This window comes from Oryctolagus cuniculus, chromosome 7, assembly GCF_051225735.1.
Source record: "Oryctolagus cuniculus isolate XC-2025 breed Fujian yellow rabbit chromosome 7, ASM5122573v1, whole genome shotgun sequence".
Taxonomy (NCBI): Eukaryota; Metazoa; Chordata; class Mammalia; order Lagomorpha; family Leporidae; genus Oryctolagus; species Oryctolagus cuniculus.
The window spans coordinates 85,111,449-85,183,537 of record NC_142873.1 but is presented as its reverse complement, the minus strand read 5'-3'; the positions used below and the strand labels follow the sequence as shown (position 1 = coordinate 85,183,537).

The 72,089-nt window shown below is 39.4% G+C and overlaps 1 protein-coding gene and 1 long non-coding RNA gene across 2 annotated transcripts; one reads left to right on the top strand and one right to left on the bottom strand.

The window, feature by feature from the left end:
• Nucleotides 1–23,944: 23,944 nt before the first annotated feature.
• On the top strand, nucleotides 23,945–47,702 carry LOC100338755 (calcium-activated chloride channel regulator 4-like). Its single transcript, XM_070078129.2, is given in 15 exon segments — nucleotides 23,945–24,166; nucleotides 28,405–28,545; nucleotides 28,679–28,826; nucleotides 31,295–31,403; nucleotides 32,763–32,940; nucleotides 33,568–33,786; nucleotides 35,620–35,847; nucleotides 38,722–38,899; nucleotides 40,255–40,361; nucleotides 41,372–41,587; nucleotides 42,182–42,449; nucleotides 45,047–45,217; nucleotides 46,163–46,393; nucleotides 47,072–47,386; nucleotides 47,389–47,702. Coding segments are annotated over 15 exon segments (2,754 nt in total). The 5' UTR covers nucleotides 23,945–24,007; the 3' UTR covers nucleotides 47,475–47,702.
• Nucleotides 47,703–50,691: 2,989 nt separating this feature from the next.
• Nucleotides 50,692–53,950, bottom strand: LOC138850620 (uncharacterized). The gene is made up of 2 exons (XR_016237210.1): nucleotides 53,723–53,950; nucleotides 50,692–50,915 (listed from the first exon to the last, which is right to left on the bottom strand). It is a non-coding gene; the product is annotated as an uncharacterized LOC138850620 (long non-coding RNA).
• Nucleotides 53,951–72,089: the final 18,139 nt, after the last annotated feature.

Sequence of the window (72,089 nt, the reverse complement as noted above, 5' to 3'; positions counted from 1 at the left end):
AGGAGAGTGAAGAGACAACCGACAGAATGGGAAAAAATATTTGCAAACTATGCAACAGATAAAGGGTTAATAACCAGAATCTACAAAGAGATCAAGAAACTCCACAAAAACAAAACCAACAACCCACTTAAGAGATGGGCCAAGGACCTCAATAGACATTTTTCAAAAGAGGAAATCCAAATGGCCAACAGGCACATGAAAAAATGTTCAAGGTCATTAGCAATCAGGGAAATGCAAATCAAAAGCACAATGAGGTTTCACCTCACCCCGGTTAGAATGGCTCACATTCAGAAATCTACCAACAACAGATGCTGGCGAGGATGTGGGGAAAAAGGGACACTAACCCACTGTCGGTGGGAATGCAAATTGGTTAAGCCACTATGGAAGTCAGTCTGGAGATCCCTCAGAAACCTGAAGATAACCCTACCACTCCTTGGAATTTACCCAAAGTAAATGAAATTGACAAACAAAAAAGCTGTCTGCACATTAATGTTTATTGCAGCTCAATTCACAATAGCTAAGACCTGGAACCAACCCAAATGCCCATCAACAGTAGACTGGATAAAGAAATTATGGGACATGTACTCTATAGAAACTTGATGTGAATGGAAGGGGAGAGGGAGTGGGAAAGGGGAGGGTTGCGGGTGGGAGGGACGTAATGGGGGGGAAGCCATTGTAATCCATAAGCTGTACTTTGGAAATTTATATTCATTAAATAAAAGTTTGAAAGCAAAAAAAAAAAAGAAATTATGGGACATGTACTCTATAGAATACTATACAGCAGTCAAAAACAACGAAACCTGGTCATTTGCAACAAGATGGAGGAATTTGGAAAACATCATGCTGAGTGAATTTAGCCAATCCCAAACGGACAAATATCATATGTTCTCCCTGATTGGCAACAACTAACTGAGCACCAAAGGGGAAACTTGTTGAAGTGAAATGGACACTATGAGAAACAGTGACTTGATCAGCTCTTGTCCTGACTGTTGATGTACAATGTAATACTTTATCCATTTTAGTATTTTTTTTGTTCTAGTACCATTGGTTGAACTCTGTAATTAACACACAATTATTCTTAGGTATTTAAATTTTAACTGAAAAGTGATCCCTGTTAGGAATTTGGAAAACATTATGCTGAGTGAAATAAGCCAATCCCAAAGGGACAAATACCACATGTTCTCCCTGATAGGTGACAACTAACTGAGCACCAAAAAGGAAACCTGTTAAAGTGAAATGAACACTATGAGAAACGGTGACTTGATCAGCCCTCACCCTGACTATTGATGAACAACTTGATATGTTATCCCTCTTAGTATTTTTTGTTTGGTTTGTTCTACTTAATACTTTTGGTTGAATACTGTAATCAATACACAATTCTTCTTAAGTGATGAAACTTAACTGAAAAGTGATTGCTGTTAAATACAAGGGTGGATTAAGAGAGGGAGGAGATGTGCAATTTGGGACATGCTCAAGCTGACTTACCTCAAACGGTAGAGTTAGAAACATACCAGGGGATTCCAATTTAATCCCACCAAGGTGGCATGTACCAATGCCATCTCACTAGTCCCAGTGATCAATTTCTGTTCACAATTGATCATAATGATAGGACTAAGAACCAAAGGGATCACATAAACAAGACTAGTATCTGCAAATACTAGCTGATAGAATAAAAAAGGGAGAGAATGATCCAACATGGGAAGTGAGATACACAGCAGACCCACAGAATGGCAGATGTCCTAAATAGCACTCTGGCCTCATAATCAGCCCTTAAGGCATGCGAATACAGCAGAAAAGCCCATGAGAGTATTTCAGGCATGGAAAGCCAAGACACTCTGGGGGGAAAAAAAAACTAATTGAAAGATCTCCGTGAGTGAGATCCCAGTGGAAAGAATGGGTCATCAAAGAAGGAGGTACCTTTCTCTGAAGGGAGGAGAGAACTTCCACTTTGACCATGGCTTTGTCTAAAAATGATCAGAGTTGGTGAACTCAGGGGGCTTCCATAGCCTTGGCAGCTCATGACAAGAGCCGAGGGTGATTACTGATGTCATAAATAAGACTGTCAATTTGTTAAGTCAACAACAGGAGTCACTGTGCACTTACTCCTCATGTAGGATCTCTGTCCTTAGTGTGCTGTACATTGATATTTAATGCTATAACAAGTACTCAAACAGTATTTTTCACTTTATGTTTCTGTGTGGGAGCGAACTGTTGAAATCTTTACTTAATTCATGCTAAACTGATCTTCTGTATATAAAGAGAATCGAAAATGAATCTTGATGTGAATGGAAGGGGAGACGGAGTGGGAAAGGGGAGGTTTGCGGGTGGGAGGGACGGTATGGGGGGGAAGCCATTGTAATCCATATTCTGTACTTTGGAAATTTATATTCATTAAATAAAAGTTAAAAAAATATAAAAATAAAAATAAAACAGTCAATTGATGGGCTGGCGCTGTGGGTTAACGCCCTGGCCTAAAGCGCCGGCATCCCATATGGGTGCCGGTTCAAGCTCCACTTCCAATCCAGCTTCTGCTATGGCCTGGGAAGGCAGTGGAAGATGGCCCAAGTCCTTGGTCTCCTGTACCCACATGGGAAACCTAGAAGAAGCTCCTGGCTCCTGGCTTTTGGATCAGCGCAGCTCCAGCCAATTGGGGAGTGAACCAGTCGATGGAAGACCTTTCTCTCCCTCTCTCTCTCTCTCTCTCTGCCTCTCCTCTCTCTTGGTAACTCTGAGTGTCAAATAAAATAAATAAATCTTTAAAAAAACAGTCAATTGAGTTTAGAAGACACACAAATAAACATAATTTCAGCTGCTGTAATAACAGACATTTGTAAACACAGAGTAATATGGGAGCTCGTAGGCAGAATAAAAACCCCAAGTTGGAGGTTAAAAGCCTAGTTTATATCTTAAAAATCTTCCCAGAGGAGTCTATGCCTGACCTGAGTCTTGAAGAATCAAACTAGCTAGCTAGAGAAACCACTAGTTTGGAAAAATTTGGCCATGGAGTTTGAATAAAGTTCAAGGAAAAAATGTCTCATTTACACAGAGTCCCTAATAATAAATTTCCTTATTCCAGAAAATTTAAATCACTTCTATCTTTGCTTTAAATTTAACTGAATTTAATAAAAATGTATTGAATACCTAAAACATTTCAGTATTGTGTAGACTTTTTTTAAGTCATAATTATTTTTGAAGAGGTAGAGTTACAGAGAGGAGAAACAGAAAAATCTTCAATCCACTGATTCACTCACAAATGGCTGCAATGGCTAGAGCTGAGCCAATGCGAGGTCAGGAGCTTCTTCCAGGTCCCCTATGCAGATGCGGAGGCCAAAGCACTTGAGGCATCTTCTACTTCTTTCCCAGGCCATAAGCAGAGAGCTGGCTCGGAAGAGGAGTAACTTGCACACAAGCCAGCACCAATATTGGATGCAAGCGTCACAGGCAGGGACTTAGCCTACTGGGTCACAGGCCCCAGACTCATCTATTTTTATGGGATGATGCTAATCTTACTGTTTGCACTTTGAGATTGGAAATGCAGCAGTATGCAATAATGAGAAAGTTCATGTCACATCCCAGGGATGGTGCTGCTGAAACTGCACATGTTAAGTGATTTTCCTTTTGGGTTGCAATAAACTCCAGCTGTGCCCTCTGAAAAGGGAAGACATTTTTAATCTTTTACTCACTACATAGCACTTTAAAAGATGTATATTTTTAATTAATTTATTTATTTGAAAGGCGGAGTTACAGAGAGGCAGAGGCAGAGAGAGAGAGAAGTCTTGCATCCACTAGTTCAATCTCCAATTGGCCAATCTGAATCCAGGAGCCAGGAGCTTCTTCTGGGTCTCCCACATGGGTGCAGGGGCCCAAGGACTTGGGCTGTCCTCTACTGCTTTATCATGTAATAGCAGAGAGCTGGACCAGAAGTGGAGCATCTGGGACTTAAACCGGCACCCATATGGGATGCCAACACTGCAGGCAGAGGCTTTACCTGCTATGCCACAGAACTGGACCCGCTGTATATCTTTTTATTATTCTACAAAGAAAAATCATTGAAGTCACAGGAAACAGTATATACACAAAGATCTTTCTGTATGTTAATGTTGAAAACTCTTATTGTGACATTCTAAAAAAAAAAAACATCATTTTCTTATACTATGATCCTTAAACATGAAAAAATTTTAAATAAAAATACCAATAGTGTCCATGAAAAAGCCACAAATGAAATTACTTAACCAAATACTTAGTTCCAAATTCAGTTACGTAAAAAGCAAGAATTCAGTTCAGTACTGGGTTCATAAAAATGACTCACATGCTAATTACAGAAAGTAGAAGTAGGAGTAATGCAATACATATAAACATTTAGGGGAAAGATGTATCACCATGTATAGCCATAAATGCATAAAATGGGTGGGATCTAACCTTTCTCTTTCCTTGTGACAAACAGGAAATGGGAATAGTAGCTGTGGAATGCTTCCTTCTGGTATTCCAAATGTAAAGTAGTAGTAGCTTCTTAAAAAATAAATCAATATCTATAAAAGTTCAGATGAAATATTTAAAGTTTCTGGGACACAGTTCTACATCTATAAGTATGGAAAATTAGACTGTATGACCTAGAATTATTAAAATAAGGAGATATGATCCTAATACTTTATAATTCTCTAATTCTACCAATTTGGGTATCAATTTAACAACTGTATTCTGGACCCAACAAGTAATTAAGGAGATCAAATACATGCCCAAAACAGTACCAGGTACCCAACATGATATGAAAGGAATGCAAAACAGAGGCTATGCCCTCAAGAATAGCACAATCTGAAAGGAATGAAAAATTGTATCTCCCCAAAACATTCTGGAGAACTCCATTCCGGCATTAGGTGTTCATGGAAGACAGTTTTCAGGTGGATGAAATACGCGAACAAGACTTCATGAAGAAGTTAGTCCCTGGATGGACCTAGAAAAGTAAGAATTGTAGAGATAGGGAGAGGAAGGAAACAAATACCACAACCAAGGATAAGAAACAAAATGTTAGAATGAACTATTTCAGTTAAAATAAAAGATGTATGCATAGACAGATTTATGAGATGCTACGATGACTATGTGTATGCCACAGCCCCACACTGAGATACCATGATACTTCCTGGAAATCACCATGTGGGCTGAAGCTTCGCACAAACTCTGCTTTATTTGTATATTCAACGAGGGCAACATCCCCTACCATATAAAGGCATGACCCCAACTTCGTCTGAGGCAGCAGCTTTTCCTTCCTCATGGAGACAGGTTGCCTGAACTTACTTCTGAGCGTCTACTGTCCCATCAAATAAATCCTGCTCTCCTACACATTTATGTCTTCCCTTGAATTCTTTCATACACCAATGACAGAATCTGGAGTAAACCCCATCAGGGAACATGGTTCCCACAACAATATGATCTATCTGGGAAAGTCAAGAACAAAATCCTGAAACATTAGCAAACCAAACACAGAATATTTGAAAAACAGTAATATGTCATGCCCAAGTTGAATTTATCTTGGAATCCAAAGATGATTTAATAACAGAAAATCATTATATTCACCATATTGACAAATTTAAAAGAAAAATTATATAATCACCTCAGTATACATGGAAAAGTGAATTATAATTCAATCATCATACTTCATCCAAAACGAAACTTTGAACCAGTAGATGGGACATCTTTGTCTCTTTTTCTGTCTCTCTCCCTTTAAAATAAGAAATTAAAATAATAATTTTAAAGTATTTATTCTTAAAGATTTATTTATTTATTTATTTGAGAGGCAGGGATACAGAGAGAGAGAGAGACAGAGACAGAGAGAGAGTTCTTCCATCCACTGTTTCACTCCCTAAATGGCCACAATGGCTGGAGCTGGGCTGATCCAAAGCCAAAAGCCGTGAGCTGCTTCTAGGTCTCCCACAGGCATGCAGGGGCCTAAGCACTTGGACTCTCCTCCTCTGCTTTCCCAAGCCATTAAGAGAGCTAGATTGGAAGTGAAATTAACAGGGACATGAACCAACACTGATATGGGATGCTGGCACCGCAGGTGAAGCCTTAACCTATTACACCACAGTGCAGGCCCCAAAATAATAAATTTAAAAATTAAAAAAATATGCACACTGAGTGGGCATTGTGGTGCAGCAGGTTAAGCCACCATGCACCAACATCCCATCCCCAAATGTTCATCTGAGTCCTGGGTACTGTGCTTTTAATCCAGCTTCCTGCGAATGTGCCTGGAAAGCAGTGGAAAACGACTCAAGTGCTTGAGTTCCTGCCACAGTTTGAGAGATCCAAATGGAGAGTTCCTGACTCCTGGCTTCAGCCTGGCCCAGCCTTGTCTACTGTGGGTATTTGGGGAGTGAAAAGCAAATGGGAACTCTTTCTCTCTCTCGCTCTCTCTTTCTCTCTGATTCTGCCTTTCAAATACGTAAGTAAATCTTTAAAAATTATGCACACCAGGGCCAGCACTGTAGCATATGCACACCAGGGCCAGCACTGTAGCATAGCAGGCTAAGCCTCAACCTATGGTGCTGTTATTCCTATGTGTGTCCATTCTAGTCCTGGCTGCTCCACTTCTGATCTGTCTCACTGCTTGTTGCCTGGGAAAGCAGCAGAGGATGGCTCAAGTGCTTGCGGCCCTGAAACCACATAGGAGATCTAGAAGAAACTCCTGACTCCTGGCTTTGGATCAGCCCAGCTCTGGCTCTTGTGGCCATTTATGGAGTGAACCAGCAGATAAAAGACTTCGTTTTCTGTTTCTCCCACTGTATGTAACTCTGCCTCTCAAATAAATAAATAAATCTTCTAAAAAAGGCACATCAAGTAACATGTCTATCTAGATACATTTTTGCATTCCAGAATATAATTGAGAAAGGTCTTCATTATAGCATGGTTTTTAAAGGGTGAGACTGAAAAAGAAAATCTAAGCACTCAGTAGCGGGGGACTAGACAAATAAGATGTGGTGTATTTGTGTGATGGACTCACACAACAGCTAAAAGAAATAAATGACGTCTATCTCTAATCTGTATTAAACATATCTCAAATATAACAAACTCCCTGGAGATGCCAGAGCCATTGGTCCATAGACCACTATTTGAATAGCATGATGCTACACAGTCAGAAAATCTAGAGAATTACATGGTAATTACAATCTTCTGGGGCTTTTGATAAAACTTTTGCTTTTCTGATAAAAGACTGACATTGTTGGGGCCATCACATTCCTGTTTATAGCAGGATATGGGGCCTGGAGCTACAACAGGCACCATGAGTAAAAAGTCACCAGTAGAAGAACAAGAAAAAGAGCCTGTGTCCTTGACGCTGTCATTAAGCCGCTGCAACCCTAGACTGCCTTATAACAAAAATAAATCCATGGCCGGTGCCAGGGTTCACTAGGCTAATCCTCCACCTTGCAGCGCCGGCACTCCGGGTTCTAGTCCTGGTCGGGGCACCGGATTCTGTCCCAGTTGCCCCCCTTCCAGGCCAGCTCTCTGCTGTGGCCAGGGAGTGCAGTGGAGGATGGCCCAAGTGCTTGGGCCCTACACCCCATGAGAGACCAGGAGAAGCACCTGGCTCCTGCCATCAGATCAGCGCAGTGTGCTGGCTGCAGCACGCCGGCCGCGGCGGCCATTGGAGGGTGAACCAACGGCAAAAGGAAGACCTTTCTCTCTGTCTCTCTCTCACACTGCCCACTCTGCCTGTCAATAAATAAATAAATAAATAAATAAATAAATAAATAAATCCACATGAGGTCTAGCTATTATGAATCACATTTTATAACTGAAAGTATTCCTAGTGAATATGTGAGTGTAGATTGGTGTACTAATATATGCTAAATGGAAAAAAATGGCAAGATAAGGAGAGGGAAGAACAGCAAAGGATCTCATAATCCAAACTACGGTAAACTTCTTGAATAAGCAAAGATCTACTGTATACTAACGATCCTGAGCTTTCATTTTAGAAAGATTGTTCCAAAAGCAGTTTTAGGTTCACAGCAAAATTGGGACGACAATCAGGAGAGTTCCTGTATCTATCCTATTGTCTCCTGTGCAGAGGTGTCACCATTATCACCATCACCACCCAGGCAGTGCAGTGACCCTGCACTGATGTGTCACAGTTCACATTAGGGTTCACTCTCAGTGCTGTACATTTTAAAGGTTTGACACATGTATAATGGCATGCATCATCGAATATTTTCAGTGCCCTAAAAATCCTCGGTCCTCCGCCCATTCACCTCTTCCCAGATGCCCAGTTCCTGGCAACCACTGATCTTTTTCTACTTCCAGAGTTTTCCCATTTGCAGAATGCCAAATAGTTGGCATTAAGCAGTATGTAATTATATGCTATGTACACCTTAAAGTACTGCATGGGCAGCTTTTGTAACTGTCCTACAGTCTTGCATGTTCTCTTCTATTTTCTTCAGACCTCGTTCTCTTTGATTTTCACTTTGGAAAGCTTCTACTGACAAAGCCTCAAGCTCAGAGAGTCTTTCTTCAGCTGTAAGGAGTCTGCTACTAAGTCCACCAAAACTGTTTTTCATTTCTATGTCAATGTTTTGATCTCTAGAATTTCTTTCTGATTCTGAGCATTTCCATCTCTCTGCACACATGACCCTTCTGTTCTTACAAGTTGTCCCCTTTATCCATTATAGTCATTAGTATGATAATGACTCTTTTAAAAGATTTATTTATTGGGGCCAGTGCTGTGGCATAGAACGTAAGGCCATTGCCTGAAGTGCCGGCATTCCATATGGGTGCCAGTTCGAGTCCCGGCTGCTCCACTTACGATCCAGCTCTCTGCTATGGCCTGGGAAAGCAGTAGAAGATGGCCCAAGTCCTTGGGTCCCTGCACCCACGTTGGAGATGCAGAAGAAGCTCCTGGCTCCTGACTTCAGATCGGTGCAGCTCCAGCCCTTGCGGCCAATTGAGGAGTGGATGATCGAATAGAAGACCTCTCTCTTTCTCTCTCTCTCTCTCTGCCTCTCCTCTCTCTGTGTAACTCTGACTTTCAAGTAAATAATCTTTAAAAAAATCTTTTAAAAATATTTATTTATTTTAAAAGTCAGAGTTAGGCAGAGAAAGAGAGAGAGGTCTTCTATGCGCTGGTTCACTCCCAAGATGGCTGCAACAGCCAGAGCTGTACTTATCCGAAGCCAGGAGCCAAGAGTTTCTTCTGGGTCTACCATGCAGGTACAGGGGCCCAAGGACATGGGCCGTCTTGTACTGATTTCCCAGGCCATAGCAGAGAGTTGGATTGGAAGTGGAGCTGCTGGATCTCGAACTGGCACTTATATGGGATGCCAGCACTGCAGGTGTCAGCTTTACCTGCTAAACCACAGCACCAACACCATCAATGATTAGTTTATTTTTTTGTGTTCTTTATTAATATAAAGAGAAGAGACTTAATATATTTCATAAATAAAATGCTAAGAACATAACAGTATCTCCCCTCCCCTCCTCCTTCTTTCCTTTTTTCTTTAAATTTTTGCAATAACATATTTTCAAGTTACTTTATAATCAGATGCTTAATGTTCCACCAAATATGGAAAGATTACTGTTCTACAGGAATATAGACAAGGACTATAAGTAATAACCAACATAAGATGTCAATTTCACTCATATATTCAGAGTTTTTTTGCACACTCTGTATTAGCTACAACAAATCAGAGAAAACACAATATTTGTCATTTTGTGTCTGACTTATTTCACTAAGCATAATGGTCTCCAGTAGCATCCATTTTATTTCAAAAGATAATATTTCATTCCTTTTGATGGTTAAGTAGTATTTCTTCATGTAAGTGTACCAATTTTTTTAATTTTATTTAAGTTACACAAATTTCATGTATTTCATTACAGCTTTAGGAACATAGTAACACTTCCCACTCTACTCTTCCTCTTACCCATGTTCCATCCCTACCTCCTCCCCCTCCTATCTCCACTCTTAATTTTTACCAAAATCTACTTTCAGTTTACCTAATGATCTTAAAGTTAACCCTACACTAAGAAAAAGAGTCCAAAATAGTACAAAAAAAGAAAAAAACAAAACATTGCTCTTCAACAGAAGAGAAAAGGGCTATAAACAAAATCATCAAATCTCAAAATGTCCATTCAACTCCAATACATTACATTTTAGGTACTCTATAAGTTACCTTAGATCATGTAAACTATATGTATGGTATCTGTCTTTTTGAGACTGGCTCATTTCACTAAGTATAATAGTTTCCAATTACATCCACTTTATTGCAAAAGATGGGATTTCATTTTTTAACAGCTGAATAGTATTCTATAGTGTATAAATATATATATATATACCATAATTTCTTTATCCAGTCTACAGTTGATGGACATGTGGGTTGATTACATATCTTAGTTATTGTGATTATGCTCTAATGAACGTAGGTGTACAGATAACTTTCATATGCTGATTTCTTTTGGATTGGGTAAATTCCCAGGAGTGGGATGGCTGGATCATATGGTAGGTCTATATTCAGATTTTAGAGGTATCTCCATACTGTCTTCCACAGTGGCTGCACCAGTACACATTCCCACCAAGAGTGCACTAGGGTACATTTTTCCCCACATCCTTGCCAGAAGTTGTTCATTGATTTCTATATGAGTATTTCTACCTAGAGTGAGAAGAAACTTCATGGTCCTTTTGATTTGCATTTCCATGATGATAGTGATCCACAGCATTTTTTCATGTATCTGTTGGCCTTTTGAATTTCTTGTTTAGATAAAGGCCTGTTCAAGTCCTTCACCAATTTCTCAACTGGATTATTTGTTTTGTTGTTGTTGAATGTCTTGAGTTCTTTAGATTTTGGATGTTAACCCTTTATCAGTTACATAGTTTGAAAATATTTTCTCCCATACTATCAGTTGCCTCTTCACTTAGCTAAATGTTTCTTTTGCAGTGCAGAAGCTTCTAAGTTTGATGTAATCCCATTTGTCAAGTTTTGCCTTTGAGTGCCTGTGCTTTTGTGGTCTTCGCCTAAGCCAATGTCTAGCAGAGTTTCCCCAATGTTCTCTAGTAATTTGATAGTACTGGATCTTAGGTTTAGGTTTTAGATCCATTTTGAGTAGATATTTGTGGAAGGTGAAAAGTAAGGATCTTGCTTCATACCTCACATAGAGATCTAGTTTTCACAGCAGCATTTGTTGAAGATTGAAGACATTGTACATGCTCTAGAGATTTATTTTAGCTACTTTATCAAAGATAAGTAGGTTGTACATGCATGGATTGATTTCTGGAGTTTCTATTCTGTTCCATTGATCTACACGTCTGTTTTTGTGCCAGTACCAGGCTGTTTTGAATATAATTGCCCTGTAGTATGTCTTGAAATCTTGTAATGTGATACCTTCAGCTTTGTCTTTGTAGTGTAAGAGTTCTTTAGCTATTTGGGGTCTCCTATGTTTCCATATGAATTTTATAATCATTTTTTCTAGATCTGATAAGAATGTCATTATTTTAATTGGAATCACATTCAATCTATAAATTGCTTTTGGTAGTATGGACATTTTGATGGTCTTGATTCTTTCCAATCCATCAACATGGAAGATTTTTTACATTTTTTGTTGTCTTTTTCTATTTTTTTCTTAATGTTTTGTAATTTTCATCATAAATATCGTTGGTATCTTTGATTAAATTTATTCCAAGATATTTGATTCCTTTTGTAGCTATTGTGAATAGGATTAATCTTAAAAGTTCTTTCTCAGCAATGACATTGACTATGTATACAAAAGCTATTGATTCTTGATTTTTGTGTGTTAATTTTTGTATCCTGCCAACTACCAAACTCTTTTATGAGTTCTAGTAGTCTCTCAATGGAGTCTTTTGATCCTGTATATATAGAAAGAATCATGTCATGTGCAAATAGGGATAGTTTGACTTCCTCCATTACAACTTATATCCCTTTCATTTCTTTATCTTGTCTAATGGCTCAGGCTAAAACATCCAGGACTATATTAAAAAGCAATGGTGAGATTGGGCATTCTTGTCTGGTTCCAGAAAAGAATTGATACCTTTCTAATATTTTCTTCTTTTTTAATTTTTATTTAATGAATATAAATTTCCAAAGTACAGCTTACGGATTACAATGGCTTCCCCCAAAAACGTTCCTCCCACCCGCAAACCTCCCCTTTTCCACTCCCTCTCCAATTCCATTCACATCAAGATTCATTTTCAATTCTCTTTATATACAGAAGATCAGTTTAGCATGCATTAAGTAAAGATTTCAACAGTTTTCTCCCACAGAAACATAAAGTGAAAAATACTGTTTGATTACAGAGTTCTCTGTAATTAACACACAATTATTCTTAGGTGTTTAAATTGTAACTGAAAAGTGATCCCTGTTAGGAATTTGGAAAACATTATGCTGAGTGAAATAAGTCAATCCCAAAGGGACAAATACCACTTGTTCTCCTTGATTGGTGACAACTAACTGAGCACCAAAAAGGAAACCTGTTAAAGTGAAATGAACACTATGAGAAACGGTGACTTGATCAGCCCTCACCCTGACTGTTGATGAGCAACTTGATATGTTATCCCTCTTAGTATTTTTTGTTTGTTTGTTCTACTTAATACTTTTGGTTGAATACTGTAATCAATACACAATTCTTCTTAAGTGATGAAACTTAACTGAAAAGTGATTGCTGTTAAATATGAGAGTGGGAATAAGAGAGGGAAGAGATGTGCAATTCAGGCCATGCTCAAGCTGACTTACCTCAAACGGTAGAGTTAGAAACATACCAGGGGATTCCAATTCAATCCCATCAAGGTGGCATGTACCAATGCCATCTCACTAGTCCCAGTGATCAATTTCTGTTCACAATTGATCATAATTATAGGACTAAGAACCAAAGGGATCACATGAACAAGACTAGTGTCTGAAAATACTAGCTGATAGAATAAAAAAGGGAGAGAATGATCCAACATGGGAAGTAAGATACACAGCAGACCCACAGAATGGCAGATGTCCTAAACAGCACTCTGGCCTCAGCATCAGTCCTTAAGACATGCAGATCTGGCTGAAAAGCCCATGAGAGTATTTCAGGCATGGAAAGCCAAGACACTCTGGGGGAAAAAAAAAAGCCTAAATGAAAGATCTCCATGAGTGAGATCCCAGTGGAAAGAATGGGTCATCAAAGAAGGAGGTACCTTTCTCTGAAGGGAGGAGAGAACTTCCACTTTGACCATGGCCTTGTCTAAATATGATCAGAGTTGGTGAACTCAGGGGGCTTTCATAGCCTTGGCAGTTCATGACAAGAGCCAGGGGTGATTACTGATGCCATAAACAAGACTGTCAATTTGTTAAGTCAACAACAGGAGTCACTGTGCACTTACTCCTCATGTAGGATCTCTGTCCTTAGTGTGCTGTACATTGAGATTTTTTTTTTATCTTTTATTTAATGAATATAAATTTCCAAAGTACGACTCATGGGTTACAATGGCTTTCCCCCCCATACCGTCCCTCCCACCCACAACCCTCCCCTTTCCCACTCCCTCTCACCTTCCATTCACATCAAGATTCATTTTCGATTATCTTAATATACAGAAGATCAGCTTAGTATACCTTAAGTAAGGATTTCAACAGTTTGTTCCCACACAGAAACATAGTTTGAAAAATAATAGATGATTTTTTTTAAATGATGATGAAATCAGATCAGACCTATTGTCATGTTTAATCCCAGTGAGAGTCAAGTTGGGAATTGATAATTTCTTTTTTTTTTTTTTTACAGAAGATCAGTTTAGTGTACATTAAGTAAAGATTTCAATCGTTTGCACCCCCATAGAAACACAAAGTGAAATATACTGTTTGAGTACTCGTTATAGCATTAAATCTCAGTGCATAGCACATTAAGGACAGAGATCCTACATGAGGAGTAAGTGCACAGTGACTCCTGTTGTTGACTTTACAAATTGACACTCCTGTTTATGGCATCAATAATCTCCCTATGCACCAGTCATGAGTTTCCAAGGCTATGGAAGCCCCTTGAGTTCTCCGACTCTTATCTTGTTTAGACAAGGTCATAGTCAAAGTGGAGGTTCTCTCCTCCCTTCAGAGAAAGGCACCTCCCTCTTTGAAGACCTGTTCTTTCCACTGGGATCTCACTCACAGAGATCTTTTTGCCAGAGTGCCTTGGCTTTCCATGCCTGAAATACTCTCATGGGCTTTTCAGCCAGATCCGAGTGCCTTTAGGGCTGATTCTGAGGCCAGAGTGCTATTTAGGACATCCGCCATTCTATGAGTCTGCTGAGTATCTCACTTCCCATGTTGGATCACTCTCCCCTTTATTTATTCTATCGGTTAGTGTTAGCAGATACTAGACTTGTTTATGTGCTCCCTTTGACTCTTAGTCCTTTCATTATGATCAGTTGTGAACTGAAATTGATCACTTGGAATAGTGAGATGGCATTGGCACATGCCACCTTGATGGGATTGAATTGGAATCCCCTGGTATGTTTCCAACTCTACCAATTGGGGCAAGTCAGCCAGAACATGCCCCAAATTATACATCTCTTCCCTCTCTTATTCCCACTTTTATGTACATTGAGATTTAATGCTATAACTAGTACTCATTAAATCTCAATGTACAGCACACCAGTTATTTAAACTTCTCTTTCAACACTGTTTTTGCTGTATCCCAAAAATTTTGATATATTTTCATCTTCTTTCATTTACAGAAATATTTTTATTTCTTCTATGCCCCACCCTTCATTCAGAAGCATTTTGTTCAGTCTCCAAGTGTTTGCACATGACCTAGAGATCTTTGAGTTGTTTATTTCTGGCTTCATTCTATTGTACTCAGAGAAGATGTGTGGTATGACTTCAATTTTTTTGAGTTTGCTGAGACTTGCTTTGTGGCCTAGTGTATGGTCTACCTTATAGAAAGTTTCATATACTGGTGACAAGAATGTGCATCCTGCAACTATGGGGTGAAAAGTCCTGTAGATATCAGTTAGGTCCATTTGTTCATAATGTTGATTAGCTTTCTTATTTCTTTGTTGATTTTCTGCCACATTGATCTGTGTGTTGATGAAAGTGGGGTGTTGAAGTCCCCCATTACTATTGTATTGGAGTCTATGTCTCTCTTTAGATACATTAAAATTCTTTTAAATAGCCAAGTGCCCTGTGATTGGGTTCATATACATTTATTATAATCATACCTTCCTGTTGAATTTCTCCTTTAATCATCACATAGTGATCTTTTCGTCTCTTTTAACAATTTTTGTATTAGAGTCTACTTTGTCTGATTTTAGGATGGCTACACATGCTCTTTTTTGTTTTGCATTATCATGGAATATATCTTCTATCCTTTCACTTTTATCTGCATGTATCTTTGTTGGTGAAGTGTATTTCTTATAGGCAGAAAATAGATGTCTCTTGTTTTTCAGTCCTTTCACTCAGTCTGCATCTTTTAACTGAGAGTTGAGGTATCTACATTCAAAGTGACTATTGATAAGTAACAACTTGGCCTGGCCATTTTCCCATAAATATTCCTTTTGGTTACTCTGGATTTCTTTTGTACTTTTCCTGGGGGATTTTCTGCCTTCACATTCTTTTGTAATGATGGCTATCTTTCTGTGTTTCTGTGTGTAGCACACCCCTAAGCATCTTTTGCAAGGCAGGATTCATGATGAAAAATTCATTCAATTTCTGTTTGTTATGGTTTTCTTTATTTCACCTTCATTCATACATGAGAGCTTTGAAGGAAACAGTATTATTGGTTGACAGTTTTTTATTCTGAAGACTTGGAGTATGCTTTGCCATTCTCTCCTAGCCTGAAGGGTTTCTGATGAGAATTCAGCTGTGAGTCTACTTGGAGATCCTCTGAAATTAATCTGGTATTTCTCTTGTGCACATTTTAGAACTATTTTATGTTATGCTGTGAAAAGTTTGAGTACAATATGTCATGGTGAAGATCTTTTCTGGTTATGTTTTTAGTTCTATGTGCTTCCTATACTTGGATGTCCATTTCTTTCTCCAAATTGGTGATGTTTTCAGTAATTGTTTCACTAAATAGATCTTCTAGTCCATTTTCTCTTTCCACACCTTCAGGAACTCCTAAGGCCCGTATGTTGGGTTGTTTGACAATACCCCACTGTTTTCAAGCTTTCTAATTTGTTCTTGTTTTTATTGTTGTTGTTTTTCTGATTGAAATATTTCTAAAGATTTGTCTTCTAGTCCAGATATTCTTTCCTCTGCCTCACCAAGTTGTTGTTAAGGATTTCCACTGTATTTTTATTTGATGTATTGAATTTTTCATTTCTAATATTTCATTTTTATTGCTCTTTAAAAATCTCAATTTCATGGGGAAAATTTTTGTTCATGTCATTTATGGATTTCTTTAATTCATGGATTTGCTTCTGCTTGCTTTTAAGTAATCCTATGTTGTTGTTGTTGTTGTTGTTTTGACTGATAGAGTTAGACAGAGAGAGAGACAGAGAGAAAGGTCCTCCTTCCGTTGGTTCACTCCCCAATGGCTGCCACGGTTCGCGCTGCCCCGATCTGAAGCCAGGAGCCAGGTACCCCTTCCTGGTGTCCCACGCGGGTACAGAGGCCCAAGCACCTGAGCCATCCTCCACTGCCTACCCGGGCCACAGCAGAGAGCTGGACTGGAATAGGAGCAACCGGGCTAGAATCCAGCACTCATGTGGGATGCCAGCACTGCAGGTGGAGGATTAACCAAGTGAGCCACAGCGCCAGCCAAGTAATCCTATGTTTAATCTTCTGAATTCCATTTCTGGCATTTCATCAATCTCTTAATCTTCACATTCTAATATTGAAATGTTGTTGTGTTACCCTGTAGGTGTCATGGTGTCTTCTTTCTTTTTGTTTCTTGAATTTTTGCATTTTTAAGTGTTTGTAGAGTTACTTGCTGGGTTTTTCCTCTGATGCTTTTACCTTTGAGCTATGTCTCTATGGCTTAGTGGAATGTCTGTGCTTCCAGTGAATATTAGGTGGTGTGTGCTGGATTTGGCCTTAAAGCTTTGGTCAGTGCTCCAGGGTACGATAAATATCCAGGCTAACACCCAAGTTGAGCATAACCTCCTCTTGTTAACAGAGAAGTGGGATTGGTCACCTCTGTTGGTGTTATCATCTCCAAGCTGAATAATGCCCAGCAGTTAGCCCCCAGTGGGTAATACTCACCACACTCCAGTTGGACACAACTGCTGGTGCTGTGCTGATTTGAAGCCAGGAGCCAGGAGCTTATTCCAGGTCTCCCACATGAGTGCCAGGGCCCAAGGTTTTGGGCTATCTTCTACTGCTTTCCCAGGCCATAGCAAAGAGCTGGATCAGAAGTGGAGCAGCCAGGACTTTAACCGGCCACCATATGGGATGCCAGCACTGCAGACGACACCTTTACCTGCTACACCACAGCACCAGCCCCATACAATTTTTGATATACATGATGTACTGTGAAAAAGAAATTGCAGTAAATAGCCTGTAGTTTTATAGTGATGAGGTGGAGGGAGTGAGTTTTACCTCCAGAAACTTGACCAGATTCTCACAGTACATATCAGAAGAAAATGTGCATGCTTTCAGCAGGCGAAGAGAAGCAGAACCATGTTGAAATATATCACAGCACTTTGTTTTTATCAAGGCTCAGCCACAGGAGAAACTAGTCAACCAGAGTGGGGGTTATCAGCGCCAAACTGATGTGGGGGGAAGGAAAATCCCCAGCTCATCAACGGGAACCACCCTGTCCCATCTAAGAAGAGAGAGAAGCCTGAGGCACAGTTTTGAAGATCACAATCCAAAGGCATAGGATGATTAAAATATTGAGACCTGGTCATAAGGCCATAGACGATTCCCTTTCCCTCACCTCACCACTATAAAACTACAGGCTATTTACTGCAGTTTCTTTTTCACAGTACGTCATGTCTATCAAGAATTGTATGGGGCTGGTGCTGTGGTGTAGCAGGTAAAGGTGTCGTCTGCAGTGCTGGCATCCCATATGGCCGCTGGTTCAAGTCCTATGTACACATATACACATACACATATGTACACAGATATACGTACATATGCATTTCATATATACATCTATATACATCTATATTTCCCTTCAATTCGATAATTACTCTTTGAAGCAGGTTACCTTATTATCCCTATTCTACTGATGAAGTAATTGAAGCACAGGAAGATTAAGCAGCCTAACCAAGTTCACACACCTACTAAGTCATGAAAATGGGTTTTGAATTTAGGCAGTACATCTTCATACCCTTGTTCTTTCAGCTGCTTTGTCTTATAGCTGTCCTACAAGATGAGAGTTCTAATATCCATAGTTTGGAAAAGGAATGTACATATTGATTGGGAATGCATTTCAACAAACTTGAGTCTCTCCGAAGCCTGCATTCACAATTTTAAAATTACTCTCCTTTGTTCAACACTACCATTAATATCTTCAAGTTCTCATTTCCATATTAGGAGCATTTGAAATGCTGAAAACTCAATTTTGGATTCAAACGCTCAATGTAACTAGCAATAGCTATGAACACAAGCAATTACTGCTTGGAAGCAAACATTCTAATTATAAAATAGTTTTGGGTCACTGTAAATACAGTAGTGACTCAGCCTACTCTATCAATCAGTCAGAGAAAGAAGCCCTGATATTGTGTCCATTGGATCAAGTACATTGAGATCTAGGTCTTTCTGTAAGAGGTTTACTTAAAAGCAGAAATATAGGCTATTTTCTAACTCTGTGGTTTTGTTCCCTATTTCCAACCAATTCTGGTATGTACTCATTCTTTATAGAATACAGTGGGATTAAATTTTAAAATAAAATTAAAATAATACAGAGGCAGCCATTATGGTACACTAGGTAAAGCTGCTGCTTGGGACATCTGCATCTTGTATTAGAGTGCCTGGAGTAGTCTTCAGGCACTGTGTGCTTTCAATCCAGCTCCCTGCTAATGTACCTGGGGAGCAGCAGATGATGGTCAAAGTACTTGGGTCCTTGCCACCCATATGGGAGACCCAGATGGATGTTCCTAGCACCAAGCTTCAGCATGGCCCAGCCCAGCTGTTGAGGGTATTTCCAGAGTGAACCAACAATGGAAAATATCTCTCTCCTTTCCTCTCTTCCTCCCTCCACCATTCTTTCAATTAAATAGATAAATCTTTCTTAATAAAATAAAAATTAAAATCCTGGCCATTCTATAAGACACAAATTAAATGTCATCATCCCCCAGCTCTATTACTAGCCCTGATTCATCCAGGGAATCCGTAGGGCTGTGATTTCCTTGTTCCTTCATGCGTGCTGTCCTATACTTTTATTATAGCACTTATCAGATCATAACCATATAACCTTTACTGGTCAGCCTCCTTTACAGACTCCATAAGGGTGAGAACATTTTTTCTTCAGTGCTCATCACAAACCAAATAATCTATGAATATCCAAAGGATTTGTCTAAAGATTTAACCATCTGTTTTTTACAGATAAGATTTCAAATTTGCTCCAGTTACAAAAATCTAAATCTTCCATATTAGGAAAAGAAAATTTGGTTTTACACTGTAATCTTAATCATTTTATTAATATTCCTTCCACAGACCATGTGTTGTCCCCCCTTACCAGGGAAAATGATGTGTCGTGGAGGGATAGTGGCAGGAAGCCTACGCAGTTGATGTGGAGTCTGACTAAAATTTCAGTTTGGTCCGACACCTACTGGCTGTGTGACTGGGAGGAAGCTCTTAAGTCTCTGTTTTCTCATTTGTAAAGTGAGAAATGGCATCTACTTATGTGACAGTCATGAGGACTGAAGGAGTTAATACATTTAAACAACATCCCATAGTGCTTGGCATATATTAAGAGCTTCATAACTATTATTTGATTAGCAGTGGCTTAACTGCAATGACAAATGTCCTGCCCTTCATAATTGCAGTTTCCAGTGCTTCTCCTAAATCTAGAAGTCAGAAAGACACACCTTCTGTCACCCTAAAAATATTGTCTCCAAGGCAAAAGCTTTTCTGACTAGGTAAAAGAGAGTGGCAACTCCCATAAGTTGGACAGAGGTAACAGGGAAGGAGAGCCTGGTTTTCAAGGCTGTCTCTGCAAGTCCAGACAGGCCCACGACCCCTGTGTTCTCAGCACAAGGAATCCACGGCACAACACACCACAGTGGATAGGGAGGCCCAAATGAGGAGGAGGAAGAAACAAAGTCTCACAAGACAAAATCCTTCCCATTTATAACCCTGGTTCTGCGTTAATAGTGAGTAATTTGGGGCCTGTGCTGAGACATAGCAGGTTAAGCTAATGCCTGCATTGCCAGAATCCCATATGAGTGCCAGTTTGATCCCAGTTGCTCCACTTCCTATCCAGATCCCTATTAATGTGCCTGGGAAAGCAACAGCAGATGACCCAAGTCCTTGGGCCCCTGCACCAATGCGGGAGATTCCCAGAAGAAGCTCTTGGCTTCTGGAGTTCAGCCTAGTCCAGCTTCAGCCATCATGGCCATTTGGGGAGTGAAACCACTGATGGAATAGTTCTCTCTCTAGATATAGATATAGATATAGATATAGATATAGATATAGATATAGATATAGATATAAACTCTGCCTTAAAAAAAGAAAGAAGGAGAGAAGGAGAGAAGGAGAGAAAGAGAGAAAGAGGAAGAGAAAGAGAGAGAGAGAGAGAGAGAGAGAGAGAGAAAGAAAGAAAGAAAGAAAGAAAGAAAAGCAATGTCAATTGTGGGTGATCTTGTGCCTGGCTGGAAGATTGCCTGCCTAGCCTATGCAGGAAGTCAAGAGGACATGGCACACCATGCCCCACCCCACCCCCGCAAGGAAAATCCCTGGCTGAGGACTCAGCACACTGAGACCCACATATGACCTGACTGCTGGGAGGTGGCGGGGCCCCAGGCACATTTTCCCCATATCTGCTTCCTGTTGAGGGGCCTTGTAATTGTCAGCTAGATAAAGAGCTCTGGGATGTGGCCCAGACCCATAAGACCAACTGGAAGGCTACGTGCCATATGTAACCTTCAAGCTGCTTGGAGAAGCATAGCAGTGCCTATATCGGCTTTATCCTATAGAATTAGTGTTGCTACCCTGACCTAGCTACTCCCCTTTGCCTGCCCTATAAAAGCTTGTGCCTAACTGCTAATAAATGGACATGTTCACCAAAACTGTCTCCAGTGTTTCTTGTCAAAGAACACCATCATCCCACCATACCAACAGTGTGGGCCTCGCAGGACGAGCCCACAGTCAGTTACTCCCTTACTTTCTAAGCAGGTGACTCATCTATAATTTAAAATCCTGTGACAGAGACCTCTCTATTACCTTAATAATCAGTACTGAATCCCCAAGAGTTCAGCGTTGCTCCCCTAACGTCCCAGAGAAGATGAAAACCTGGATTGAGATGTTAAAGAGAAGAAAAAAGCATGAAACTAATGTCCCACTTCCTGCACTTGGCATATTCTCTCTCCTTATGAAGAATATAAGGGACTTTTCTGATTACTTTAACAAGGCGCAGGTCAAATGCATTTTTTTATGACTCTTGAGAAACAGTATTATTGTTTCAAATGTGAATCCACTTTGACTTATTACACCCAATAAAATGTATGTTTGAAATTTAAGAGATTAGAAGAGAGAATTATTAACACAACAAAGAAAGTTCTCCTAGGATTTTAAAGTCTCACCCAGAATATTGAAATGGTATCATCTGTTACTCACTGGAATCATCTATTAACCTGATAAACTATTTTATTTATTGGGTTATAACGAGAAAACTAAACTGGACAAAAACTATATTTTGAAGTCAAAAACATGTTTTATACATAGTAAATATCTAATAGAAATAATGCATATGAATTACATTTGCAAAATGAAATATTTACATTTTTTGTAGTATTGCAACTATCAGCAGATCTTACCTAAAAGTGAAAAAGAAGCAAGTGTCTGGCATGATGGTTAAGTCACCACTTAGGAGGGCCACATACCATTTCAAAGTGGTTGCCACAATACTTCACCCCTTCTGCTATTTCCCTACTATTTTTCTTTATTTTTTTCTGTTTCCAGACTTTTTGGTTTTTTTAATTTTTTTAATTTATTTTTTATTTAGTAAATATAGATTTCCAAAGTACAGTTAATGGATTACAATGGCTCCCCCCCCCATAATTTCCCTCCCACTCACACCCCTCCCATCTCCCACTCCCTCTCCCATTCCATTCACATCAAGATTCATTTTCAATTCTCTTTATATACAGAAGATCGATTTAGTATATATTAAGTAAAGATTTCATCAGTTTGCACCCACATAGAAACACAAAGTGAAAAATACTGTTTCAGTACTAGATATAGCATTACGTCACATTGGACAACACACTAAGGACAGATCCCACATGAGAAGTAAGTACACAGTGACTCCTGTTGTTGACTGAACAATTTGACACTCTTGTTTATGGCGTCAGTAATCTCCCTAGGCTCTAGTCATGAGTTGCCAAGGCTATGGAAGCCTTTGAGTTCGCTGACTTCGATCTTATTCAGACAGGGTCATAGTCAAAGTGGAAGTTCTCTCCTTCCTTCAGAGAAAGGTACCTCCTTCTTTGATAGCCCCGTTCTTTCCACTCGGATCTCACTTGCAGAGATCTTCCATTTAGGTCTTCTTTTTTTTTTTCCAGGGTGTCTTGGCTTTCCATGCCTAAAATACTCTCATGGGCTCTTCAGCCATATCCGAATGCCTGAAGGGCTGATTCTGAGGCCAGAGTGCTTTTTAGGACATCTGCCATTCTATGAGTCTGCTGTGTATCCTGCTTCCCATGATGGATTGTTCTCTCCCTTTTTGATTCTATCAGTTAGTATTAGCAGACACTAGTCTTGTTTGTGTGATCCCTCTGACTCTTAGACCTATCAGTGTGATCAATTGTGAGCTGAAATTGATCACTTGGGCTAGTGAGATGGCGTTGGTACATGCCACCTTGATGGGATTGTATTGGGATCCCCTGGCATGATTCTAACTCCACCATTTGGGGCAAGTCCGATTGAGCATGTCCCAAACTGTACATCTCCTCTCTCTCTTATTCCCACTCTTATATTTAACAGGGATCACTTTTCAGTTTAAGTTTAGACACCTAACAATAAAGACTTATTTATTTGAAGGACAAAGCAACAGACAGAGAGGGAGAGATAGATGATAGATGATAGAAGATAGATAGATAGACAGACCGACAGACCAACCTTCCATTTGCTATTCCAGGCTATAGCAGAGAGTTGGATTGGAAAAGGAGCATCTGGGACTAGAAGTGGCACCCATAGGGGATGACGGCACTATACAATGGGGCTTTAGCCAGGTGTGCCACAACACTTACCCTGAATAAATATTAACTATGAGTATTAATCACCCTGCATCACTGGTAGCCAAAAAATACCAGGTATTTTAGTGATGCTTGTAGCAAATTCTACTCACAATTTACTGGAAAGGATTCTTTTATTTTTAGTTTAATAAGTTGACTTTTTTCAAGTTTTCCTAGATTTATCAAAGTTTTTAAAAATCTTTCTGTTTCAAACCCAATCCACCTAATTTGGTACTGTTTGAATTTAATAATCATATACTAACTTCCATTATTTATAAATAATCTATAAAATAATTAAATTACTTTGCAAAACTGGAGAAGATTACATTACTATGTCTGTTAAGTTTATTATGAATTTTCATTAATTTTAACATTCCATTCTGGAGGAAATATAAAGTCTATGTCTTTAGGGACATAAATTAGCTAAAATCATAAATGATAGAAAGTATACACCAAGAGAAAAATGTAATGAATTTTATAGAAAGATTTGATTTCTTCTGTTTCTCAATCACTTTTACATTAATATACAATGAAATAACTGTTTAAACTGAAGTCAGATATTTTATTGGATGTGTAACATTGACCTTTGTACAGTTAACATACCATAATTAGCCAACACTGATCATTTTAGGAGTATATATATGGAGAGAGAAGGTAAAAGGCAAGGCTCGTGAACCAACCAGCACTGGGACAAGGAACAACTAATGCAGAACGATGGGGTTACTCAGAGGTTCTGTTTTCCTCTTTGTCTTATACCTGCTACACGAGTCAAATTCTTCCCTCATTAAGCTGAACAACAATGGCTACGAAGACGTTATTATTGCTATTGATCCTGGTGTGCCAGAAAATGAAACAATAATTGAAAAACTAAAGGTAAGGAAAAAATAAAATTTCTTCTGTTTGAATTATGGGGGGGAAATTAAATAGCTAATGGTGAATAATCATGAGAGAAATTTCTGAAAATGCTCCAGAATGCTAAAAAGCAGCACAGAGCCTAAATTCCTGTTTACAGGTCTTTATAAAATATAGAAGAGGCTGATGTAAATTATGCTCACGTCCTGTGCTGTAGAAGACTGGCATGAGGGTACGCCACCTATCTAACTGTGTCCTGGTGATCCGACCTCCCTCTGTTTCTCCTCCCCACAAATCACCGTGGACTCTAGGCATTGCTGTACTTCACTTCTGGGAGATCATTCTGTCTAGCTTGTACATATTAATGACAACAAGCAGTACTTGTCTTTCTGTACCTGGATATATTTCACTTAATATAATGTCCTCCAGTTACAACTGTTATGTGTTCACTAAATACATAAGCAGTATGCTGCAGTGAGGACAATGTGAGAACCGGCAGAGGGACCCAGAGGTTCCACCCTGTCTCACCAGAAGACTAAAGACAAGGCAAAGGGCCTCCCTTATCCTTGGTTTTCTCCATCTGTATATTAACAGTTGGTCTCATCGGTTCTTTAAGGAATTATTTATATAATGCCATGGTGTGCCTGGAGAAAGAGCAGTGAATTTAAAAAGTCTCTGGTCTGTGGAAAGTATATTCTCTTCAGAGAGAGTTAATAAATAATAAGTAAACAGTAGTCACATGATAGTAGGTGACTGCAGAGTAAAATACACCAGGAATAAGGGACACAGAATGTGCAGTGGGGATGGGGCAGGGGAGAGTGTGGGTTACCATGACACAGAAGGTGGTCTGAGAGGCCTCAGTGATGATACGATATCTGGGCTGAGACCAAGATGAGTGAGGGAAGAGCCCACTGAAAATCTGCAGGATGAGGGCAGCATGAAGGTGAGAGAAGGCTTGCTGTGAGCAAAGAAAGAACAGTAAGAGCAAGAGGAAAGGGGGTAAGAGATTGGAGAGGTAGCAGGGCCCAGACCATTGAAAAGACCTTGGCTTTCACACCGAGTGAGGTGAGAATCCGTGGAGGGAATCTGCACCAAGAAAGAGTGGGCTCTCATGCATGTTCTGGGCTCCAGCTCCATCTGACTGCAGTGTGCAGCAAACCTCAAAGGGGCTCCACTTGTCATTCATCTTATTTAAAGTGCGGCAGCACAACTGTGTAGGATTCCAACCATTAAACTGTCATAACTGAGCAGAGATGGTGACTGAGCTGAGCAGGGAGGTGTTGATAGAAATCATTAATGTGGTGTGATTCTGAACATGTTTTGAGAATATCCTGGATATCCTGATGGTTTAGATATGGAATGGGAGTTACAGAGAAATCCAGGAAAGTAGGACAGGAGTCACGGGAGACAGCAAGAGTTTTACCTGAACACTTGGGAGGATGGCATTATCACCATTTGAGAACTAGAAGGCAATAAGGGGTAAAATCTGGCAACTGAGAGATCAGAAGTAAGTTGGACATTTTGAATTCATTGTGCTCATGAAAACTCCAAGTAGATGAAGGTAGGGATTTGTATTCAGTGTGAAAATCTTCATTGAGATAAAAATCGAGGCTCTGTTGGTGTGTAGATGGTATTTGAAAACATTAGTTAACTAAATATGTGCAGATATGCATGGGAAAGAGTCTAGGACTGAACCAAGGACTCTGATTTCTTCTGACTATACTATTTCGTTAGTGTGGAGATTGGTGTTCCAGTCATGTGAATGGTTTCTCCTCTCGCTGACTTCATGTCCTCTGCAATTGCTGATGCTTACTGTTAAGGCTTTTGCATGGTGATACTACCAAATAAATCCAACGGGCATGGAGCATATTGTAATCAGGTGATTCTGTGGCTTCCACTGTCACTTGTTCTCTAAAAACTCTGTTGTAGCACAGTTTTGTTTGTTGGTATCCCTTGAATTCCAGAAGATGAAGATTTCTTTTATTAATATGTGTTTGGAGAGCACTTGTCATAGCAGGTTCTGAATGATATGACACTGTCCTAGGATGGATGATCAGTTTCAGACTTTTCTGAATCAGAAAGCAGTATTTGAAAGACCTATTTGTAAGAGCAAAACATTTGTTAGTATGTTCCTTTATTGTTAGTTACAAATAGAAGGCCAGTTGTTTATAGACACACCTCCAGTACACAATGTTTCCTGATATTCCCCTGCCTTTTACAAAGCCATTGCATTTGTATCATTAGGCAAGCAATCTTGTGAAATGCTGTCATCCACATTATGTAGTAGACATCGTCACATTAAACAAAAACTGGGGTTCAGAAAGGAAATGACTTTTCCAAGTTCCTATTTAGTAACAGAGTTTTATCACATGAGTTTTGAAGACTGATAGATATGGGTTTCAGTTATGGCTTGAATGAGATGACCAAAAAAATCATTCTTTAATGTAAAACCAATGAACTAATTTGTACTCTTAATCCTACTCATAGGGATACTACGTGGCCATAATAAATTTACATTAAATTGGATTGTAACTCATGACATGAGCTTTTCAATCTTTAGTTTACATTTTTTTTCTATGTATTCATGTTTCTTCTTGGTTTGAGAGTACTTCCTTTCGAAAATATTGATATCTGCATTTTCTTTGATCCAACTAGGATGTTATAGGACTTCTGAGAAGGAACTTAGAAGGAATGGTATAGGAATTCTGTTTGGAAAGTCTATGAAAACCATTATAAGCCTCCGTAAAATATCCAAGGAAATGGCCTAATAGGGGTCCCCTAAAAGGAGCATCTGAAGTCTCCCCACCACCTGAGAGCATAGCATCTAAGACAGCCACCTCTGCCATGGAGACTCCATAAGAAATGGGACCCTTTGGAGTCGTACAAGGCACAAAGGCACAACCAACACAACCACATACAGCAGCCCTACTTGTTCAATCTATGGATGCATTTCAATGACCACATACATTTTTGTCTCATATACATGGACAGCCTTAACTTCAAGCAGAAGGTGATATGTAAATATTGCTAAACAAAAACAAGAAAAGGCATCATTAGGGAGCAGATAGAGAATTCTTTCATCTGCCTTTGGTCTATGCTGAAGGAATCTCCAACCTGTCTTGAGAAGTGTCCAAAGCCCTTCTTTTCCCTCCCTACAAGACCTCTGGCTCCTCAGTCCACTGTTCTCCGCTCTTCTGACTAATGCCCTGGCTCTGGATCCAATTACTCTACGGACCTCATGCAGTGCATATCCGGAACACACTGGTCTTTATTAAAGAAAACCAAAAATGGATCCTGGTAATATCCTGAAGAACAGTTCTATTGTGGGCTTTTGTTAGACCAAGAAGTGTCATGGAGGAGCCTGCCTTGAAAACAGCACTGTAGACTGGGATGCTTCCAGGAAGATGAAGAGCTTGACATTATCATCCAGCATCCAGGATTCCTCAGTGGGTTTGATCATATAGAACAGATCACCGCAGTGCCTTTCTCCTCTCTATTCCCCCCACTAGATAGGAAGCCCTAGGGACGGACTGTTTCTCTTATTCATCATTGTATTTGGGGGATACTGAATATAAAGTGGTATTATGTTCAACTTGGTTTCCAAACAAGAGTTCTGTGAACAAAATCTTGCCTCTATGTAAATTTCTCTTGAATACTATCCTCCGGACTCCCAGCCAGGTCCCTCTCCTGGGGAATGAAATAAAGAGAAACCTCTCCTAGGACCCATGTCTGTACCCTGTCTTCCTAAGCATGCATCAGCCAACACTTTCTCCACTAACATTTCTTATCACCATAACAACATGAAATAGATTTAGAACTGCATAGGTGAGGAGTATTTTATAATTCATTCTGTCTTTTTACAAATCATAAAAATAGGTAGCAATGACCCACTCAAGAGAGGAAGAAACTGAGCTTTGCAGCACTATATGCATCTACCAGGATCAGTCACCTAGAAAGGGCTAACACAGGAACTGGAACCAATTAATGACTCCAAAGTATATGTATATGTTCTTATTAATCAAATTCTCTTAACACCAAGCATGAACATTTGCCTTTTGATAGAAGATACAGAAAGCCCAGAAGCCTCACAAAGTGCAGAATTAAACACTGTTCTGGACTGGTATGGATAGAGATGAAACGGCATAGACCCTGCTCCTCAATCAACTACTGTGTACTAACAATGAAAGATGGGCAACACCTGTGATGAATCCTGCTCATTTACTCCTATCTCACTTGGCTACTTTTTCCTTTACTTCTAGGACATGGTGACTACAGCTTCTACCTACCTGTTTGAGGCCACAAAAAGAAGATTTTTTTTCAAAAATGTATCTATATTAATTCCTGAGACTTGGAAGGAAAATTCTCAATACAAGAGACCAAAACATGAGAGTTACACACATGTAAGAGTCAAAATCTGCTCTTATAAATTATTTTCTGATGCTTCCCAGTTTTGCCACTAATTGTTTAAAGTCTTTCTAACTACATACTATCATACTTCTACTTTTATTAAACAATCTTTTTAAACATTCTCAGGCTGATGTTATAGTGGCCCCACCTATTGCCCCAGGCAGAGATGAACCATACACCAAGCAGTTCACGGAATGTGGAGAGAAGGCAGAATACATTCATTTTACTCCTGACTTTGTACTGGGAAACAAACAAAATGAATATGGACCAGCAGGTATGAATTTTGATTAAAACATATAATTTTGCAACAAGCACTTCTATATGCAGGTTAAGTATGCAAGTCTTGAGCCAGAGTTCCAGCATCAAATCCTGGCTGCCCTGCTTATTAGCTGTGTATCGTCTTCAGCAAGGGACCTGCTCTCCCTGTGCTTATTCTATGTCAAATGGTGAAAAGAGTTTATACCTTGTAGAATTTCTGTGAAAAGTAAATAACTAATGTGAATGGTTCAGTACAGTGTCTACAGGAATTTGAACATAAAGCAGCAATAATAAGTGTTTCTCTCAAGGTATACTTTGTAGGGTTGAATTTTCCATTGTTCACAGCTGGGTACTAAGCAATCACATGCTGTATCGACAGCAGGTTGATGGAAGGTGGAAGGGAAAGAACCCTGATGCCAGTCCCTGAATAAAAGAATATACTCAGAGTATTTTAGGTGCTGGCATTGCTATCCCATCTATTTGGTTGAACCAGATGAATCTATCATTGGTTATCTGGACCTGTAAAAATGGCAATTGCATTTAGTTCAACCTGTACATTAAGGTCATTTGTCTAAATTACACATTCTTACAAATAAAGTATAAACTGTACTTAAAGGAGGGCCCAATCCACATGTTGTTCAATGCAAATGTCCTGAATTCCCATATCGCAGAATCAGCTCTCTCTCTCTGTTGCCTACAAACTGAGCATTCAAGACTCTTGGCTCTGACAAGCACTCCACCAGCCATGGTCTTCATTTTTACCTGGACAAGTTTCCCAGTCCGATATTGAAATCTCCATCTTTCCCTTGCCTCCCACTCCCACCTTTCTCCCATTTGACCCTGATCATTCTCATTCTCTTTGCCACCTCTGATCCTTTGCTATACCCTTCTAGCTATATATTTTTTTGACTTTGCAATTCCAGCAGTTGCCATTTCAGCCACCAATATAAATAGCTCAATTCTTTCACTAGTCCTATCCTTAGTTTTCATCCAACTGCCTCAATCTCAGCACTGAATTATCCAGCCAGTTGGGACAGGGAGAGAGAGAGAGAATGGGAAATGAGACAAAGATGTAGTCAGAGGGGCTGCTTCTAAGGTAGGCGTGGGAGGCAAAGAAATCTGAAAATGAAGTTAAGCATGACTGGACCTCACCAAGAAAACAGCCACAGGTATAAGAATTTTAAATTTCCTTTAAATTCATCAAATTCATACTGAAGTAGCTGATACGAAGGCTTTTTCATTTCATACTGAAGGTATAATTCCACTCCCACTAATCTGGCTGTATTTTTCTGGGAAACCTTAAGCTATTGTTTTTCAAGTCTAAAGTGTACACGAGTAAGAGGAGTCTTGTTAATGCGCAGACTTTGATTCAGTAAATACAAGGTGGGCCAGAGATTCTACATTTCTCTTATGCACCCAAGTGGTGTTGATGCTGCTGGACCTTAGACCACATTTTGAGAAGCAAGAGCAACAGCAAGGAAAAGAAAAACTTACACAAATCATCCCAGGAAGATTAGAATGGGCATTCTCTGGGAAAGCCATACACCCCAGTGACATTCCCCAATCGGTGTCCTATACCTTAATTAATACAAATTCACACTCACACACACACACACACACACACACACAAACATACAGTGGGAGCAGAGACTTAAAGAAGAAGCATGTCTTCTTCCTAGCATGGACCTCTTTCTCCTGCCTTCAGATCTCAATGAACTACAGAAACATGCCTTGTAACAAAACAACTGTTATTTCCAATCCCTGCTTCTCCACTTCTGTTTCCTCTGAAGTTTTTCCCAATAATACTAAAACAAAATTTCCACTTATCTATCCTTTCTACATCTCAATATGTAGATTTATATTTATTTTTCCATTCATTTTGAGATTCTTATGGAAACAATTTTATTCTAATTCCCCCTCTCAAATGTTTAAAAGTCATGGAATATATCTCACACTTCTTAATATTTCTGAATACTTTTATTGCATTAAATATACATAATTAATAATAATTATAATTTATTTCATTAATGCTTAACAATATGTGCAAGTATTAGAAATAAATCACTTAATTTTGAAATAACCAAAATTATACATGAGAAACAGTGTTTCTTAATCTTTTTTTTATCTTCAACTTCCTAAGGAGCATTTTTATTCATGTTCTCTTAATTGCATCCCTCTTCAATCAGTATAACAGTACCTATGACTTTTTGTATCCCAAGACCCAAAACTCAAATCTCTATCTATGCTGCCAATTGCAGATACTCTATAGATGTCTTATTGAATTAATATATTGTGGAACAAAAATATAATACACTGTATAATGTAACATAATATAATGTAATGCATGCAAAGATATAAATGCTGGTTATATTGAGAACCTGAATTTTAAATATTGCAGTTGAAAGAATGAAACTCTTAAAAATATTTAAGATGCAAACTTTGTCACTTGAATTATGATTATTGACTTGAACCATTTATCCACAGGTAGAGCATTTGTCCATGAGTGGGCCCATCTCCGCTGGGGAGTGTTTGATGAGTACAATGAAGATCAGCCTTTCTACAGTGCTAGCTCAAATAAAATTGAAGCAACAAGGCATGGATATTTAAATTTTCTTAGATGACTTAAGTCTGTAAATTTTCTTATTTTCCTTACTTTGATGTCTTTCAAATAACAATCATTCATTCTTGTCCCAATGTAGATCATAGATACTATATCACAAAACAATGATTTTAAGAAAATGTATCTTAAAGTTGCAATTTGCCATATTTTACAACTTTCTACCACAGATGCCAGTCATTTACACTGCAGTTGTCGCTATGTGAATGGACTTACCATACGTTGAGAGAAGAGCAAAGTTGTTTCCATTATACTAGAACCAACAAAAATGGTTAAGTAGTGCCAAATATGGGCTGAGTAAGAAATCCAATGCCCTCAAGGAGCCAAGCAGGAACTTCTTAGAGATTTATGAAGGTCATTTGCAAATGGAAATGTAGCATCACAGTTACTCAATGGTGGGGAAAAGTCAGTTTAAAATTGGGTGTCAACAGTCTCAACATATGTCCTGCTGAGGCTGGAGACTTGTCATAAGTGTGCAAACTGAAAGACATGATTTCAAGCATGTATTTTAAAGACTATTATGGTTACTATGTTTCTTTATTTAGTATTTACTTGTCTAGTCTCTGTGACAGAATATTCACCATGACTGTTCATACGGATAGCTGTATTCTATTCACCAAGTATTGGGACAACAGAAGCATGAACCTATTTAGGAGATTCCCTAAATGACTGAAATCAGTCAGCACTTCCTGAGTTTGAACTGGAAGCACCTTGAAGAGATGGATTATATTCACATGCCAGTGTATTTGTTGAAGTCACTGCCCCCTTTGCTCAACTCCTTGCCATAAAAAGAAATGTCTAAAATGCCTCCATCATCCTTCATCCATCCTGCTTGATAACACTTCATTCTCTGCTTCCATTGAAATTTCCTTGTGGCCAAAAATGTCTCTTAAATTATCCCAGCACTTGTCGCTATTCACACCTCATTCTTTTGGGGAAATTTTCTTTTAAAAAAAGAAATCTACAAAGAGCTTCAAGCTAAAGAGGTGCTTACAGTGAATGGTTTGACAAGTTCCCTCATCTAGATACCTGTGGTGCATTCTCTACCACTGGGCCAGGTAAAGAGATAGCTGAGCAAGAGGCCAGCAGGTTTAACTCCAGCAGAGAACACAGCCATTGTATGTTATCTGGAGGTCCTATTTGAAATGTCCCATTATATTTTAAAAGAAGATAATTACTTTGATGAGAACTCTTAAGCTTTACTATCATAATAGGAAATGCATAGTACACATAGAAGGAATACTTTGATATAAAGAATATCATGAACTAAAATATTTTTTTAAAAAATTATTAATGATTCAATTGCCTCAAAGTCTAACTGCCACATATTTCCAGGTGTTCCGCAGGTATCACTGGTATAAACAAAGTTTATACATGTCGAGGAGAAAGCTGTCTAACAAGAAATTGCAGACTGAATGCTACAACAAAGCTATATGAAAAAGACTGTCAATTCTTTCCCGATAAAGTTCAGACAGAAAAGGCATCCATAATGTATATGCAAAGTATCGAGGCTGTAAGTATGCCAATCGTTGCACCAGATTTATAATCAAAGGACATACTATCATATTTTTTAAAAATCTGTGCAAGTAACCTGAGAATTAAATAAATAGTATAGAGTTTTATTTTAAAAGATTTATTGTATTTATTTGAAAGAGTTACAGAGAAAGGTAGAGACAAATAGAGTCTTTCATCTGCTGCTTCACTCCCCAGATGGCCACAACGGCTGGAACTGTGCTGATCCAAAGCCGGAAGCCAGGAGCTTCTTAAGGGTCTCCCAAGTGTGTGCAGGGGCCCAAGGACTTGGGCCATCTTGTACTGCTTTCCAAGTCATAGCAGAGAACTGGATCAAAAGAGGAGCAGCCAGGTCTAGAAGTGGTGCCCATATGGGATGCCGGTGCTTCAGGCCAGGGCGTTAACCCACCGTGCCACAGCGCCAGCCCCTAGTATAAAGTTTTTTAAACATGGCTGACACATAGTAATCTGCACTCAATTAGTGTTACCTAGTATCATTAATATTATTGAAGTATGTGCACCTTACTATAACGCTAATTCTCATTCATTCTATTTCATTCAATAAGCAATGTAATTGCACAACATATTTTAATTTCTTCATATTTTTCTATTTTATTCATTTTTTTAGACTGTTGAATTCTGTAACGAAGAAAACCACAACCGAGAAGCCCCAAACCTACAAAACACAAAGTGCAATTTCAGAAGTACATGGGAGGTGATCAGCATTTCTGAGGATTTTCAAAGCACCACGCCCATGGAGGGACCACCCCCTACACCAGCCTTCTCACTGCTGAGACCCAGTCAAAGAATTGTCTGCCTAGTTCTTGATAAATCGGCAAGCATGGCTGTAAGTTCATGAGCCCATTTCCTTCTGGACATGGGGACAGGAGAGTTACTGAATGCCTAAGACCACTCTGAACTCTATCTTGTACCTGGATTGTTCTAAACAGCATGGAGCTATAAAATACCATCACTTTCTATGATCATGACCAAAATGTATTGAACAAAATATTATAGTAAAAGAAAGATGCCAGTAGTATTACAAAGACCAAATTCAAGGATATTCAAGATAGCGGGAATGGTGGATGTTGAGTTCCATTTGAAGTCAAAGAAAAGAATCAGTCAGAATTCCTAACATGGTTTTATCTCATTTGTACCACTGTATAAATGGTCTGTTTATTATCAAAACACAACAGAAAGCTTCACCATATGGCATGTGAGCCAAATGGGAAAATTCATTCATTCTACTACTATTCAGCAAAAGGCAAGTATTGTGTTAGGCTTTGAGAACAGATATCCATGCCTTGAGAAGTTAATAGTGCAATAAAGTTTTTTCTCTCCCTTTCCCCCATTAATTGGTTAAGTCATGCTCAACCTGCAAAACTTGGGAGAGAATTCACTTCCTCCAGGATATGGAACTGGGCTAAAAGGCTGGACTAAGGCTTTCTTTTGGTTCTCAACCATGCCTCGTGCATTTCTATAGTATTCTATATTATATTGAAATTACACATGATTCTACAAACTAGATTGGGAGCACCTCTAAAATTTGGAGCCTAGTCTCATTTATCTTTGTATTCCCATTGCTTACAACAGAGTTCATCACAGAGGAATGATCAGTCAATAACTGTTGAAGTGAGGGGAATACAAACAATTAAATGCAATGCAATAAGGCACCCAGGAGGATTATACAGAACAGAGCATGCTGAAGACCAGGAATAAATGATTTAGCAAATAAGGGGGTGGCAATTGAAAAGGGCGGAGAATGATAGAAATGAAATGAGCCACAATAAACCAGGGCTCCTTAGCAAGAACTGCAAAATGCTAGACAAGCACACACAAGTAGTCCAGGAGTGGCACTGTGGAGAAAAGAGGCCCCTTAATGGGGAAAGATAGGCAGGCTTCACTAGTTAGGATACAGGTAGAACCAGATTTAAAAGTAAAGTAAAATGGTGGAGAGAACCCCAGATCATGGGGATACAGGGGTTTATTCAGGGAGATCAGAGGGAAATTTGGGTATGGGTTGGGGGAAGCACTATAGACCAATGTAGTGATGAGGTACTGAAGAAGACCTATGTGTGTAAGTGCTACAGAGCCTGGGCAATCACCTAGGAAAAAATGGATATAAGTGCCGGTGGGTGACCAAAGAACAAATTCCAGCTCCAACCCTCTGGTGAAGAAGTGGTTGGGAGAGGTTAGGAGTGAAAAAGAGAAAGTGAAGTAGAGACTGGGCCTCTCAGAATTTACCTGATGTTTGGGCACTTCTCATCTTTTGGGTAGTCTAGTCCCCAATTAATGTGCCCATTGCATTCTTTGGTTAGAATATGAGATAGTCTGGCTAGATTTGAAACTCTAGGCTAGGATTTCATCTTAGAAGAACAGGTACAGATCATATAAGATGTGAATCATGACCTACAATCCCAACTCAGTCTCCACCCTACCCCTGGAGCTCTAACTTGCGTGTTCAGCAGGCAATAATCAGTTCTGGTTAATGGTTTGTGTTCTTAAACTGTCTTATATGTGTCCCATAATACACATATTTATGTATTTAAATTTTGAAACAAAATGAATTATTTAGTAATACCAATTAATATTCAAAGAAAATCCTTACCAATAAATTTTATGCACTCACATTGTCCAGTTAAAAACCACTTGACCCTTTTCTTATCTTTTTTTCCATCAGAGTAGTGATCGCCTAAATCGAATGAATCAAGCAGCAAAATATTTCCTGCTGCAGATTGTGGAAAATGGATCCTGGGTGGGGATGGTCCACTTTGATAGTACTGCCACTGTTAAAAGTCAGCTAATCCAGATAAAAAGCAGCAGTGAAAGGAACCAGTTGTTGCAGAGCTTGCCTACAGTGGCTGGCGGAGGAACTCAGATCTGCCTGGGAATTAGAGCTGCATTTCAGGTAAAAGCCATGCTGCAGACAGACTGTGTCCTTTGTTTCCATAAGATTTTTTTGTGTTAAGTGCTGCTGAACACACCTGCTGCCTAATTTTAACATAATTATTCCCATGAAGTCCAGTATCATACACACAGAAAAAAATATCACTTGACCATTTTTAGTGAATCAATGAATGAACTGTGGGTCAATAAGTGAAAGAGCCACTAGACTGTAAGTCCATTGAGTTCTGGGACTTTGTTGTCTTGTTATGCTATAGCTGGTGCTAAATAAGTGTCAGTTAAAACAATAAACAAACATGGATGTAGAAGTCATTAACTTTGAGACAGCGAAGTGAGTTATATGGTATTACTTCATTTTGAACCAGTCCTCATTTTAATTTCTGTGACATTCAGTCAGTTGTCACTTATTAGCTTTGTGATCATAACCAAAATTCTTAACCTTCCTAGTCTTCAGTTACCTTATTGGTAAAACAGAATATTGAAAACTAGCACATGGGGTTGTTTATGTTCAAATTTACTCAGCATCTATTTATTGGCTGTCTGCTCTATGCCAGGAAATCTCCTCTGCTCTTCTGTGCTTGCTGTACCAGTGGGAAACAGATGACGCCTAGGTAACAGAAGCTGTTGTTGCAGGCAGTGGAGACAGTGCTGTGAAGGAACAAACAGCGAGATGTGATAAGGAGAAATGGGCATGGAGGGGAATTGCTTAAGATAGGGAAGCCCCTGAGGCCTGCTCTGAAGGGTGACATTCAAGCTGAGTTAGAGAATGAGAAAGAGCTCAGTGTTCAGGCAGAAAGGAAAAATATAATGTTCCTTATGAAGCGGGGGTGCGTGGGGACTGGATTGTTTTAACAAGTGGTAGAAGCTACTGGCATGAGGTTTGGTAAATGAGAAAGTAAGAAACACGGCTGGAGAGGTAGAAAAGATCTAAATCTTTCAAAGATTCAAAAAATGATAAGAGGACTGCATTTTAAACAACACAAAAAGCTATTAATAGGTGAAAAGCATGAGTGTGACAATCAATTTATGTTTCAGAAAGCTAACACTGGTTGTCCCCAGGAAATGAACTGTAGAGAGGTGAACAAGATGGCAGTAGGGAGGCTGAAAGCTTGAACTTGTATTAAGTTGTAAGTGTACAACATAGATAATATATCTCAGGTGTTCACTGAATGGAAACACTATATCATTCTGTTCTCTCAAACAACAGAATACTCTGCCATGCACTTTAATTGTGTGTTGCTCGTCTCTGTATCTATTCATCCCTGGTACAAAACTCAATAAATAGTAAATTGCTCTCAATTCTTTCCACAAAGGCAGGAACTGTGTCATTTATGATGAATCCTACTGCAATGACTGACACATTTCAAGTGCTCAGTGAATGAGCTGATCCAAGAAAGGGAGAGATTTAGGAGGGAGATCTCCCTTCATCTTTGGAACTTCATTTTACACTTAAATGCAATGGAGGAGTTGGGGAGTGTAATATAAAAGGCATAAACATATAAAAGTGTGCCCCTACTATTCAGTTTGATTCCAGTTCATGTCATAGCACATTTCCAATACATTAAAACATGTGTAATATTCACTCTTTGCCGCAAAACATACAATAATTGTATTGATGGTGGCCAATTTGTTCTCTGACACCAGTTTTATTAACGGGTTATATACGTCAAACCCTCTTGTGTAAATCATCAAACACCTCCACTCCGTGCCCATGAAAGTCACTGAGAATTCAGTATTTTTTCTTCTTGGCTTGAACTTAGTTTCTCATGGGTGCTCTAAGAAGTCTCTGCTTCAGAGGAGATGAAATATAATTGCTATTCTAAGCTAAGTGTTCTTTATCTTCTCGGAGAAATCTAGATGCAGAACTTACAGTGTTAAGTCTTCACAGGAAAAATATTCAAGCTACAAATAAAACTCAGTAACTATAATTCATGTATTCTTTGAGCACCACTAAACTGTTCAGTTCTATGCTAGGTTGCACTAGATGTAAAAGTTCTGTAACAAGAACTCTAAGCTCAGTATGCTTAGAGCTTTCCATAACTTTTGTTAATTGGCATACTAATGGTTTCTTAACTTGGAATCACTGGCTTTCATTTTTAATAATGACGTAGATTCTTGATGCATCCAGCTGTTTGTACAGTAGATTTCATACATGCAGATTTCTCAGAGGGAGTCCATTCAAAGAAGGCAGAAATATATTTAATTTCACATTCTGTAGTTACAATTTGGGTACCTGGTTGACTTCAATTTTCCAGGCTAAGATGTCAAGGTCTTTTAGTCTATGCAGGGTTTTCCACAGCCCTGCTCCAACCTAACTTCATTTAAGTAAATATTCCCTACAGCAGGGGGTGAAGAAAAAAATCATGTTTGAGATTTCCTGGGGGGGGGGGACTGTGGCACAGCAGATTAATGCCCTGGCCTGAGATGCCGGCATCCCATATTGGCACCAGTTTGAGTCCCAGCTGCTCCACTTATGATCCAGCTCTCTGCTGTGTCCTGGGATAGCAGAAGATGGCCCAGTCCTTGTGCCCCTGGATCCAGGTGGGAGACCCAGAAGAAGCTCCTGGCTCCTGGCATCAGATCGGCACAGCTGCCATCATTGCGACCAATTAGAGAGTGAACCATCGGATGGAAGACCTCTCTCTCTCTCTACCTCGCCTCTGTGTAACTCTGACTTGCAAATAAATAAATAAATATTTTAAAAAAATGATTACCTGGGGACTGCTGATTGCAATTTCCATGATTCTACAACAGGAGCTCTCTCTTCCTATCTGCACAGTTTGTTAATTTTCTCTGCAATTTAAAAAAAAAAAAAATCCTACCATTCTATTTGATCTGGAGCACCTGATGGTAACTCTGTTCTAAATTATGTTTACAGGTATTTAAACAACAAAACTCTGAAATAGATGGATCTGAAATAGTGCTGCTGACCGATGGGGAGGACTCAACTGCCAGCAGTTGTGTTAATGAAGTAATAGAAAATGGGACTATAATTCATTTTATTGCTTTGGGACCATCTGCTGATACATCTGTAATACAAATGAGCAATTTAACAGGTAAAACATGATCAATAGACTCCAAGCCTTCAATAGCAGTGTGTAAATAAACGTAGAGACTGACAATGAAATAACTGTTCTCAAACTCCCACTCAGCAGAGGTAGGGACCAAAGTCAAACCAGACCCATTCTCTGTTTGGTTTTCAGAGTCTGAATGGTTAGAGAGACAAATAAAACTAGAATCAATTCATGTAATCATATCACATTGCTTCATAGCAGAGGGAATATAGAAAAGTAAAGTTTTGTGTGAGCAGAGGAAGATATGAATGCTCCAAGAATTGTATGGAGTAAGGGAAAGAATGCATGAGAAACTAGGTGAATTCTAAGTTGGGTCTTGTTCAAGATATTGAATTTCTCTGGGAAGAAAAAAGGTGAAAATTAAAATTAAAAAAATTTTAAAGGGATGAGAAAAATGATCAAGTCATGAGCAAAACAAAACAAAATAAAACAAAAAAGGAGGAGGAGGATAAAAAAAAATGAAAGAAACCAATTATGTTATTATGACAATGCAAGGCACATGGAGAGAATGGTGACACACGATTCCAGAACATAGATTTTTCCATCCACAAGATCAAAGCAGGGGCTGTAGGGTGAGAGAATGTAACAGAAACTCAGGCTGAATAGAACTAAATTACAATAAAATTTCTAATTATAGCACCTGTTATTTTAGATACACAAAGTGATAAATACCAATTCTGTTTCCAAGGCCTTCTTAAACATAACAAAGAATACATAATTTATGAATGCCAGTTCTTATATTTATTGGTTTTAATGATGCCAAATAGAAACTTGCTTTTGAAGTCTTAGTTGTACAAGCTCCCATTGTTTCAAGGTGCATTCATGGCCTTTGTGAAATGTATTTCATTCCCAAATATTCCCCCTAAAATAGTACTTCTTTTGGACTTGTCTTCATTGCTTACAAGTTTTCCTATCTCCTCATTGCCAGGTATTGTCAGAATGCTTCAGTTGAGCAGGTTTTTAATCTTTCAGATTTTGTGCTTCTGGTCTACTCTGGCTGGAAATTGTAAAATCCAACTTTGTTCAAATGGTATCATAAACAAGTGTGAATAATTCCCCTAAAGAGCTGTGTAAAGACTGCAGGGTTAAATGCATGGAATTTTAACATATTCTTTTGTAATCTATGGTTTTCTGATATAATTCAGGTAGCTAAGATTCTGATACTGAGGTATTAAGGAGCCTTCTTAGTTACAACATTTTTATTAGACTTTGGTCTCTTTTAATAATACACACTGAAATGATGATTTTGCTTAAGCTGTTAACTCATTAATCACAAAAATGTGATAAGTACTTATTTTTTAGAAAGCAACCTAGTTGATGATGCATTTACCTTCTAGGAGGAAAACATTATTATGCTTCAGATATTGCCCAGAATAATGGCCTCATTGATGCTTTTGGTGCCCTTACATCAGAAAATGCTGATCTCTCCCAGAAGTCGCTCCAGGTCAGAATTCCCCTACTAAGTGATTTCAAGTTTGTGTCTACAATAGCTGAGGATGTGCTACCTTTAAGTTTTGGAATCTTTAGTTTTCTCAAAGTGAAATTCTAAATAAAATCAAAACTTCAATCTGAAATAGAAATTATTTTTAGATATAAGCAAATTAAATGGTGAAATAGAAGAAACACTACTTCTATCAATATTTCCATAGTGTTAAGACATAACATCAAAACCTCATAATGTCAAATTATCCATCAAAAACTGTATATAAAAAATACAAAAAAAGTTATTGCAAAAATTAAAGGGACAAAAAAGAAAGAAGGAGGACAGTTTGAGGAAAGAAGTAAGAGAAAAATATGGCTATCATATTGGAATTATATTATGAAATGCATAAAATCTGTTCTCTTTATATTAATATAAATTTTTAATTTCAAAAATATTTTTTCCAAAATTAAGGACATATATTTCTGAATGCACTTTTTAAAAAGTCTCATATTCCCAAGATTTCTTCACCCTTCATTGTAATGAACAGTATCTCTGGATGTATGTGTCAATGATTTCCTATTTCTTATCTAACTCACTTTGTCTCTGCTCAATCACTGGAGCCACCAATAAGCGCTACCTGTTAAATCATCATGAAGATGATTAACACAAACGGAGGCACACACCCACCTAACAGCTAATTCTTCTCTGTAGTTGTAGGCACCTTTAATGCTAAAGATTTGCTTGGGTTTTTGCTACAACCACTGGGAATAAATCACAGAATCATATACTCACTGTAAAAGCCATGCTTCTGCTCTAAGGCTTTTATTAAATCTTGTTGTTTCTTCAGATCCTGTGTTCTGCAGTTGCTAACTGACAATTCTCACATCCTATTCAGCTTTCAGGGAGATCACAAGCTTAAGATGGTATCCCATATGTAAACTTATTCTTAGGCCAGAAATTAAGAGCTAACTGTAAATGAAAAAAATTATTATCTTCTGCAGTCATTAACTTTTAAATATATTTTTGAACAGCTTGAAAGTAAGGGATTAACACTGAACAGTAAATCCTGGATGAATGACACTGTAATTATTGATAGCACAGTGGGGAAAGACACATTCTTTCTCATCACATGGAACAAGCAGAGTCCCAACATTTTTCTCTGGGATCCCAGTGGAACACTAATGAACACTTTCACAGTGGACTCTAACTCCAAAATGGCCTATCTCAGTGTACCAGGAACTGCAAAGGTAAGCAATCATCTTTTATATTTCCTCTGAAATTTCTTTAACTAAAAATAATCCATTTAATGTTGTAATTGTAAATTCCAATGACTGCATCATCTTTAAAATTAAAATAATATCCAATGCACTTTAAATGCCTGTGTGCTCTAGATAATTATGATGGCAGGAAAAGGAAAAAAGAAGTTATATTTCAGGAGGAAAGAAGAATAGGTAGTCTAAGAAGAGAATTTTGGAGGGAGTATGGCAAAAGTTCATGCAATTTGCTGTGCAAAAGGCTAGAAGATCCTTCCTTAGTAGCTCCACGGGAGTCATAGAATCTATGGATGCTGTGGTCAAATAATGGAACCACAAGCAAGGCAAACATTCCAAAAGTTATATCTTTCAGTTGAGACACTGAAAATTGTAGACACAATAAATGATGCAGTTGGTGTGCCCTGCCTGAACTGCCTCAACTCTCATTCTTCTACCCTAATGAACTTAAAAAAGCAAAAGAAGCCTGCTTATTCTACCCCACATTTAAATATTTCTTCTAGACATGCATAGAAAACACAGAAAAGAACTTGACAATGGTTACTTACTATGTTTCATTGAAATTTCTAGTTAGGCATTTGGACTTACAGTGCTCAGGCCACAGCAGACTCAGAAACATTAACTATCACGGTAACTTCTCGGGCCGCAAATTCTTCTGTACCTCCAATCACAGTGAACGCTAAGATGAATAAAGACAACAACATCTTTCCCAGCCCAATGATTGTTTATGCAGAAGTTCTTCAAGGCTATGCACCCATTCTTGGAGCCAATGTGACTGCTGTCATTGAATCTAAACATGGGAACACAACAGTTTTGCAACTTTTGGATAATGGTACAGGTAATTCACAGGGTTTTGTAAATAAGTCTGCTTTATGTGCCCTTGTGGCAGTGTGGGCGATAGCACAGGCACATGAAGAATTTATGTAGATTAAGGAAGAATAAGAAGCCAGCAGGGAATTCTATCCAGGTAAAACCTGGAAACGAAATGGCACATTGTCTCACACACTCAGCAAATATAGTTTATTGTCATCACTATTGTTTGGCACCTACACAGCCAGTGTCTGTCACCAGCTTAGGAAGATCTCATTCAGGAGGTTGAGAACAGCATCAAGAAGTCTGGGCAAGTGTTTTTCTCAGGGGAACATTGTCTAGAAAGTCTGGGCAGAGGGTGAAGCTCAAGCAGACAGATGTACTCAAGTGGTGGATCTTGGGCCCTTGGCACAGAAAAGGAGAGAAGCAAGTGTGATTCCCAACAGATGGAACAAAGCACAAATATTGTCCTGTGAACTGAGGCCCAGGTGAGCTAGAACCACTATGACAAAGGAGGGGTCATGGCTTGGGCATCAGACACCAGGCCTGACTGGCAGGAATCAAGAGACAGACCTGGCCATGCTCTGTGGCCTTGGTCTGTTGGAAGAATGGTGCTGAATGACCTTTCTCTCATAATATGGATTGTTCCGGGAACTGAACCTTCTGTTGGGAGTCAGTGAACAAGGAAATAGCCAAGTTGATAGATGTCTGAATTATTACAGATTTCTATCAGTATCTTTTGTATATAGATTATTAAGTAATATTATAATTCCATCTTCATCTGAGTTAACCCTAAGAAAAACCAAGAAGAGGAAATTGTACTTTGGCATACTTTAATGCCTTCTACAGATATAACAACAGTTCCACAACCATCCCCTGCCTCTTCTTTTTCCACAAAATCATTTAAAAGTTATTGCATCTTATTTTACCAATAGCTAGTTAGCTAATTTGTAATGTCCTTACTGGAAAAGGTATTGGTGATTAATAATGGCTCAGAGCAGGCATTCACAAAGTTCAGTTTGAGTTCATAATTGATCAAAAAGATAGGATTAAGTATCAAAGGGTTACATAAATAAGACCAGTGCCTGCAAATAATTGATAGAATTAAAAAGGAGAGAATAATCCTACATGGGAAGCGGACTCATAGAATGGCAAAAGCCCTAAACAGCACTCTGGCCTCAGAATCAGCACTTAAGGCATTCAGATCTGGCTAAAAAGCCCATGAGAGTTTAGCAGGCATGAAAAGCCAAGACATTGTGGCAAAAAAAAAAAAAATGACCTAAATGAAAGATCTCTGTGAGTGAGATCCCAGCAGAAAGAATGGACCATCAAAGAAGAAGGTACCTTTCTCTGAAGGGAGGAGAGGACTTCCGCTTTGAATATGGCCTTGTCTAAATAAGGTCAGAGTTGGTGAACTCAAGAGGCTTCCATAGCTTTGACAACTCATGACAAGAACCTCTGGTGATTACTGACATCATAAATAAGAGTGTCAATTGTTAAATCAACAATGAAAGTCACTGTGCACTTACTCCCCATGTAGGACCTATGCCCTTAATGTGTTGTACTATGAGAATTAATGGTAAAACTACTACTCAAACTGTACTCTATACTTCGTGTATCTTTATGTGTGCAGTCTGTTGAAATCTTTACTTAGCATATACTAAGTTGATCTTCTGTATATAAAGATCATTGAAAATGAATCATGATGAAGAATGGGATAGGAGAGGGAGTGGGAGATGTGATGGTTGTGGGTGGGAGGGAGGTTATGGGGGGAGGGGAAGCTGCTATAATTCCAAAGTTGTACTTTGGAAATTTACATATATTAAATAAAAGTTGAAAAGAAAAAAAAAGAAAAGTGATTATTTCGAGAGTTTGTTAAAACACAGAATGGTGGGGTCCTTCCTTAGGACATCTAAGAAATTGTAGGTGCTACTGGTCTAAGGAACTTCCTTTCAGACCTTTTGTCTTAAAGGATTAAACTCCCTACAGAATGTGTTTGCAATTTAACATGTGATATTAAGAATTAGACATACAATATAATATTCCTGAGCTCCCTCAAGTATTTATTCTAATAACAAAAGGGATTTTTCCACTGTCAGACCAGGAAGTTAATGATTGGAAGAGATTGGAAGAGCAAGAGCTGAGAACAAAAGAAAAAAAAAGAGCTGCGGAAATGATGCAAATTAAGTAATTTTAGTTGACTATAGTGAAAATTAAGTTGTACAGAGATACTTTTTCCTTAATAGGAGAACTTGATGTAAACAGAGGGATAACACAATTATGATGTTTAGATAAAGTAACCTGGTAGAGAAATGGTAAGAAGAGTGCCAAAATAATCTGAATGTAATTTCCTAAGAGATAGAATGGTGAGGTATTTATAATAAATATATAAATGTCAAAGTGTGTTACACAGATATGTACTATAAATATCAAAATAACCCAAAGATAGAAATTCAACAACGTGTTGTTTGGCAGAGCATAATGGAAACATTCACCAAAGGGTCAGTCCCAAACTATTGAGTGTAATCTAGAGAATATGTTTATAAAGGCCAATGCTTGTCTTAGGAAGTTTATAAACGTCTTTTATTTACAGTAATAATGTGTTCCCTTCATTTCCATAACAAGGTGCTGATGCCTTCAAGGATGATGGGGTCTACTCCAGGTATTTTACAGATTATACAGAAAATGGCAGATACAGCTTGAAAGTATGGGCTCATGGAGGAACAAACTCTACAACCCGAAGCTTACGGCGTCCATTGAATAGAGCCATGTATATACCAGGCTGGGTAGTAGATGGTGAGTAACTCATGATATCTGTAACCCAGCGATAGCTTGATGAATGTTGTCATTTGATACCATTAAGTTTCAACCATTTTACAACTTAGAGTATAGCTTTTCCCATTTCTGGAATGAAGTTTTCAGTCATAGTAGGGTTTGCCTCCAAATTAATGTATATTTGTTGCAATGTCTTGCATCTAGTGAGCACTCAATAAATGTAAGTTGTTACAGTTAGTTTGGAACACTTTAATTGTATCAACACTAATAGGTCCAGTTTTCCGCTCAGGATATAGGAAACAGGCCTTGAAATTATGACTCTAAGTATAAATTAGTGACAGAATTTATCTTTCCAAATAGATAGGATCTACAAGTCAATAAATTCCATTTATTTGAAATATTTTTGTTAACTCAAAGAAAAAAAGGTGTAAAGTGATAATAAGGGTTAAGAATGCATTCTGCACTATCTTTCCTTTACCTGGACCCTTACCTTGTGACTTTTGGGGTTTCCTACAAACAACTGAGACATTATCTGAAGTATTGCTCCTTAGGATTTGCAGCAGGGAGGGAGGACAAGTGGTTGGGAGGAACCTGACAAAGGTATCTCAAGGTATATTCGTAGCTTGTAGGTCATTTGAGAGGTAAAGCACTTCCTTTTTTTTTTTTAAAAAAAAAGGGGGGGGGTTATATATTGAATTATGAGAGAGATTTCCATTCAGGATAGGCATAATTCTAAAGCACTTTTTTATCCAATTCCATCCTACAATATCCTAGTACGGGTACAAAAGGAAAAAATATCACACTAATTGGATGTTTGTGATTGCTTCCAAAAAATTAGTACAAAGGTGATGGTATCAATGGGGGAAAAAATTCTGAAAAGTAAAGCTAGACAGGGAAGGGGATTCATTGACTCTGAAAATACTAGTATAGGTTTATACATTGTAAATTATGAATTTTTTAATTCAGGAGAAATTCAAAGAAATCCCCCAAGACCTGAAATTGATGGGAATACTCAGACAATCTTAGAAAATTTCAGCAGAACAATATCCGGAGGTGCATTTGTGGTATCACAAGTTCCAAATACCTACTTTCCTGACCGGTACCCACCTAGCCAAATCACAGACCTTGATGCCACCCTTGACGGAGATGAGATCACTCTGACGTGGACAGCACCAGGAGATTTTGATGTTGGAACAGGTAAGGACAAAGTAACTGTGGTGATGATTTAAGTGAGAGGTTCTCATTTTAAAAGCAGGGGGATCTGGGCTGGTGAAAGGAGAAGAGATTTTAACTGATAGCTACAAAAGTATCCATTTCATAATCTATGGTATTTTTTCAATTTGAGAGGCAGAGAAATAGAAAGCAAGAGAGGAACAGAGAGAGGGTGTCAGAAAGAGAGAGCTCTGCTAGTTCACTCACCCGAATGACTACAACGACAAGGACTACACACAGCAGACAACTGGAGTTGGGAACTCAGTATAGGTCTCCCACATGAATGGCAGGGACCCTCTTCAAGCCATCATTTGCTGCCTCCCAGGTATGCATTGTTAGGAAGCTGGAATGGTGAGCCTGGGCCTGAAATTGAACACAAGCACTCCAACATGGGACATGGACATCTTAACCCATTGGTCATCCACTCACCACTTATCCATTATTGTGAATCAAAATCATACATTTTAACCTAGCTCTATTTTTTTCATATGAAGGAGGTAGCATTTGACAGACCATGAAAGTCTGAATTCAGCTTCTTTTGAAGAATGAGCTAAAGCTTTTGATATGAGTATGTGCCTGGTATAACAAAACAATATTTGAGGATAAATGGAAATGAATATGACATGTGACAGATACTAAACTTACAAAATTTTTTTTTCTTAGTTGAAGAGTATATCATAAGAACAAGTGGAAGTCTCCTCGATCTACAGGATAATTTTGACAATGCTCTTCAGGTTAACACTTCTGGTCTGCAACCAAATGAGGTCAACTCCAAGGAAACTTTTACATTTAAACCAGAAAACACTGAAGAAGAAAATGCAACCCACGTATTCATTGCTATTCAAAGTGTAGATAAAAACAGCTTGACATCAAAAATATCCAATATTGCACAAGTTGTTCTGTTTGCCTCTGATGCAGATGCTAATCCTGAGGAAATCCCAAACCATAGTAATTCTAGAATCAACGTTTCTATGTTGGTGTGTCAGTGGTTGGGTCTGTTGTGGTTGTTATTATTTTTCTAAGTACCACAATTTGTATCTTAATGAAGAGAAAATCTTCAAACTGATCTAGAAAAGGGTTCTAAAAAACAACACGAGTAAAGGATATTTCTGAATTTTTTATTCATCTTGCGTGATTATGAACTTATATAAATTAATTTCAAGAAGTCTAGAAGGTATAGCTTGATTAAATATACACATTCATGGGTATCTGAAAAATTATGTCAATAGTCAAGTTTATCATTTTATTTACTCATTATTTTACATCATAGTGATGAATAAAGAATCTTTTTTCATATTGGTCTCTGTGTATTATTTTTGTGATGCAAAGCTTTCTAAAATGATATTTCAAATTTCATGAAGTTAAAATTGTCTATTTTTAGAGAAATTTTGAAGAGTTATTATTGACTTTAAAGGTGGAGTTGTTGAGAGAAAGGGGCAGAGGCAGAGAGAGAGATGCTAGCACACTCCCCAGATGGCCGGCAGCTGGAACTGGGCCAGTCCAAAGCCAGGAGCTTCTTCTGGGTCTCCCACAGGTGCAGGGTCCCAAGTACTTAGGCTATCATCCACTGCTTTCCCAGGTGCATTTACAGGGAGCTGCATTGGAAGTAGAGTAGCCAGGACTTGAGCCAGTGTTCATATGGGATGTTGGTGCTGCAGGAGGCAGCTTAACCCGCTATGCCACAGCACCAGCCCCAAAATTGTCCATTTGAGTAGTAAAAATACAAATTATGACTTAACAGGTAAAGATACTACCTGGGACACCAGCATTCCATATGGGCACTTTTCGTGCCCAGCTGCATCACTTCTGATCCAAAAATCCCTGCTAGTGTGCCTGGAAAAAAAAGTAGAAGATGGCCCAAGTATTTAGGCCTCTGCTACCTACCTGGGAGAACCAAATGAAGCTCCTGCCTCCTGGTTTCAGTCTGGTACAGCCTTGGCTGTTGTAGACACTTTAGGAGTAAATCAACAGATGGAAGACCTCTTTCTTTCTCTCTGTCTCTCCCTCTCTTTCTGTAACCCTTTCAAATAATAAATAAATCTGTGGGAAACAAAAAGAAACAAAACAATGGGAAAAATGAATTTTGTCTTGGCACTATTCAGTATAAATTGATATTTTATTCACCCAAAGTTTCCAAACATACACTATAATAGCTCAGTTCATATTTACTGCAACTCATGTACATGGGAGATACTAGTAATGTGTATCTCATACCTTAATTTCTTTTTTTTTTTTTTTTTGACAGGCAGAGTGGACAGTGAGAGAGAGAGAGAGACAGAGACAGAGAGAAAGGTCCTCCTTTGCCATTGGTTCACCCTTCAATGGCCGCCGCAGCCAGCGCGCTGTGGCCAGTGCACCACGCCGATCAGAAGGCAGGAGCCAGGTGCTTCTCCCGGTCTCCCATGGGGTGCAGGGCCCAAGCCTCCACTGCCCTCCCGGGCCACAGCAGAGAGCTGGCCTGGAAGAGGGGCAACCGGGACAGAATCCAGTGCCCCGACCGGGACTAGAACCCGGTGTGCCAGCGCTGCAGGCAGAGGATTAGTCTATTGAACCGTGGCGCCAGCCTGTCATACCTTAATTTCAATCTAGGTTTTTGCCCCACCATGAAAATAATCATTCTAAATGTAGGCATATGTAGGTGCACAAAGTGAGAACAGGATCTATTTAAAACTGAAAGAATAAACACATTTATGAATGAGTGTGGGCCACTCCACACAGAGAAATAACTGTCATAAGTGGGCCAGAGGATTGCTGAAAGAGAGAGAAGGGAAAAAAATCCAGAATAGCACCCCCAACTGTGATCAGGGTTAAAAAAGAGGGCTCTAGTCCATTCTCAGCCTCTTTGATGGGTTGGGGGATGGTGCTTTAATTAAATAAACAAATGTGGATAAGGAACTTAGATGTGTGGTTCTGGATGAGACACAGGTGCATCCTGAAAAGGTGGGTGTTTTAGATTGACAGATAAAGAGATAATGTCATATTGCAGGGTTGGAAATAATTCTAGCTTACCTAGGCCTAACTGATTGCTTGTGTGTTCACACCATATAACTACCAAAAAAGAAACATGCTTAACACTTACCCAACCATATTTTTCCTGAGTTCAGTTCAATTTAAATATATATATCAGTTTTCCTTTAAAAAGCCATACCTACCCATATACTTTTTTCTTTCCTCATAGGAAAGAATTATTGACTATTATTACCCATTAATTTTATTTTCAGATGAAGAAAGAAAACTAAATATATATGCCATCTCACTATTCCAAGTGATCAATTTCAGTTCACAATTGATCATAATGAAAGGACTAAGAGTCAAAGGGAACACATAAACAAGTCTAGTACCTGCTAACACTAACCGATAGAATAAATAAAGGGGAGAGTGATCCAACATGGGAAGTGAGATACTCAGCAGACTCATAGAATGGCAGATGTCCTAAATAGCACTCTGGCCTCAGAATCAGCCCTAAAGGCATTCGGATCTGGCTGAAAAGCCCATGAGAGTATTTCAGGCATGGAAAGCCAAGACACTCTGGCAAAAGATCTCTGTGAGTGAGATCTCAGTGGAAAGAACAGGTCTTCAAAGAAGGAGGTCCTTTCTCTGAAGGGAGGAGAGAACCTCCACTTTGACTATGACCTTGTCTAAACAAGATAAGAATCGGAGAACTCAGAGGGCTTCCATAGCCTTGGGAACTCATGACTGGAGCATAGGGAGATTACTGATGCCATAGACAGGAGTGTCAATTGGTAAAGTCAACAACAGGAGTCACTGAGCACTTACTCCTCATGTAGAATCTCTGTCCTTAATGTGCTATGCACTGAGATTTAATGCTATAACGAGTACTCAAACAATATATTTCACTTTGTGTTTCTATGGGGGTGCAAACTGTTGAAATCTTTACTTAATGCATACTAAACTGATCCTCTGTAAAAAAAAAAAAAAAAATATCAACTCCCAACTTGACTCTCACTGGGATTAAACATGACAATAGGTCTGATCTGATTTCATCATCATTTAAAAAAAATCATCTATTATTCCTCACTTTATGTTTCTGTGTGGGAGCAAACTGTTGAAATCCTTACTTAATGTATACTAAGCTGATCTTCTGTATATTAAGATAATCGAAAATGAATCTTGATGTGAATGGAAGGGGAGAGGGAGTGGGAAAGGGGAGGGTTGTGGGTGGGAGGGACGGTATGGGGAGGAAGCCATTGTAATCCATAAATCGTACTTTGGAAATTTATATTCATTAAATAAAAGTTAAAAAAATGAAAAAAAAATAAAAACTGACAACTTTAATTCATCATGCAGAGTCACAGCTTAGGGGTCACAACCATATTGATGAATGAGACCGATTCAAGGGAATGCATGTTGAGAAGAGTAGATCCATATAATAGGCCATGTCTATATGTTTATCATAGGTCCAAGTTTATTAGCATATGTTCTTCAATCGTCAGTTTCCTTACTTGACAGAGAGAATGGTACCTCCATAATGTAGCAACCAGAGGAACTGGAAAGGAATCAAAGAACAGAGCCACACATTTACATCTTTGCCTCATATAGCCTTGGCAGGAATTGTTTGCAGACTTGCAAGTAAACTAAAATGAAAGCCACATAAACTGAGTTCAGGGCTCACTGTTAACCATCTTTCAATACAGACCAGCTTTTTGGCATAATCAATTTAGTACAATTAATAGAGTTGGCAAAAGGGCCTTGTATTTTAAAACTGGAAGTGGTACAATGAGGTTTCACGTCACCTGATTTAGAATGGCTTTCATACAGAAATCAACAAACAACAAATGCTGGCAAGGATGTGGGGAAAAATGTACCCTAATCCACTGTTGGTAGGAATGTAAACTGGTACACTCATTATGGAAAACAGTATAGAGATACCTCAGAAATCTGAATATAGACCTACCATATGACCCAGCTATCTTACTCCTGGGAATTTACGTAAGGGAAATGAAATCAGCATATGAAAGAGCTATCTGTACCTCCATGTTTACTATAACTCAATTTGCAATAGTAAAGACATGGAATCAACCCAAATGCCCATCAACTGAAGACTGGATAAGGAAATTACAGGATATGTACACTATGAATACTACAAGCAGAAGAATTAAAGGAAGGAAGGAGGGAGGAAGGTAGGGAGGAAGAAAGGAAGGGAGAATCCATTCATTTGCAACAAAATGGATGAATCTGAAAAACATCATACTTAGTGAAAAAAGCCAGTCCCAAAGGGACAAATACTAAATGTTCTCCCTGTTCTGTGATAACTAATAGAGCACCTAAAAGGCTAAAAGGCAGCCTGTGGGAGTGAAATTGACACTTTGAGAAGCAATGACTTTGAATAGCCCTTGTCTTGACTGTTGAGGAATAGGTTTGTTTTTTTTCCCCCATACTATTTGTTGAACTCTTTACTTAACATGGAGTTAATCATGTGTGTATAAAGTTAACTGAAAATATATCTTAGTAAAAGAACAAGAGTTAAAATAAGAGAGGGGAGAGGAAGGGGGATGGGAGTGTGGGTGGGAGGGAAGGCACAGTAGAATGAATCACCATGATCCTGAAGTTGTAATCGTGAAATGTATGAAGTTTATAACTGTAAGGCAGTATAGTTTTATATACATTCCTATGGACTTACTTCTAAGGGTACAGTTTAAAAACTTGCCATGGGGCCCCAAGTCCCCTTAAGCTGGGTGGTAAAAGCAGCATTTTAAGCATTATCGAATCATATGGATAGGATTTAGTGTTAAAGTGATCATGTAAATAGGACTAAGTGTTTAGTAATAATAATAGATAGAGTTAAAAAGGAGTGAAGCAGTCCATACTGCAGACTCATAGAATGATAATCACCTTAAGTAATACCCTGACCTCAGAAACAGCCCTTAAGGCTTTCTGGTCTGGCTGAAAAGCCATGGGAACATTTCAGGCATGGAAAGCCAAGACACTGTGGCAAAAATGTTCAACATGAGGGACCTCTGTGGGTGAGACCCCAGTGGAAATAAGTGACCATCAAAGAAGGATATACTTTTCTCTGAAGAGAAGAAAGAATCTCCACTTTGCTCATGGCCTTGTCAAAATACTGAAGGAGTTTGTGGATCCAAAGGCTTCCATATCCTAGGCAGTTTATGTCAAGAGCTTCAGGTGATTACTGACGTCATACATAAGAGTGTTAATTGTTAAATTAACAATAGGAGTAATTGTGCACTAACTTCTCATGCAGGACCTTTGTCCTCAAAGAATTCTATTATGAGACTTAATAGTAAAATTTGTTCTCAAAGAACTACTTCATTTTAGTGTAATAAGTAATAATGTCTCAAAAGTTATAGTCACATCTAAGTGCTTGCAAAAGATGTATCATTCTTGGGTTCTTTTTTAAAATAATTAAGTTTATCAAAAATAAATAAAAAGAAGTGAAATTGACTTCAAAATGCAATGACTGAGAACAGTCTTGACTTCTTTTTCTTTTTACTCTTTTTCTTTTTTCTTTTTATTCTTTTTCTTTTTTATACAAAGTGTTGAACTCTACCTAGAATAGAGTCAATCTTCTATATATAAAGTTAGTTAAAAATATAACTTAGTAAAAAACAAGACTGGGAACAGGAGAGTAAAGAGGAAGAAGGGTGGGAATGTGGGTAGGAGGGTGGGTACGGTGGAAGAATTACTATGTTCCTAAAGTTATATTTATTTTTTCAAGATTTATTTATTTATTTGAAAGGCAGAGTTAGAGAGAGGCAGAGAGAGAGAGAGAGAGAGAAAGAGAGTTCTTCCACCTTCTGGTTCACTCCTCAGAAGGCTGCAACAGCCGGAGCTAGGCCAATCCAAAGCCAAGAGCCGAGAGCTTCTAGATTTTCCACGTGGGTGCAGAGGCCCAAGGACTTGGGCCATCTTCTACTGCTTTCCCAGGCCATAGCAGAGAGCTGGATCGGAAGTAGAGCAGCCAGGACACGAGCTGGCACCCATATGGGATGTCAGCTTTGCAGGCAGTGGCTTTACTTGCTACACCACAGCACCAGACCCCTGAAGTTGTATTTATGAAATGCAGGCAAATAAATAAAAACAAAAAAACTGGAAGTGGTAAAGGACCAAGGAAGAGGCAATAAGCAAGAGATTCCTGGTTACTGAGAAGACGTGACTGACTCTCACAACATTTAGAAAATAAGCTGTGCAACAGGGCATTTGGGGACTATGGTGTTGAGACATAAAGTCAAGTGACTCTGCTAATTCCTCTTGCAGGCTGGCACCTGTCAGCCACTGGAATACACAAGTCTACACAGAGAAAATTTAGAAAAGAGGTAAGTGTTGGACACCTACCTTTTACTCAGAGTGGGATGAAGTCCTGAAATTTTGTGTACACAGCAGTCAGACTTTCCCTGGGTCTTTTCCTCCGACTTGATCCATTGCTCTGGAGGCAAAGACTACTGGCCTAGTTGTCTCCTTCTCTGATGCTCCTATGAAGTAGCTATGCTCCAGTGTGTTCCAACAGTGTGTTCCCCAGGTCAGGCTCTGATGTATTTATATTCCCAGGTCTGCATCAGGTAGCTAATTATGATTTAGTAAAAATCAGAAAAAATATAACTAAATGGTTACCATTGTTATAGTCAGCACAGGCTACACAATTTATGTTGCCCAGTACAAAATGAAAATGATAAGCCCTTGTCTAAAAATTGTTAAGAATTTTAAGACAGAAATAGCAAAGCATTACACTTAGATCAGGACTTTTTAAAACACAGAGCTTCATGCAACTTCAAAGATTTCATGGTCACAAAGACAGCCCTGGGTATAATCCAGGACACACTAGTGATGGTACCTGAAATACGGAGTCCCTGCTTGGGCTGTGCATGAAAGTCACACGGTACCATTCAGAGTTGAATCATAGGTCTAGCAAACCATGAAATAATACCGAGTTTGGAGCGGGTAAGCTTGGGCCAATTGCCTCTGACAGGGAATCTTGCTACAGTAAGGAAGAAAGGAAGTCCTATGTAGAACAGGACAACCCCTGTCCCAAACACAGAAACTAATGTCTATAAAGTTCCTGAATTAAAAAAAAAAAAAGCCTATATCAGCAACTATCCAAAAGGATGCTACCAGGAGATAACCAGACTACAGTGTCACAAGCTGAGCATCTGCCCTCAGGGTTCTACTTAATCTGTACTACTGAGTGATGATTCACAGTCACAGTCTCAGTTGGCCAGCCAGGACTGAGGGAACTGCCTTCATATGCTCCTGTTAGTGCTCCTGGTAGTTGCTAGATGAACATGCTCCATGATATCAGCATAAAATAGGACTATGAAGAGCACAGCTCAACACAACACCACAGCCAAAAAGAAAAGTGTGGTAGCTAAACTAAGAATGGTTTCCAAAGATTCATTCCCAATACCTGGTCTTTACTTGCTCTGATGAACACAACATAGCTGACCATTTTTGTATTCCTGGGAACCTTAACTTACCTTGTCAAAATTCAGCTTTGTTAAAGGAAATCATGCAAGAATAAAATAAAATGATTGTTGTTTTAAGCTCCTACATTTTGGGAAGTTTGCTCCACAGCACTAGATTACAAAGCAACCAATGACCTTATTAGTCAAAATCCCACCAGGGAAGCAGAGCCACTAAGAATATTTAATAAATATTAAAAGAGTTTTAGGATGGGGAAGTACAGCACTAAAGTAAGGAATTGAAGAATTAGAAAAAAATCAATAAGCCTGCCTAAAACATTGTTGTTGAGGTTCAGTGTTGGATGCTGGTTTCTAGGCATGACGAGAAAGTGGAGTGGGACAACGAGGGCAGTTGCTGTAGAAGTCTGAGAACAACCATTGCCTCTGCCTGGCTAAACCTCTATGGGTTTGTTGCTAAGATTCCTGTGGTGGACCACGTACCACTGTGGGTCAGCGTGGTCAGCCTTTCAGGAAGGAGAGTCAGACATGGAATAGAGAATAGCAAGTTGGCCCAACTTTGTCTCGTTCCCTCTTATCTTCTCAGTTACGGTTGCTGTTTTACTACTGCCTTTCAATTTCAAGCAAATTAATCTTTTGACTAACTCTAACCCAAAATCATATGGATTCTGGAGGATGTAGTTGAAATTTATCCAAATTACCTCACTAAAGCCATGAAAGTATGCAACAGTGACATGTTGGACATGTTGTGGAATAAGAAGGAATTTTCCTATGTAGTAGTAAGTAGAGCCTACTGCCAGCCCAATAAAAAAATGCAACAACCTAGATTATGAAATGGTGTGGCCACAAAGGTTTCAGTGGCTACAGAATTTCTAGTCCATCCCCATGAAGAATTGTGGAAGTATGAGGCACTATATTCTGAACAAATATTTCTCTCTCTCTCTCTCTCTCTTTTTTTTTTTTTTTTTTTGGACAAGCAGAGTGGACAGTGAGAGAGAGAGACAGAGAGAAAGGTCTTCCTTTTTTTTCATTGGTTCACTCTCCAATGGCTGCCGCAAGCCAGTGCGCTGTAGCCGGAGCACCACGCTGATCCGAAGCCAGGAGCCAGGAACTTCTCCTGGTCTCCCATGTGGGTGCAAGGCCCAAGGACTTAGGCCATCCTCCACTGTACTCCCGGGCCACAGCAGAGAGCTGGACAGGAAGAGGAGTGACCGGGACAGAATCTGGTGCCCCGACCAGGACTAGAACCTGGTGTGCTGATGCTGCAGGCGGAGGATTAGCCTATGGAGCTGCGGCGCCGGCCACAAATATTTCTCAAAAAAGACAAACAAGTAGCCAACAGATATATGAAAAAATGTTCAACACCATTAATCCTCAAGGAAGTGCAAGTCAAAACCATAATGAAATATCACCTCACATCTGTCAGAATGACTATTATCAAATGATGAAAGATCACGTATGTTGATGAAGGGGTAGAGAAAAGTAAATCCTTATACACTTTTGGTAAGAATGTAAATTAGTATAGCCATTATGAAAAACAGCGTAGAGGTTACCTGAAAAATTAAAAAGAGAACCATAATTTAGCATTTCTATTATTGAATATTTATATATAGGAAAGGAAATCAGTGCATCAAAGAGACATCTGCACTCATGTTTATTGCAGTACTATTCACAAAACCTAAAGTCTAAGTGCCCCTCAATAGATAAATGGATAAGAAAACCATGTTATTATGTATAATGGTATAACTTCAGCCTTAAAAAAATGATATTTCAAATTTCATGAAGTTAAAATTGTCTATTTTTAGAGAAATTTTGCATTTGGCATATTGGTTAACACATGGCATGGGATGCCCACATTCAATATCTGGAGTGCCTCATCCCAGTCCCAGCAAATCTGTTTCTGATCCAACTTCCTTCTAATGCACACACTGAGAGGCAGTAGATGGTGGCTCAACTAACCAAGTGCAAGACCTGGATCAAGTGCCAAGCTCCTGGTTTCAGACTGGCACAGTCTTGGCTGTTGCAAGCATTTGGGAGTGAACCAGCAAGTGAAAGGTCTCTTTTTCTCTCTCTCCTTCTCACCCTCCATTTCAAATAAAATAATTTGCAAAATAAAAAAATAAGGAAAGGACTAAGAAATAAATTGACCTTTTAGGGAAGTATCATATTATAAAAGAAAGTGCCCTAGAAAAATGTAAATATCAATGGGATTCCAAGATGGCTGGACAGGGAAAATACGTGCTGTGTTTGACCAGGGGCAACTACCAGAAGAAAAGCTGAGGAAGTGCATTCCCAGGGGAGAGTTGGACAGAAGTTTACAATGGTAATTCTACAAAATAAAGGTTGACACCATAGAGTAGCATGGAAGGTGCTGACATGCAGCACTGAGTGGAGGCCCTACACATTACACCTGAAACCAGGTACTAGAGGAGATGCCAGCATCTGAAACCAAAGTGAGAGTAGACTGTAGCCTCCCATACTACTGGTGATGTTGCCTGGGAGAATACCTTGCAGACCACACAGATTTTGAAAATATCCATAAGCCATACCATGGTGCTGGAAACACATCTAATACAGTGAAAGAAAAGCATATTTCTTTTTCCCCATCACCCAACAAAGGCACCCAGCAAGCAGAAGGGAGAAGGGACAATTTGATACCAGTAGGGACTGTGGTGGATCTCATGCATGTGTGTGTGATCTGGGGATTTTAATAGAGGGAAAAATTCACAATCACCATGGTCTTTCAGTCTAGCTAGGAACATTGACTGGGGCTGCACACCCACATAGGGCTATAAGGTGCATCCATCCTCTCAATTTATCAAAGGCTCTGGGCCTCAAACTTCCAGTAAGAAACACTCCTCAGCCAGCGCCACGGCTCACTAAGCTAATCCTCCACCTGCAGCGCCAGCACCCCAGGTTCTAAACCTGATTGGGACGCCGGATTCTGTCCTAGTTGCTCCTCTTCCAGTCCAGCTCTCTGCTGTGGCCCAGGAGTGCAGTGGAGGATGGCCCAGGTCCTTGGGCCCTGCACCTGCACGGGAGACCAGGAGGAGGCACCGGGCCCCTGGCTTCGGATCGGCGCAGCACGCCAGCCGCAATGTGCGGCCATAGCGGCCACTTGGGGGGTGAACCAATGGAAAAAGGAAGACCTTTCTCTCTGTCTCTCTCACTGTCTAACTCTGCCTGTCCAAAAAAAAAAATAAATGAATAAATAAAAAATAAGAAGCACTCCTCATCAACAAAGATACATGCAGAATGAAAGTGAAAGGATGAAAAAAGATATTCCATGCAGAAAGCAAAAACAAGCAGGAGTAGCCATCCTATTATCAGAGAAAATAGACTTTAACACAAAAACTGTTAAAAGACACACAGAAGGGCATTGTGATTAAGGGAGAAATTCAACAGGAAGACTTGACCATGAGAAATGTATATGCACCTGATTCAAGGGTTCCTGGTGATTTAAAGCAAATATTAATGGATCTAGAGAGAAACATGGACTCCAAAATAATAGAGATGGGGGACTTTAACATCCCACTTTCAAGAATGGACAGATCAACAAGGAAACAACAGAGATACTCTACACTATGGAACAAATGCACTTACTGATAGCTGCAGAACATTTCATCCCACAGTTGAAGATTACACATTCTTTTCATCAGTGAATGGAACTTTCTCTAGGATAGACCATATTCAAGGATGTAAAACCAGTCTCAGCAAATTAAAAAACAATTGAAATTATACCATGTTTCTTTCCTGACCACAATGGAATGAAGCTGGAAATTAACAACTTGAAAATCTCTAGAAAATATGAAAACACATGGAACAAAACTCTCCAGAAAGAACAATGGGTTGTAGAAGAAATTAAAAGGGAAATCAAAAAATTCCTGGAAACAAATGAAGATGAGAATAAACATGAACATTTGGGGGATACAGCAAAAAAGAGTATTAAGAAGGAAGTTTATAGCAATTAGTGTCTACATCAAGAAACTGAAAAGTACCAAAGTATCATCTCAAGGACCTGGAAAAACAACAATAAACCAAACCCAAAAGTGGTAAGGGAGAAGAAATAATTAAAATTAGAGAAGAAATAATCAAAATTGAAACAAAAAAAATCATTGAAATGGAGAGCTGCTTTTCACAAAAAGTAATAAAACTGATATATCATAGGCCCGAATAAACAAAAAAGAGAGGGAGAACACCCAAATCAATAAAAACAGAGATGGAAAAAGAAATGTAACAATGAATTAAATGGAAATAAAAAGAACATCAGGAATTACTACAAAAAGTTGTATGCCAACAAATTCAAAAATCCAGAAGAAATGGATTATTCCTTGACAAATATAATCTACTAAAATCGAGTCCTGAAGACATAGAAAACCTGGAAAGACCAACAACCAAGATTGAGATTGAATCAGTAATAAGAACCCCCAACAAAGAAATACCCAGAAATCAATACACATATCTACCACCAAGCAACATTTGACAAAGGAGCTAAAATCAATCCCTGGAGATAGAACAGTCTCTTCAACAAATGGTGCTGGAAAATTGGATCTCTGCATGCATAAGTATGAAATAGCATTCCTTATATAAATATCAAATCAAGATGGATCAAGGATCTAAATCTATGACTGATACCATCAAATTACTAGAAGAGAATCTGGGAGAAACTGTGGAAGACCATTGACATAGGCAAAAACCTCTTGGAAAATATGCCAGCAGTACAGGCAATCAAAGCAAGAAGAGACAAATGGGATTATATCGAGCTAAGCAGCTTTTTTTATTGCAAAGGAAACACTCAAATAAGTGAATAGGCAATTGAAAGAATGGGAGAAAATATATGCAAACTATGAAACTGATAAAGGATTAATACCCAGAATCTATAAAGAGCTCAAGAAATTCAACAACAACAACAAAATAAAACAACAAACAACCCAGTTAAGAAATGGGCAAAGGACTTGAACAGGCATTTTTCAGAGGAAATTCAAATGGCCTACACGCACATGAAAAAATGCTCTGGATCACTAGACATCAAAGAATAGCAAATCAGAACCACAGTGAGGTTTCATCTTGCTCTAGTTAGTATGGCTCTTATACAGAATTCAAGAAACAATAAATGCTGGCCAGGATGTGAGGGAAAGGGTGCCCTAATCAACTGTTGGTGGGAATGTAAACTAGTACAGCCATAATATAGTGGTACATGCATAGAGATACTGCAGAAACTTGAAATAGATATACCATATGACCCAGCTATCCCACTCCTGGGAATTTACCCAAAGGAATATAACCAACATATGAAACAGTTATCTGTACCCCCATGTTTATTGCAGCTCAGTTCACAATAGCTAAGATATGGAATCAACACAGATTTCCATCAACTGATGCCTGGATGAAGAAAATGTGATATATGTATACTATGGAATACCACTCAACTATAAAAAAGAATGAAATCCTGTCTTTCACAATAAAATGTATGTAACTAAAAAACATTATGCTTAGTGAAATAAGCTAGTCACAAAAATACATATACCATATGTTTTCCCTGATTTATGGTAACTAATAGAGTACAAAAAATATGAGAGTACCAAAAAATAATGAGCAAAACTGACACTTTGGATTCAATGGTTGTTTACAGCCCTTGTCTCTACTGTTGATGGACAGTGTTTTCTTCTTGTTGTTATTTGTTGAATTCTCTTCTTAGTGTAGGGTTAATCTTCTGAGTATAAAATAAACTAGAAAGAGATCAGTGCAAAAATTAAAAGAAAGAATAGAAAAAGGAATGAGGAGGGAGGGTGGGAGAATGGGTTTGAGGGAGGTTAAGGTGGGAAGTATCACTAAAAAGCTCCTAAATCTGTATATATTAAATTCATGAAATTTTTCCCCTCAAAAAAATCTAAAAAGTATAAATCTCAGGAGGCCATATAAACTCTTGGAGAAAAGAGTTTTGAGTGCTGCTAAGAATGAAAATATGAGCAGGGGAGATAGACAGAAGCCTGCATGCAGTAAAGATTCTGTGTACACTTGATACAACAAAGACCAAAATTTCTTACTGATAGAGTAGACACTGTAGAAGGTGGCTGGGATGAATCCATTTGAGATCTCCTTTACTAAGGGATTTTGCAGAGGGATGAGCCTGCCTAGGCACATTCATAGAGCCTAATAGAGAACCTACTACCTCAGTGTGGTCTGAAATCACACCATAGCTGGACAAGCTTGGAAGAGACACTGCCTTTTCTCTCTCCCCAAGATCCAAGCCAAATACCCCTCAGAAAAGGGAGAAGCAATTAATTGAGACTGAGGGCACACATCTCCTCTCCTATTTCAAGGCCTTAGGAAAGTAATTCTAGCTGAGTCAGAGGAAGAGAAAGAGGAGAACTTCAGCACCAATGAAACATGAAAGTTTTAAAACAAACAAGTATAGGTTTCAATCACCAAACCAAGATAATTTTAATGTTAAAAAAGTATGATAGTAATGTGCTTGGCTGAAATATCACTAATTGAAATTGCTACCCACTAAAGTGGGGGGACCTCATCACAACAAAGCTAGTAACAGCTACTGGAAAAAGTATTATTTCTTCATGCTTATATGCAAATGAGTTGAGATTATTTAATAAACTGACTTCATAGCACTCATATTCAATAAATAATATAACTCCATAAACCCACTGATATACAGAGACTACTACTCTCTGGACATAAATTCCTGCCTTTCTGCTTCTTTCACCCATGTATAAAACACATGTGCTCATCTTACCAGCATCCATTCTCCCCCCTTAAAGCAAAGATCTACTCACTCCACACTGGACTTCGAGGCAAGCCCTCAACTTTACTTCCAGTCTTTTCCCCCTACTTGTATTTCTGGTGGTCTTTGTGGCTTCGTTACTTGAATTGAACCAATTTACTTCTATTTCTGTCACTTATCTTCACATAATCCTCTTGTCTGTAACTCTGCTTTTCAAGCAAATAAATAATTTTTAATAAAAGAATACTTAGCATTCCTCCCTTATCCCACCCTTCTACTCTCTCTCTTCAGGGCCCTGTGCTTTTCTCTAAAAAGCTCACTGTAAACTTGTAGAGAGTAGGAAGGGCTTCCGTCAAGCACATAAAAAAGTGCTTTGGGGCTGAGAACACTCTCCAAATAGTAAGAATGGAGAATGGGGCCTAACAAAGGAGTGATCTATTCTGTTGAGGTTTGGGAGGGGACCCAAGGGAGGTAATTAATTAATCCACATCATTAATAATTAATCCATATAATTAATCCACAACAACTGTATCTTATGTGAAGGCCATTATATTAGTTATTGACATCTGGGCAGAAAGCTGATGCTACAGGAGAGAATGAGATAATCTTTTCAAAGAGGGGGCCGGCGTTGTTGTGCAGCAGGTTAAAAACTTGGTCTGCAGTGCCAGCATCCATATGGGCACCAGTTCTAGTTCCAGCTGCTCCCCTTCCTATCCAGCTCTCTGCTATGGCTGGGAAAGCAGTAGAAGATAGCCTAAGTCCTTGAACCCCTGCACCCATGTGGTAGACCCAGAAGAAGCTCTTTGCTCCTGGCTTTAGATCAGCCTAGCTCTTGCCCTTGCAACCACTAGGGGAGTGAACCAGCGATGGAAGACCTCTCTCTCTCTGCCTTTGCCTCTGCCTCTCTGTAATTCTGCTTTTTCTCTGTAATTCTGCTTTTCAAATAAATAAAAAAGTCTTTAAAAAATATTTTCAAAGAAAGAAAAATATTGGCAGCTAGGAATACTATATACAGCAAAGACAACCTTCAGAGACAAAGGGAATCAAAACTTCCATGACAAGCAAAACTAGGATTTCATCACCAGACGGGCTCTACAGGAAATGCATAGGGAACCCAACATTAGACGTGAGAAGCTGGTTAACTACCACTATGAGAAGTAGACATCTTAACAGTACTGTGTAGTCACTGGGCCCTTGCCTTCACTTCCTCAGCTCATCTGGAAGCATTCCCACTGGACCACAGCTTCAGACAGTCAAAGACTGCATTTTGCCTAACATCTGTGCTGTTTTAGATCCTTGACCTTTGTCAAGAGTGCCATACTCTCTTCAGCCTTTTTAGCTTCTATCTTCAGTCTTGTTTGCCTTCTGACCATGTGCCCTGCCTTTAAATCCATTCCTAATTCCTCCCTTGGGTCCCCTCCCAAACCTCAACAGAATAGATCACTCCTTTGTTAGGCCCCATTCTCCATTCTTACTATTTGGAGAGTGTTCTCAGCCCCAAAGCACTTTTTTATGTGCTTGACGGAAGCCCTTCCTACTCTCTACAAGTTTACAGTGAGCTTTTTAGAGAAAAGCACAGGGCCCTGAAGAGAGAGAGAGTAGAAGGGTGGGATAAGGGAGGAATGCTAAGTATTCTTTTATTAAAAATTATTTATTTGCTTGAAAAGCAGAGTTACAGACAGAAAGAGGGAGAGACAGAGAGTTCTTCCATCAGTACGTTCACTCCACAAATGGCCACAATGGCCAGAGCTGAGCAGATCGAAAGCCAGGAGCCTCTTCAGGGTCTCCCATGCAGGTACAGGGGACCAAGCACTTGGACCATCTTCTAGTGCTTTCCCAGGCTGTCATCAGGGAGCTGGATCTAAGTGAAGCAGCTGAGACTTGAACTGGCACCCATATGGGATGGCTTTCCACAGACAGATGCCCAAACTACTACACCACAGTGTCAGCCTCAAGTGCTGAGTATTCTAACACACACACACACACACACACACACTTGTGCTCGATTCCTTACCCTCTGCATCCAATGAGTCACAAAGTCCTGCCAATCTTAGTATCTCAAAAAACCTTCACCCTGAGGCTGGCATTGTGGCGCAGCCAGTAAAGTCCTCACCTGGGATGCCAGTTCAAATCCTAGCTTCTCTACTTTTGATCAAGCTCCATGCTAATGGCCTGGGGAAAACAGTGCAGGATGACCCAGATGCTTGGGCCACCCATGTGGGTGACCCAAAAGAAGCTCCTGGCTTAGGCCTGAACCAGCGCTGGTTTTTGTGGCCATCTGGGGTGTGAATCAGCAAATGGAAGATCTATCTCTCACACACACACTTTCTCCCTCTCTTCCACTTTGTGTAATTCTGGCCTTCAAATAAATAAATAAGTCATTTTCAAAAGCCTCCCAGGGCCGGCACTATGGTGCAGTGGGTTAATGCCCTGGCCTGAAGTGCCAGCATCCCATATGGGCACTGGTTCGAGACCCGGCTGCTCCACTTCTGATCCAGCTCTCTGCTATGGTCTGGGAAAGCAGTGGAAGATGGCCCAAGTCCTTGGGCCCCTGCACCTGCGTGGGAGACCTGGAAGAAGCTCCTGGCTCCTGGCTTCGGATTGGCACAGCTCTGGCCATTGCGGCCAATTGGGGAATGAACCAGCAGATGGAAGAGCTCTCTCTCTCTCTCTCTCTCTCTCTCTCTCTGCCTCTGCTCTCTCTGTGTAACTCTGACTTCCAAATAAATAAATAAATCTTTAATTTAAAAAAAAAGCCTTCACCCATCTCTAGCTCTAGATCAGGTCCCAAGATTTCTTATTTATATTCCCTACAAACCTTTTTTCCAAACAGCCATTGCAAACCATTGTCAAGGTTGTGGCCTGCCTGAGGGCACCCAACCATGAGGAGAGAGGTGATGACGTTGATGGTACTGAAAGTTTGGTTCCTGTCCCTGTTACTAAACTGAAATAATGTTGACAAAGTTTTGGGGTAGATGAAAGAGAACAATATTTAATCTGTTGACATATGAGAGGGTAGCAGACCTCTGGGTCTAAAGGACTAAATAGTGAAAAGAGGCTTTTGGGGGGATTCTAAAGAGGCTACAAGGAAGGGGATGCTGGAATGGTAAAATCACAAAAGAGCTTCAGGTCTCAAACTTGTCATCACTGACAATACATTACTTCTCCATTTGTCATGATGGTCCCTGAGATCCACCTACTATGCAGACCAGGTCCTCCTGTTCTGTAGAAGAAGAAGTTGAGATGAGAAATGAGACTACTTCTTCTTTTGAAAAGACTTATTTATTTGAAAGGTAGGGTTACAGAGAGAGAGAGAGAGAGATCTTCCATCTGCTGGTTCACTGCCCAAATGACTTCAACAGCTGGAGCTGGGCTGATCTAAAGCCAGGAGCCAGGAGCTTCTTCCAGGTCCCCTAGGTGTGTGCTGGGGCCCAAGTACTTGGCCTGTCTTCCACTGCCTTCCCAGGCACATAAGCAGAGAGCTGGATCAGAAGTGGAGCAGCCATGACTCGGACAGAAGCCCATATATGATGCCAGCACCGCAGGTGGTGGCTTTACCTGCTAAGCCACAATGTTGGCCCCAGGAACAAGGCAATTTTTGCCTTAGGACATGGGCAAGAGGGATGCCATCAGTCCAGCTCTAAAGCATAAACTTCCCATTTTTACATTTCAATAGTAAAAATTGTCTGCTTATATTATTCTATACCTAGTTTTAAGGGTGGTTGGAGGAGTCCGGGTCTGAAATACAGCCCAACACAGCTCCCAGGATCAGGGTTGAATGGACACTAGTTGATCATTTGTGTGCCCAGAGAGGCATACTTTTGATTTACAAGTTGCTTATCCGATTACACAAGACTTCAGTGCTAGCAACACAGGCCTATTTCAAATCACTATTCACCTCGCAACCAACATCTTGTCAAGTGCAAATGCGACCCTGTCACTCTTCTTTTTAAAGGCTTCTAATGACTCTCCATTGTACTCAAAGGGAGGCTAAGCCCCATGATATGACTGATAATGCCGTTCATGTTCTCTCAGTTTGCCTCTCCAATCTCAGGTCTCACAACTTCTCACTTTACATGAAGGCTAAACCCACCTGACCCCCTCCAGTTCTCTAAATACATCATGGGAGCTCTCAGCTGGTATGTGAGAGCTCATATTCATTTCCCACGAAAGCACCCCTTTCTCTACTCTCCCTCAACTTCCATACCCTGCTGTCACCTGGATAATTCATGTTCATGCTCAGGTCCTAAAACAGGTGTCACCCCTGCTGGGAAGCATTCCCCAATTCCCTCAACGTCCTTCTCCCACCAGGTCGAGGTCCTCTCACCTCACCTGATTCTTTAATTGCCATTTACCTACCCTTATTTCCCTGTTCCCCTGTAATTGTGAGATCACATACATCAGTATATCTTCAAATCCTGTCCCATGCTTAAGTAACACTTACTCAACTACATCACAGACTATGTCTTCTCTGAATGTCAGTTGTCATGAATCAATGCCACAGCTGACAAAAGATCACAAAAAGAAACTGGTAACAACCTGATCATCATAGCATAAGCTTCAGGGAGGAAATATTATACCTTTAAATGAAATGCTTAGTCATTCCATTTAGACGTAGTTGAATTTAGATTCAGGGAAGTGACCTTGAAGTATATCCTCAATGTGATCTAAGGTCTCTGTTTCATTAATCCTCCAACTACCCTGGTACACAAGATGCCAATAGTCCAGATCAATCCAAATGGAGTCACTCACGTAAGTGAAGCAAATAAATTGCCACACATACCAGTTTTTCCTGAAAACAGGAGATTAACAAAAACAAATTAGAAGGAGGACCAATGTACCGAATCAGCGTATGAGGAAGTCTCCACTCCTTTACCCCTTGTGAGAAGAGAACCACCGTAACCTGGTGTCCACTAATCCCTTTTGTGTTTTATTCTATTTTCTTGCTTCCTCCTGATAAAAACCAACCATTTTGACATGCCTGGGCAAACATTCATTCTGTTTTATAATATGAGATAATCCCCAATTCTGGACTGAAAAGTGATGCCTGTTAGGAATTTGGAAAACATTATGCTGAGTGAAATAAGCCAATCCCAAAGGGACAAATACCACTTGTTCTCCCTGATAGGTGACAACTAACTGAGCACCAAAAAGGAAACCTGTTAAAGTGAAATGAACACTATGAGAAACGGTGACTCGATCAGCCCTTGCCCTGACTGTTGATGAACAGCTTAATATGTTATCCCTCTTAGTATTTTTTGTTTGTTTGTTCTACTTAATACTTTTGGTTGAATACTGTAATCAATACACAATTCTTCTTAAGTGCTGAAACTTAACTGAAAAGTGATCACTGTTAAATATAAGAGTGGGAATAAGAGAGGGAAGAGATGTGCAATTTGGGACATGCTCAAGCTGACTTACCTCAAACGGTAAAGTTAGAAACATACCAGGGGATTCCAATTCAATCCCATCAAGGTGGCATGTACCAATGCCATCTCACTAGTCCAAGTGATCAATTTCAGTTCACAACTGATCACACTGATAGGTCTAAGAGTCAAAGGGATCACATGAACAAGACTAGTGTCTGCTAATACTAACTGATAGAATCAAAAAGGGAGGAACGATCCAACATGGCAAGTGGGATACACAGCGGACTCATAGAATGGCAGATGTCCTAAATAGCACCTGGCCTCAGAATCAGCCCTTAAGGCAATGGGATCTGGCTGAAGAGCCCATGAGAGTATTTTAGGCATGGAAAGCCAAGACACTCTGGCAAAAAAAAAAGAAAGATCTCTGCAAGTGAGATCCCAGTGGAAAGAACGGGGCCATCAAAGAAGGAGATACCTTTCTCTGAAGGGAGGAGAGAACTTCCACTTTGACTATGACCCTGTCTGAATAAGATCGAAGTCGGCGAACTCAAAAGGCTTCCATAGCCTTGACAACTCATGACTAGAGCCTAGGGAGATTACTGATGCCATAAACAAGAGTGTCAATTTGTTAAGTCAACAACAGGAGTCACTGTGCACTTATTCCTCATGTAGGATCTTTGTCCTTAGTGTGCTGTACATTGAGATTTAATGCTATAACTAGTACTCAAACAGTATTTTTCACTTTATGTTTCTGTGTGGGAGCAAACTGTTGAAATCTTGACTTAATGGATGCTAAACTGATCTTCTGTATATAAAGAGAATCGAAAATGAATCTTGACATGAATGGAAGGGGAGAGGGAGTGGGAAAGGGGAGGGTTGCGGGTGGGAGGGACATTATGGGGGGGGGGAAGCCATTGTAATCCATAAGCTGTACTTTGGAAATTTATATTCATTAAATAAAAGTTAAAAATAAAAAAAAATAAAAAATCAATAAAACTGCAATAACATAAAATTACAAATAAAATAAAATTTCAAAAAGACCTTTAACTTTGTTCTAACTTTGTCTTTAGACACCTTTAATCTCTCTTTGGTTTGTTTCAAATTTTATAAGAACTTTTGCTATTGAATACCCTCAAAATTGGTTGGCATATTTGCATATTTGCTATCGAATTCCAAATCTCACCTGGCATACAGTAAGCCAATATCTGACACTGCAAGGAGAGCAAGGAACAAGGAGCCAAGCAGTTGTCACTTAATTTCTGGACACCCTGAGGGAGCAGTGAATCTAATGGTTTAAAGTTGGATACGAGCAGTGAGTGATAAGCTTAGGTGTGGGTTTCTGAGTGGTCCTCAGCATCCGTGGCCTTTATTTGATTGGACAGCAACAGAAGATCAGCAGGTTCTTTATTTTCGTAAAGGTTTATTTATTTATTTGAAAGACAGTTACAGAGATGCAGAGGCAGAGAGAGAAAGAGAGAGAGGTCTTCCATCCGCTAGTTCATTCCCCAGATGGCCGCAATGTCCAGAACTGCGCCAATCCAAAGCCAGGAGCCATGAGATTTTTCCACGTCTCCAACAAGGGTGCAGGGGCCCAAACACTTGGGCCATCTTCCACTGCATCCGAGGCCATAGCAGAGAGCTCTATGGGAAGTAGAGCAGTGGGACTCAAATTGGCACCCATATGGGATGCCAGCACTGCAGGAAGTGACCTCATCTACAACACCACAGCACTGGGCCCCAGCAAGTTCTTCTGAAGCTGTTGTGATGACAAGGTTGGCTCCAGCCATCTGGGGCCTCTGGAGCAGATTGGGTATTACCTTGTCTTGCTCAGGGCTTGAAGTTCTCATAAATATCTCAATCAGAGTCAGGCACCAGGAGCTTAGCTATAGCAGTGATAAATGAATTTCTTTTTTTTTTTTTTTAATTTATTTATTTATTTGAAAGAGTTACACAGAGAAGGAGAGGCACTGGGGGAGGGGGGTTCTATCCGTTGGTTTGTTGGTTCACTCCCCAATTGACCTCAACGGCCGGAACTGCGCCAATCTGAAGCCAGGAGCTTCTTCCGGGTCTCCCACACAGGTGCAGGGGTCCAAGGCCTTGGGCCATCTTGTACTGCTTTCCCAAGCCACAGCAGAGAGCTGGATCAGAAGTGGAGGAGCAGAGTCTCGAACCGGTGCCCACATGGGATGCCAGCACTGCAGGTGGCAGCTTTAACCACTATGCCACAGTGCCAGCCCTGATAAGTGAATTTCAAAGCCTACAATTTGAAGTCCTACAGAGACAGCCCAACCTATGTACTAGTTGCCTAATTCAGTAATTTGCTCTCTTTTTAAAATTTTTATTTTATTTATTTGAAAGGCAGAGAATCAGGGAGGGAAGGATGAAAGGAGGTGGAAAGAGAGAGAGAGAGAGAGAGAGAGAGAGAGAGAGAGAATCTTCCGTCTATTGATTCACTCCCAAAATAACCACAAAAGCCAGGGCTAGGCCAGGCTGAAGCCACGAGCCAGGAGATTCATCTGGGCCTCCCACATGGGTGCAGGGGCCCAAGGACTTTCACCATCTTCCACTGCTTTCCCAGGCACATTAGCAGGGAGCTGGGTCAGAAGTGGAGCATTTGGGACTCCAACCAGAGGCCATATGGAATGCTGGCCATTTGGGGAGCATCTATCTACCTGACTACCTATCATCTATCTCTCCTTCTTTCTGTCATTCTACCTTTCAAATAAATAAAAAAATAAAAGTCCCTGAGAGGTGAAATGTTCTGACTGAGGGGCAGAAAACAGCTGACTGAGGGAAAGCCAGTGCAACATTTTCTACCTGTCTGTATCTATCTACCTATCTATCAATCATCTGTCTCTCCCTCTTTCTGTTATTCTACCTTTCAAATAAATAAATAAATAATTTTTTAAAAAGAAGTTTATTTTGGTTCAAAAAAATGTTGAAATCCATGCATATGGTTGGAGTTGGTCCTCTGTATATAAAGTCAAACTAGAAATGAACCATAATGAAGAAGGAGATGGGAGAGGGAGAGGGAGGTGGGATGGGAATAGGGGGGAAGTATGGGGGATAGAACCAGTTTATTCCTAAACTTGTATCTATGAAAAAAATGCATTCATTAAATAAAAAAAAGAAATCCATGCAAATGGAAGGATCTTCAAAAATTTCTTGAAAAATGTGTATTATGAAAAACTATGTACATGATTTCAATTTTTGCACCAAAAGAATTTCTTTTAATTCTATATTTCTCACACATACTTTGAACCCCAATTATATTTTCAGGCACCTAAGGCAGTACTGATTAAATAATAATATTAGTAATTGTTACATAATGAATTTTCACTTTGTGTTAAGCAATTTAAACATGTCATTTCATCTGAATATCACTATAATTATATATAATCTTTGATTGTGTTTTTTTAATCACCAAGAACCAATTTTTACCCATTGGAGATGCTGTCATCTCCTTGAGAGGGCAATTTAAGATAAGACAGTGAGGCAGAAAGATTAAGTAATTGGTTCAAGAATATAGGTGAAGAAAAAACAATAAAAGTTGGATAAATAGAACAATAAATGAAAGTTGGGTGGATAGATTGAAAGGATGAATGATACAAGAATTTTACATTTCCTGGCCTGAAGGAGGCTCACAGATTAATTATGTTGCACAAGTCAAATGCCTAAAGACCAGTCTATTTGGGCTAGAAATATGCTAGAAATGTTTTACATATATTACATGTTGAAGAATTCAAAAAAAACTCAATTTTATAGTATTACATAATGTCATATAATATGATATGTTCATTGTGAAAATAATAAAGATTAGTAGTTATTTAAAATCTAAATATTTGCTGCAGAAAATTATACAATATATATTCTTAAATATTTATATCATATTATTAAAATTTCTAGAGAAAAAATAGGACACTTGAATTATGATCATGTACTTGAAATAGCTAACCTGGGACTGGTGCTGTGGCACAGTATGTTAACCTATTGCCTGTGATTCTAGCATCTCATATGGGCAGTTCAAGTCCTGGCTGCTCCACTTTCAATCCAGCTCCATGTTAATGCACCTGGGAGAGCAGCAGAAGAAGGCACAAGTGCTTGTGCCCCTGAAACCCTTGTGAGAGACATGGAAGAAGCTTTTGACTACAGGGGATTGAACCAATAGACAGAAGATCTCTCTCTCCCTCTCTCTGTAACTCTGCCTTTAGAATAAATAAATAGATCTAGAAGGAAGGATGGAATGAATGGAGGGAGGGAGGGAGGGAGGGAGGGAGAGACTTTCCCATAGGTAGAGAGGGCTTTTCCACAAGTGGGCTTGTCTCTGCCAGAGAGTGCTTGAGTACAGTGAAGAACAGCCTGGTTACATCTCTAGTCCAAACAAAATCTGAAGTAAAAAATATAGGTATTTAAATTTTCTTAAATGAACTTCAGGCTGTAACTGTTCTCTTTGCCTTGATTTCTTTCAAACAACAATCATTAAATTTTGTCCCAATGTAGACAATAGATACTATAGCAGAAAACAGTGTTTTTATTGGTTTTAGAAAATGTATTTTTAAACAAGTGGTTATCTGTTTAAAATACACATAACTTCAAGAGCATTCAGGCCAGCACCGCGGCTCACTAGGCTAATGCTCCACCTTGCGGCGCACGCACACCGGGTTCTAGTCCCGGTCGGGGCGCCGGATTCTGTCCTGGTTGCCCCTCTTCCAGGCAAGCTCTCTGCTGTGGCCAGGGAGTGCAGTGGAGGATGGCCCAAGTGCTTGGGCCCTGCACCCCATGGGAGACCAGGATAAGTACCTGGCTTCGGATCAGGGAGGTGCGCTGGCCGCAGCCCGCCAGCCGCAGTGGCTACGGGAGGGTGAACCAGTGGCAAAAGAAGACCTTTCTCTCTGTCTCTCTCTCTCACTGTCCACTCTGCTTGTCAAAAAAAAAAAAAAAAAAAAAAGCGTTCATAATATATCATGTTTCAGACCCTCTTGCCAAAGCTGATCAGAATTCATTTACATTGAGGTTGTGTACTGTGTAACTAAATGTATTAGGAGACAATCAAAGTTATGTTACAAGAATAAAGAAAAATGATTAAGTAGTACTAAATGTGGCCTAAGTAAGAAATCCAGGGACTTCAAGGAGCCAAACAGGAACGTCTTGACTTACAAAGGTCATTTGAAAATACAAGT